Genomic DNA, 70,658 nt, shown 5'->3' with positions numbered 1-70,658 from the left:
GCATCAGGATAAAACTTCCCTCCCCGTAACCTGGCAGGTTCTGGTGATCCCGTTTCTGGCATTTAGCTGGAAGCTGAAGTGCAGGAGATGGGGCTCTGGCAGGGATCCCAGCACTCTCTGCTTTACTGTTAGTGGGGTGGGGAGCTGCCATGACTCAATGGGAGGCCTGCCAGGGGTTGGAGTGCAGGGAGGAGGATGCTTTTGCAGGCATGCAGCCCTGGGAGCTGGCTGGAGTGGGAGAGGGCAGAAAGCAGGGTGGAAAAGCAAGGAAGAGTGCCAGGCAGGAGCGGCAGGTGAGATGGGAGCCCTGCTCGGCGCATGGCTGCAGTCTGCCTCAGGAGGCTGTGCAGAGCTCAGGCACGCTAGCAGATGCAAATTGCTCCAGCCCTGTTCACCCGCTCTGTTTAGCTCTCCTACATGGCTCTGTGCACACGCCTGCTCTCCCAAAGGCAAATGTGAGAAAGCAAAGGCTGTTTGTCATCCTCTTTAAACCTGTGTGCAAGTGAGCATGGGGACGTGCTCTTGGGCTGAACACAGCTCACCTCCGTCACAGAGTGCTGGTGGAGGAGACTGAGCAAAAAACTGCAAGGGGGATTCCTACTTTGGCTGTGGTGGTTTCATGACTTTGTGGGTCCCCTGTGTTGGAGAGGTCTCCCTCCACTGCCAGCCTTGCTCACCCAACTGGCAGAGGTGACGGAGGTGTCATTTCCCGCTACACTGATCCTGAGCAGGCAGGAATGGAGCAACTGGGGCAGGGTAGGACAGCACTAGTCTATCCTGCTCCTGGTTGTGCTCTCCCAGGGAACATCAGCCTGCTTGGCTGGGGGTCGTGCAGGGAACCAGCTCACAGAACTGAGCCAGGTTAAAATACATGTATATATATATGGCAAAAGAAAGGGCTATTTTTAGCCTGAATTAGTTCCTAGATCTGGATCTGACCCACCTGGCAGTCTGCACGGCTGCATCCAAGTGCTGGGTGACACTGTGGCAGGAGTGAGGGGATGTGATACCCTGGCATTGGTGCCAGTGCAAGCAGGACACACACCAGAACACCAGGTCAACCTGCCACAGGCATTTACACCAGGCTGCAGCCTGCCCAAGCCAACCAGAGCACCAGAAGGGGCAGAACTCCATGGTCCTGCCACAACTAATGACAATGCAGACATGAGTCAGTTTGGTGAAAAAAATGCTCCTTTTCTTTTTCCCTTTCCTGTATCACTTCCTAGCTGGGTAGCTTGCTGAGCTGTCTGCTCCACAGCCTCCCCATGGCCAGTGCCAGCACAAGGAGGGAGTGAGACTGTTTGTTCTCAGGGCAGATGGGCATTCCCTGCAGATGGGAGTATATCTGCAGCCTTTTCCTAGGGCTATATCTAGCAGCAACACCCACCTCACTGCTCCCGTTTCTTTCTCGCTCTTCAGGACACATTTATCCGTCTTTCATGGGAACTTAAACCCATCTTGGCAGCCAGGACCTGGACAGTGCTCCAGCCTCAGAAACACAGGGAGGGCAGAAACCTCCTGCCTGGGGTGCCAGGGAGCTGACAAGGAAATCTATGGTGCATTTGAGGGCACAGCATCTCATATCAGCTACTTGGCATGATCTATGCCCCTGCCCTGCTGTGTCTGGCTCATCAGCAGGTCGCAGGACTGTGCATACCCCTTGTCCAGGGCTGTGCTGCCAGGGCAGGTGCTCCTGCAAACATCTACTGTGTCTTTCTCTGTGGCTTGACTAGCTCATCCCCATGCAGGGGGGTTCACTGGTGTGGAGCTGGGTGCACCTTTGGGAAAGCCAGGAGCTAATACTGCAAACCTCACATGCCACCTTGGGCAGGGGCTGAGGCTCAGCATTTCTTAGCACATGTATGAGCCACCTGTAGCTGCTGTCCCCTCCTCTGCTCAGGACCACAGCTGCCCCCTCCCCAGTGCTTGCAGGGATGCTAATGCTCACTTGCTATGGCTCCCACGTATTTCTTCTCAAAACACTAACCTCAGTTTGGCAGGAAGAGCCTGCACTGCTTGTTCCTAGTTACAGCTCTCAGCTGGTTGTATTAAATAGGATGGTTGGATCAGCTTGTGCTGGTCTGAAGACTGCCATCTCTTCATCACTATTTACTGCTCTGCCAGGCTCCTGTGTCAGCTGCAAATATTAGCAGCAAGATTTTAGATTTACTTCCAGGCCACTGAAGAAAATGTGGCATAGCAATGAACAGCACTTTTGCTGGTCTCCACATCCTCTGGGGAAGTCTCAAGCGTGAACATTTCAAGGTACATGGGAGGATTCACAAGTGGAGGGGATCACCTCCAGCCAGTGGGTGTGATCCCCCCTGCTGCGACCACCCTGCCTGGTCCTGTGGGTGCTCCCACTCTGGGGTGACTCTGCTGCCTGTGCAAAGCTGCTCCGTGGCCATAAATCACCACCCAGCATGTGGAGGAGACTTGAGATCTGTTTGCGGTGGCTGTCTTCCGTTGTGGAGGTTCAGCAGCTGCTTCACCGGCAACACAACCAGTCTGGCAGCACAGGCAGAGGGTGGAGCAGGGCACGGAAACACTGCCCTCAAAGTAGCCCACCCGGGTGGTGAATCAGAGCCTTTCCTAACCCCAGCTATTCAACTACTGATTTATTGAATAAACATGCCATAATAACAGCTCATAACCTGTAATGTGGCACCCATTGTGTGCAGGCGCCCTGATTGCGGAGCAGATACTGGCAGAAAGCATCTCCCCAGCTCTGTATCTGGCGAGAAAACTCAGTGCAGGTGAGAAAACCTCCAGACAGCAAGGTGAGACTCTTACAGGCTTTACAGGGTTGAGTCTTGCCCTAGAAGGAGTCAGGCTGGTCCTCACCATGCCACCAGCACACAGTTCAACATCATCACTGTGTGAAAGAAGGGAAAACCTAGTCCTTGCTTTTTTTGGTTTTTTTCCTCCATGTCCATTATATTTGACATGAGACAGCAAGAACTGTATGACTCAGTTCTTTGCAACGCAGCTCCTCTGTGGCTTCCTGTGTCTTGAGGACTGCCACCAGCTGAGGGTCGCTATGTTGGTTTTGTCTTTGTCTAAATTCCCCTTCTGTGGGAAACATGGGGTCCTCCAGACTTGACTTCCCCTGGGAAAATTGCCTGTCCTGCTGGAGGATGGGGTGAACTTGCGTGGGCCGTCAGGTCTTGCAAACACAGGCAGCAGGACGTGAAAGCCTGAATCCATGGAGGATGTACAGGGGAAGAGGGGTCACATTTGGGGAGTGAAATGCAGCCCAAGCAAAGCCATCCTGAGTAAGGGCCTGCCTGCAGCTTTCTGAGGGGCTCTGGGTTCTGCTCATCTGGTGGTCTGGTGCTGCTGCAGGAAGCTGTGAGATTCCTGGTGCTGATGGGATGCATGCTGCTCACTGGGGCTTGCTTGCATTTTCTCAACATGGGCATTCAGAGCAGGTTTGCTCTGTGGGTCTGGTGCGAAGTGTGGCAGGTATTTTCATGCACTGATAATCTGTAACAATAGGGTGAATATCTCTCCTGCATTGTTGTCAACTTTCAAATCTTCCATGGGTTGGAACAGAGACAAAGCTCTTCTGGTTTGCTCCTTTTCCATCTCTCATCATTCGGGCTGAGTGGGCAGATCTCTCCAGAACTAAGCAGGCAGGGAGCTGCGAGATGTTTTCTAGTTTCATGCTCTTTACACGGTGATGTGTCCTCCAGGACCTCTTGTTTCCATTTTGTTGGATGAAAGGCAGTGTGTGGCCCATTGCTCCCCTTCATATCCATTCCCTAAGGTTCCAGGTGTTTACCTTAGCAAGGGAAGCTGAAGGGAGCAGTTCCGACATACCCAGTCCCTGTGCTTCCTGCAGCTCCTGAGGTGCTGCCTACCTAGAGAGCAGACAAATTGCAGTCTGTATTGGCCATCCCTGAGTGTCCAGGAACTTTCACAGCAGGGAGCAAACCTTGCTCTTTATGGACACTTTGGTGAGTAATGGTTAAAGAAGGGTGGGGAGGGCTTGAGTTTGCAGGATCTTTCTGGGGATGGGAGTGCCATGCAGGGCTGGAACCAGCAGCTCCTGCTCCATCTGCACCTCCATGCATCTCCATGTGTCCCCATGCTGCCCACACCTTCCTGTTTTGTGGGTCTCTGCAGGTCACCAATGCCCTTCCCTGCAGCCACTGGTGGCAAGGTGCCATCTCCACCATCTAGAACTTGGGATACATTGTCCAGGGTGTTGCAGGCTCAGGGGCATCTCCCCATCACCCTCACCCTACACCTCCATCACTGCTGGTGCTGTATTCGTCTGCCTCCAGTGCAGAACAGGCTGCGCCGACAGAGCAAATGTCCTTACCCCAACTCCACAGCAACGCCTCTGCTGTAGCCCCCACTGCAAAGCCCCCATCCCACCAGCAATGTCCCCCCACTACAGCAGTGGCCCCGCCAGCTCCCCAGCCCCTCTGCCATCAGCCCCAATGCCCTTGCTAATGCATTTCCCCCTGGCCTGGTGGTTCCTCTCTGCCACCCTGGGGGGGAGGCAGGGAAGGGTATAACCCCCTCGTATTTTTTTTGGTATTTTCCAAGCCTGTCTCCCCAGGAGCTGCACCTCCCACTGCGTCTGGAGGCAGCATGGGGAGCTGCCAGCTGGGCTGAACTACCTGGGCACTCATTTCCACTGTGAGGGCCTCACCATGGAGCCCACACTGGCAGCACCAGGTCACGCTGCAAGACTCATTTATATTCGTTAGCATGTGGTGGGTGCCTGTCTCTGCTCTTGGTGGTTCTGGCTCTCCGCTAGAAGGTGGCCTGCTGGGGTTTGCTGGCAGCCGTAAGGGGAGGGTATTTTTAGCTTTCCACTCCCTCTTGCTGTGGGCGGTATGTGGCATTTATTTGTCGTTAAAGTATTTCTAATTAGGGTGGCAGGCTGCTTACACGGCAGGAGTGATGGCATGGAACATGAAACGTGCTTAAAGGTACCATCACTAACCCCCAAGCTCCTGGGTGCTGGGGCAGTATTCCTGCAGGCTCTCCCTGCTCCCATACCCAAATGTCCAGTTGACTCTCCCTGTGTCAGAGGGGAGCTGCATGGCTTGGTTAGAAATGCAAGAGACCCAAGCCAAACGGTCATGAGCTGTAGGCAGAAGCACAGGTGAACTTCCAGAGTCACAAATCCATCCCCATTTAGCACAGGTATTACTATCGAGGCCATGCTCAGACTCTGTGTGAAAGCATTTCAGTGACCTGCCTCCTGCATCCCTGGGAGATACCATCTCTAATCAGGCAAGAGATGCCTCCTCTTTCTAGCCTCTAAGTGTCCATGCCCAGTTTGGACCCACTTTTTCTCATGCCAGCCCTTTGGCTCAGCTCCTGCTATTCCCAGGCCTGCATCCAAGCTCCCTGCCTGCCTGTCCTGCCCCTCTGTGCCTGCCTGTGCACCTCCTGCACACCTGTCTGGGGAGAAAACACCATGTAGCTGTGAAATGGTGCCCTGCAGGAAAATGTTATCCAACCTGTCAGGGTAGCTCTCTGCAGGGAGCCCTGTGCCTTTCCTAAACCTTTGCAGGCTGCTGGAGCCTCCCTAGCATGTGAAGTCCTCACTGCAAGGATCACACATTCCCTGGCATGGGGGAGAGCCCTGCTGGAGGCAGCTCTGGGGCACGGGGCCAGGTGTAGCATCATGCTTGCTGGGAACCTGAGTAGGGAGCACTGCGCCTGCACGTGAAGTGCATGCAGGCTGCCAGCTGCACTGGCCTTGTCCTGGTGCAGGGCCAGGCTGCCAGGCTGCAGGCAAGCCCTGCACTCTGCAGTGTGGTGGGGAGGGTGAGTCCAGCCTCTCTGACAGCCTTGGCTCCTTCTTTCATGGGTGTCACACCTCTGGCTCCACCGACTGGATCAACACATGCTGCTCCCCTTCCATCCCTTCTCCCCCAACCTGATTTCAGGGGCTGATTCCCTGAGTGCAGAGGTGCGGTATGTCAGAGCCAGACTTTCAGAATCTGGCACTGGCCCAGGTTTGCTGCTGCAGCTCCTTGTGCTGGCATTAGAAACACAGATCAGAGGCGGGGGAGCATTAACCGGCGTTTACAAGAGTACTGGCTGCGGGAACTGTGTGGGAACTGAGCGGGAACTGAGTGCTGGGGAGAAAACAGAGGCTGGGAAAGCAGATGCCAAAATGAACCTTGGAGACATCTGGAGCTGAACAGGAGAATGGTCTGGATCTTTTGCTGCCCTGGACCCTCTGGTGTTCACCCCATGATAAGACATGTGCTTGCACATAATTTGTGCACATGCACATGCATGTGCCTGTGTCTGCAAGCTCATGGAGATCTTCCCTGCAGTGACACAGCTCTGGGGAATGTCCAGGCATGGGCAACCACCTTAAAAAGGACCTGTTACAGCAGCCTCTCCAGTGTCTGCATGGCAGAGAGCAGACAGGGGGTGACTGACTCACTGCAGGTCCAGACACTGTGGGAGGGCTGGTTTCAGGTCCTGACTCCACCAGGCTCCCAGTATGACCAGTGATGGCTCCTTGCTTGTGCCTACACCACCAGCTGTAGCAGGAACCCAGGTTCAAAGGTGGTGTCTCACAGTTGCACAGCTTGTGTGGCTCCACCTAAGAGCCTTCACGTTGCCTAGGAAGAATTGAGGGCAAAATCCCTGCCAAACTGTAGTGCATTTGTCCTCTGCATGTCCAAACAGTATTCCCACATGGGTGGGAGCTTATGCCTTCGTATGGATCCATGTGCATGTTTCCTCAGGAGCTCAGCCAAAGCCGGTGCCTCAGCAACACCAGTGTGTGTATGCACACAGTGGAGAGGCAGAAACAGATGCACGGTCAGGGCAGGTGCCTGCATGTTCCCAGCAAGCCAGGCTGCATCTCAGGGCAGTCAGGCATCATGGGCAACCAGGGAAGATCCTCTCCCTGGGGACCCTCAAGCCCGCTGCTCTTGTTGCAGCTGGGTGTCTGCAGCACTGGGTTTGGAGCGATGCCCCACATGTGCCAGGTGATGGATGAGTAGGCAGAGAAACCTTCCCAATGCAGGGTGATGCAGTAACTGTGGATACCAGAAAGGTAACTGGTGAGAAAGGAAAAATCTGAAAAAAGCACCTGCTGCTGAATTCAGCTATTGTGAAGCTCTTTGAGGTAGCTGCCGATTTACACATCAAAAGAGGAAACTGAGAAAAGCCTGCCCAAAGGTTGCAGCTGAACTGTGCTTAGGTCCTCACCCAGATGGCTACTGGCCTCAGCAGATGGGGTAGGATGCGTCCCTCCCAGCTCAAACTGCCTCCCCATTGAGCCTGCTCTGAGTTGTCCCTTTATAGGCTGTGGGGGAGATGGAAGACAGTTTGTGACATTTGTGACATTCTCAGGTAGCTCCAAGACACGTCTCTCAACTCTGGGATGCAGATCCCAGGGCTTGGCTGTGTGAGTGGGATGGAAAACAGCACTGCAAAATTTTCATGGCCAGGGATCCCACACATGTGTGGCTGGATAGCCACCATCACTGGTGCCTTGGCTGCCGTGGTAAGGGTTGTTTTCCTTGGCCTTTTGCCTTGTGCTTTGTTCTGTAGCCTTGTCCCAAGCTTCACAGAGGGACGGGCAGTGGAAGGGGTATTCAGCACCCAAAGTGCTTGTATCTATGAAATCCTGTGGTTCCTCTCTTGCCCTCCCACCATCAAACACTTTCATGAGAGCTGGCACCATGTGCACATCCCTAGAAGATCAGGATGGAGGGGGATTGCTTTCTGTGACATGGAGAAAAAAAGTTTTCTGAAGGGTTGGCTGGAATCAGCCAGATGTTGCCACCTGATGACCATAGTTTTGCAGGTCAAAATATCTTCTCTGATAAAGCAGATTTTGGACCTTCACCATCATCAGTTTCAGTTATAGTCCCTTCTTCTGCTCATGGAGTTGGGCCTGGAGGAGAATAAGAATGAGCTGTAGAAGGAGAAGGCTGAGAAGCTGTTTCACAAGGGACCTCTCCTTGAACCGGCTTCATTCTGTACATGGTTGGGCTGGTAACAGGGTGAGAGCAGAGGCTCAGCTGCAGGCCTGGGCTCAGCAGCTCCGGCTGCAGCACTCCAGGATGATGACAACAATTTCCATGGTGTTTTACAACCTGTCAGTGGGGTAGACTGGCTCTTGAGGTCCTGCTGAAGGGGACAGGCATAGTGCAGTCCCCCTCTGCTGTTAGGTTTGTCCATCCAGCTCCTGCCTTGTCTTGTTTCCTGGCTAGTCTCCATACACACTGGGTTTTGGACCTGCAACCCTGCCTTCGCTGGGCAGGGTTCCTGAGCTTTCACTCAGGAAGCTGTTGTCTGCCAGCAGCCTGCACTGTCCTTTTCCAAAAACCAGCTTGCAGGAGCAGACAGACAACAGCTTCTCTGGCACAAGGGATGGGGCCAGGGTGAAGCCCCTCCTGGGGCTGGATATTGGGGGTGAGGAGCAAATGTCCAACACCCAACATTGAGACTCTGCCTGTCTCACACTGCAGGGAAGAGGGGAACATCCTGTATTGCCCTGAGACCTACTGCAGCTGGCCAAAGCTAGGAGCCCTGCTCAGAAACTGAGGCCAGGCTGGAGACCTCAGCTGCTCCCAGGGAGCAGGGGAAAAAAAGCAGTGTCCTGTCAAGGCAGGAGCAGTGTGCAGCCGGCTGGCCCTGGCCTCAGATGCAGCCCACATTAGCAGCCTGCCTGGAGTCTGTGTATTAGCCGTGAATTAATGTCCTGCAGAGACTGGGAACCGGGATCATGTGGGGATTAAAGAGGCATTACCCCTTTGTTAAAGCTGATGTTTTTGGGATAATCTGGAAGCTTTAGCTAATACATTATTACAGAAACTCCTTCAATCACAACGGCAGACAGTAAGCAGATTTGGATATTACTGCATAACTGTGTGCAGGCCTGCTGCTGCTATTCTTCTCTGCCTGGGCAGCATCATGGCACAGCTGTGTGTATCCTGCCCTGGGAGGTCTGCAGAGACCCTGTGGTGGCCTTGTCTCTTAGAAGAGAACCCTATCTGGAGATGCTACTTGCACAACTGAAGGAAGGCTGAATCCTGGCCAGGGTGCTCAGGGCTCCTCTGGGGAAATCAGCAACTTTGGAGCCACTCAAGAGACTTTGTCCATGGAGGAGAGCGCTGGGAGCTCCAGCATGGGTAGATGGCTCAGCCCATCCAAGCATCCATCAGCAGTGCCATTCAGCTCACAGCTGCAAAGAGATGGAGATGGCTAGGGAAGAGGCTAGGGATGGAGCTGTCTGTTCCCACAGCAGCCAGTGGCCAGGGATGATGGGGACTTGGAAGAGGCCATCAGGGTGCCAAACCTGGCAGCCCTGGGAAGCTGCCCTGGCCTGATCGCTCCTCCTGCCTGACAGATCAACATGGCACAGGGCTGAGTTTGCAGTGGAGAGGCAGCTGGACAGCAGGGTGCTGTTGAAAGGAGGACAGAGGGGCCTTGGATCCCCAGCTCAAGCAGGGTGAAGCATCTCTGGAGCAGGAGGAAGCTGTTTCTGGTACTGGTGGCACACATCTCCCCTTGGTGCTGCTATTCCATCTGATCTGCTGCTTCTTGGATCCCAAAATTGCTCCCTTCTGTTTTCTCAAGAGCCACAGCAGGTCTAACACAAGATAGCCTTTCTTCATCCCAATGTGGACAGCAGCACCAGCATTTGGTGCTTGTGGAAGAAGCCACTTGTCTATGTTCCCAGCGGTCCCAAGAGTGCAGGGCTTCACAGGTGGCTTCTTGGCACCACATTCCCAAGCCTCATTGGGGCTTTTTGGAGATGTGTTCCCAGTTTTCTGTTACTCCATCACATATTGCGTCTCCCTGGGCATGACCCCACAGGGCACAGGGGCCCCTCAGGGGTGCTTTCCTAGCTTCTGACAGTCTGGGAGGGTGCAGGAAGCTTGTGTGTTCAACAGTTCATCGCTGACCTGGACTGTGTAGGTGGGTCCAGGCCCTCAGGTGCTCATCAGCAGAAACCATGGCAAGACACTTATGGTCCGCAATGTACCTCTCCTCTGGCTGAAGATGCTGGCGCTCTGCAAGCAATCTGTCTGTGCTGGACAGTCAGCCTCCCTTCCTGGGAGCCCTTCACCCTGGTTCCTGCCTGCTGGCAGACTGTCCTGATGCTCAGCACTTCCCATCCCTTCACAAAGGCTTATGGAAATGGGAAAGTCATGGGGAAAGATCACAAAATCCTCCTGGGAGCAGTCCCCTGGGCATGTGGCATGATCTCTGCAGAGGGGCACATGGAGTGGGAGGCAGGAAGGCTCTGGCAGTGCCTGTAAAATGAGAGGAGGCTGCAGGTGGAGGCAAGAGGAAAGAGGAATTGCAGGAGCTGTTCCTGCTGGGGTATCAGCTTGCTGCTCCAGTACTGTCCATGCCAGGTAATACTGCCTTCCCCACCTGTGCACCCCTGCGCACCCACATCCCAAGCCTTGCTGTGCCACCTCAGCTGGAAGGCCACACAGGGCATGTCATTTATGCATCCTCAAATCTTATGCTTGCCCTAGCATCAGCATGAGCCCAAGCCCTCTCCCTGAGCAGGGTGGCATGCCCTTTCCCTTCCCATGGAGGTTCCCATTTAGACTGTCCTCCCCTGTAGGTCTGTCACAAGCCAGAGCTGGGTTTAACCTCAGTCCCTGCTCATGACTTTGCCTCTGATCCTGCCTCTCAGGGATGCTGTGACTCCCACAAAGCAATCCCAGAGACATGGAGGCAGGTCATTAAAGCTGCCACGCCTGGGATTGAAGGAAGGGCAGCTCTTACTGCGACACATCTCCTGGGAGTGGTGGATGGAGATGAAGGAGGTTCAAGCGTGGCTCTGTAGAGCTGTGGGAAAGGCAGAGACCTGAATGTGGCAGTGTGCAATGTGATGGGACTCGGGCTGAAGCCGGCTTAGCAGTGCTTTGGGGACAACTGGGAAGAGAAACAGGGAAGGTTCATATTGCTCTTATTGGCAGATGCATGAGATTGTTTGAGCCAAATGCTGTTGAGAAAATAGATATTAACCTCCAGAGAGCTAACAGAAAGAAAGAGAAAATGCAGCAGGTAAAACATGGGATGGAAATTGGGAGGCACAGATGGCTGAGAGCACACACAGCCGATGCAATGCGCACACAGGGGAGCCTGCTGGGGACAGGGGCATGGAGGAAATGTAGTGGAGCTGTGGGACCATCCAGCCAAACAGGGGGGCATTCCAAAATGAAATGCTTATACAGGAGCAGGGAGCTGTGTTCCCAAATTCGTCCTCCTCAGGCAGGAAAGCAAAAGGCAGAAATGGAGGATTCAAATCTGCGATGCTGGAACGCACAAAAGGTAGCAAATCCCCAAGCCCAGATGACACATCTGGAGTTCTCAAAGAGCCAAAAACCAAGTGACTAAGCCCTTAGCAATAACACACAAATTCACATCCTCCAACTATTGGACCGGGGGCAGTAAATGCTGGGCCTACATTTTAAAGAAGGCCCCGGGGTGTGCTAGGCATTATAAACCAATAAGCTTTGCTTCAGCACGAGGAAGTGGTTGAAACAATTATGCAGACATGTAATTGGAAATCTCATAGAGCAGGGGGTTCTGAGCTGCTGTATCCAGCCACTTCAAATGAGTGCACATCACCCGAGCAGTTCCTCTTTTCTAGGCCAGGTTATTCGTAGGTCTGGCCCCCTCATGGACACACAGGTTGTGCCTGTGCAATAGCAGGCACAGTTTGGGGCCAGGATGGAGGGGCTGGCAGCAGGCAGAGCTGCCACCAAAGCTGTGAACAGACCCCAGGGCCTCGGGGAGAGCAGGATCCTTATCAGACAGAGGGGTTTAGAAACTGCCAAGCCGCTGACACCCAAGCTAACAGCAGTAGGTCAGACCCAGCATAGCCCCAGGGCATGTGGCTTTGCCCCTGCACTCTGAAGAATCACTTCCCTCTTCATTTCCTCAAGATGCTGCGCCCAGCGCTGATGCTCTGCACAAACAAGGGAGCGCTTGCTGGGAGGAAGGAACACATTCAATCCTGGAAGGGAACCTACTGTTCATGCACAGACAAGAAAGAGGCAGTGGGAGCACTGAGCAACTCCTTCCCCTGTGTTTCTGCATGTCTGCACACCAGGATCCGGCCCCTGACTGAGAACTGGCCCCTGCCACCAGCACCGTGGCTCAGGGGTACTGCAGCGCCAGGAAGATGCTGGCAGCCATGCAGGAGGTTGCCATTTGCTCATGTTGTGTATTTTCCTCCTTCAGGGCACCTTTTGCACCTCCACATATCCAGCCACTGATTCTGGGGATGCCTCAAGGAACGTAAATCCTGCAGAGCTCACCCCCATTGGCGGAATCAGTCAAGAGCTAAAGTTGCCTCATTTCCTTAGAAAACCAGGCTGAAATATAAAGAACATAAACCAAACACCCAAATGACCAGATAGCCATCAGTCCCCTGCAGCCAGCCAGGGTGTCTCCAAGTGGGCTGGTTTAACCAGCAGGGATTGGGCATGATGTCTTCCACTGATGCTGGTTTGGGTTATATTTTTTCAGTGCTAACAATAGGATTGCAAAACAAAAATGTATTATGGGATCTGGTTTATCACTTCCTCCCCTCCCACTTCCCTAAGTAGGTGGAGGGGCATGGCAAGGTCCACAGAGTTTTAAATACCTGACTCAGACTGAAAAACCCACCCCAAAAAACAGCTGAGAGAGACTTTTCTATAATGCCTTTTGTGACAAAGCCCCCTGCAAGGAACCTCAGGCCCTCAGGACTCATCAGCAGAGTTCCTGATGCTCAGAGAGTACCTCTTTGCCTGCTCCAGTTCTTTGGAACTCACTGTGCCCCCAAACCACCCCCGATGAGCCCCCTGTTGTTACAAGGTTGGGGTACAGGCAGGCAGCCAGCACAGATGAATGTTTCTGCCCTGGGCTTTTCTTGGCAGAAAGAAGAGCAAGCACCTCCCTCAAGGGCCTCCTCTGCCTGCCTTGTGCCCCGGGGCATTCATGCACCTCTAGAGCATGAGCACGGGGCACCACAGAGACTGCAGGCTGGTCTGGAGGGACACTGGTCTGGAAATCCCCACTGCAGCTTCCCACAGCATATGCCTAGGGGCCTGAGGCAAGAAATCAGTAGGGACCCTGCCCCACTCTTAACTGTTGAAAAAGTAGGACAGGTCTCCCAGGCTCTCCTGCGCTCCTTCCATCACTCTCAGCATCTCTTCACTTCACTCTTGCCTAACCCTGCCCTCTCTTGCTCCACCAATATAATCCTGAGAAAATAGTGTCTGATTTAACTGCACCCCCTTTGAGCTGGGCCTGTCTGGTGTCTCACAGGACACTAATACTGCAGGCATGAAGTCACAAAGAGCAAAAGAAGGGCAGGGAAGAGGAAGACATTGCCCAGCCTGTGAACTGCCCCTTCAGCCCAGCTAAAACTGCCACTGCAGGCAGCTCAGGAGCCTCTTGGTGCTTGATGAGGCACTTGCACTCTCAGGCATCCCCAAGACAGACCACACACATCACCAGGGGATCTGGTGCTGGCGTCCGTGCAGGGCTGATGTGGCAGAGCGATGGTGTTACAATTGCCCTGTCCTCCCTGTATCTCCTATGCCTTCCTTAGTTGCACCATCACAACCGTCTGTGGGGCCACACTGAAGTGGAGTGGGTTTTGTACAAGGGCCAACAGCTGAGCTTTCACTTGGGACCAGCCCTGCTTCAGCTTGATGGGCTTTGAACCCACAGGGCAGCCCCTGCATGGAGTAGGGGAGCAGGGGGGAGCAGAGGGTCTCCTCCCACCTGCATTTCAGCAGCCTGTGTGCTGGCTGTGCCTTGCATCCTCCCTCCCTGTGCTGCCACCTCCCATCGTGGACTACCCTGGTGGCACTGGCACACTGCTCCCTTCACCTTCCTCACCACTCACAAGGGGCCAACCAGCTCCTTTGCACCACTTCACAATGCTCTTTGCATGCAGCCCTTCAGCCCACTCCATGTCCAAGTGACACTGCTGTAATCAGGCCAAGAGATTTAATTTTGTGAGCAAAACATAATGTGATCAAGTTCACTAAAAATGTCTCACTGCAAGCCAGGCCAACAATCTCCAGTGTTTTTCCTTTCTCTGCTCATCTACCCCTTTTCTTGAAAATGTGTATCTGGCATGCACAGCCCTCTCTAACCCCAGTGGCACTTCCCACACTTGGCTCCACTTGTGTTGCTTTCATGTCTCATGCACAGCACCATTGAATTTGCTGGGTGGGAGAGACCATGGTTTCTTGCCATGCAGCACTGAATCCACTTTCCTCCCACTCTTACCAAAGGCTGCAGCTCCCTGTGACATCTCTCCGATAGAGCCATCTCCATACTCAGGCTTGGGATGTCTTGATTTCCAAAAGGCTTTCCTTGCTGCCTGTTGGCTAGGTCATGGTGGGTTTGCCAGGGACCTCAGCTGGATGGATGGGATCTCATTATCCTAATCTCACCTCCAAGTTGCCTAAGGACATTAGTTTTACTTCTTGCTATGGAGAAGACCCAGACACCAGGACTGCTTTTTCTTCTTGGCCCCTAGATCCTGCAGCTCAAAGGCTCTTGTGATTAAAGCCTTGATTACTCTGGTCCAGGACAAGGCTGTAGGGCTGGGGCAAGGCTCTGGCCATAGGGACGGTAACAGGAAGAAGGTTTCCCCCATGGTTGTGACTGCCCCCATCATAACCTAGAGACAGACTGCCCTGATGGCCTGGTCGCTATCCTCTCCAGTCCCCACATGGCTCCTTACACCTCACTTTCAGCCCATCTCATCAATCTGTCTCTCTTGCACTTTCTCATTTCACAGCTCTCAAACCTGGACACACTCCACCCTTTTCCAAAACAAGGCCCTGGGCAGCAGAGCCCAGAGCTGGGTGCAGGACCTGGGCCACTGCACCATCTTCCCTACAAGAAGCCACACCAGGCATGCTGCTCACCTCCCTCCCAGACCCTGGCAAGGAGACACCTCCCCTCACAAGCCCTGTCCCAAGTGCCTGGAGGTGGCCACCCCATTTCCCAGGGTCAGATACAGCCTATCTCTGGGTCACCCCACATCATTGCTGGTCCTGGCAGAGGGCAGGGTCCGGTTCCAGCAGTGCAGGGCCAGCTCCTGTCCTGTGCCGGGCTGCCAGTGATGCATAATGCAGGCGGCACTTGTGGACTTGTTTGCCTGTCTTGCCCTCTCACCCCCTTGCTTGCCAGGCTTACATGCACATGGGCTGCGGTGCCTCTCAGGGGCCATTGCACTATGCCAGGGGAGCTTTTCTTATCTTCACAGGAGTGAAAACCTGTCCCAAACTGAAGTGAAAACCTGTCCCAAACTGAAGTGCCTGTGCGGCTTTGAAGAGTTTCCTCTGGGGATGAAATAAGGCTGTTTGCAAGCGTGAACAATTGCTACTGAAGTTGGAGCTCCTGGTGGGACAGTGACTGGGTTGTTGGCAAGCGTCGGACAAGGTCAGTGGTCCTGGGGCTACCCCAAGCTGGGCACTTTGGTGACCTCAGCAGGCTTGAGGCCAAAGGAGCCATCATCCAGGCTGAAACTTCCCCCCTCAGACAAAGCCCACCAACACAGGGCTTTTCTGATTAATTTCTAACTAGGTGCATGTTGGCAATTGTGTGGCATGAAAGACGACCAGCAAAGGAATGTTTTAGAGGACTATATGGAGATGCTATAGATGTTCAAAGGGCACATGCGCAATAAGGTGCTGCACAAATCCTCAGGTCCCCAGGATCCACAGGGCCCATCTGGAGGGGAAAAATAAATGCAACGGCCAGTGCAGCAAAGGAGTCTGAAGAAAGCCTCAACTCCTGGAGGAAACTACCCAGACTGGGTTGTTCTGCTTTGAGATGCTGGATGGGAGATGTGGTGGGACTAGAGACAATCTTGCTGTGGGCTTGGGGACAGGCAAACGTGCTTATGTGATCGGGGACTCACCAGCAAAAGCTGTACCTGCCAGCATGCCCTGGGGATCAGAGAACGTCTGGGAAGCCAGTATGCATGTAGATTATTTGTTGTTTGATATTTTCCCTTTAATGATTTTGTCCTAAAATAAATATATAAAAGTTCAGGGCCCTGCAGGTTGTGTCTCTTAGCAAGAGAAATGGATGACTGAGTCAGTTATTGCTTTGGAGCAATCAATGCTGTTTGTTTATCAGGATGGGCAAAGTCTAGTCTCCCTGGACACCTCTTGCTCACAGCTCCTCATGAACCTGCCCCAAAGCTGTCTCGCCACCCTGCCCACACAGCCCTGCCACCTCTCCTCTGCCTCCTTGGCCTTCCTCCTTGTGGGGAGAGCACACTCACCTGTGTGGCACCAAGCAAACCATCTGACATGCTGTTGCATGGGCCAGGGGGCGTCTCCTGAGCTTTGGGGACAGAAGTATTTTGTCAAGGAGCAAGAGGGACGAAGGCCCACACTGGATCTCAGCCTGGGGCGGTGATGCTCAAGGGCAAGCGGAAGCAGGATGTGCTGTGCACTGTGTCAGTGATGTGTCCCTCATCCTGGCACCTGGGCACAAGCAGGGAGCGTAAATGGTGAGGCCCGGTACAGAGCACAGCAATGCTCATCACATGCATCTCATCCCCGGTATGCCACCCACTGCATCCCAGATCCAGTTTATCTCCACACCAGCACGGGCACCCTGGCACAGCCACCATCCCTATGTGCCCCAGCCCCACATGAAGATCCCAACACAAGGATCCCACAGTCCAGACCTGCAGACCTCCTAGTTCAGGCTTGTTCTCTCCCTAGGGTTATGCCATTTCTGCATGGGGCCTGATCAGGGCCACTGTGGTCAGCCCTGCTGTGCAGGGATCCCACTGCTGGGAACTGCATCCCTTGTGAGAGGGTCTCGGTTAGACTTTTTCAGCAGAGTCCAGCTTGTTTGTCACTTGTTTAGCACTGCACTCCCTTGGAGTCTCACTCAAGTGTCTCTGGATTTTGCCCTGGAAGAGTGTTGGCTCTGGGATATTGCAGAGCAAACAAAGAGCAGAGATAAAGGGACAGCATGATCCCATCAGAGCAAACACAACTCTCCAACCTCCATGCCCACGACTGCAAAGGCCAAGTACTGCCATCACCTCCCACCCCAGCCCCTTGCTGGCCCCAAACCTCTGCCTGTGCTCCTGCATGGTGGTGCAGGGAGGCCACATGCCAGCCCCAGCAGGCAGCACACTGACCTCCCACCAGATACTGCCCTCATGGCCTCAGTGCTTCTCCATCGCCAGCCCATGCTGCCCTGGTCTCCCCCACCCATGAGGTCCCAGTGCCAGGGCTGCCTGTTCCTGCCTCCTGTACCCACAGTGAACTTGTTTTTACCCTGCTGATGCTCATGGTACCTTGGGGACCCTGCCTCCACCTCCCGTCTCCTCTGCTGTCTCCACCCACTAGTCTTGCCTTGGGACCCCACCTCTCAGTCTGTCCCTGCCATCTCCTGCTAAGTCCATGCTGTCCCTGAGTATTCCAACTCCTGGTGTCCATGAACATGGTCAGTCTGCCCCTGCCATGGTCTCTGCCCCACAGTCGGTACCCAGCACTCTCCCTGCCATGATGCCTGCCCCTGATGCAACCCTGAGCCCTACAGAAGCACGCTTGACAACACAGCTGGCCAGGGCTCCCTGAGACATGTCTGCCCTGCCAGAAGAGGGGGTGAGGGGAGCCCAGCCTCTCCCTTTCTCCGTATGCAGAGCAGCTCCTCTCCTGCCCAGCCCAGTCTCCATGGGCAAGTCAGAGCGTGAACCAAGTTTCCTGCTGTTGTGTCTCCCGTCCCCCGTGTAAGTCACGCTGGGCAGGGCAGGTCTGATCTGGTCTCCTCTCCCTGAGTTTCCTCCTGCCTCCCTTAGACTGCAGCCAAAAGGCACGATCTTGTGGGGAGAAGTCACGGCTACCCCGACAGCTGACAACTTCTGTTCTGAGGATGTGGAAAACTTGTTTCATGGGTGCCTGCTCATAAACAGTGTCTCCAGGGCTGGACCATCTCCCAGCAGCAGCTGGAGGCTGACTGGAGGTGGGCTTACAAGCAGGAGACCACTGGACCCTAACAAAAGCAGGAAATGGGTGTAATTCTCCTTGCAGAGAAGGTATGAATAGCAGATCCTCCAGAGGATGTAAGACCAGCTTAGAAAGCAGCAGGGACATGGTAGGTTCAGCTGATTCCTTGCAAAGTTGTGCTTCCAGAGAGCTTCTCTCTTCCTGCTCATCTCCAGCCTCTCCTTCCTTTGGGCCAGCTCTGCCAGACCCTCAGCAGCTCCCACTCTAGCAGGACATGAACCTGTGTCCTGGCCAGGGCATGGCTGAGGGTGCCTGCTCCTAAACCTGCACCCTGCCAGGTCCAGGGGTGTAGGGGTGGGGAGGCAGTGAAGGGGGCCAAAGGACCCCCCACATCTCATGCGTAGCACAGCTCACTGCTTCCTACCCAGAAGTCCTCATGCTAAGCCCCATGAGCAAGAATTTGAGTCTGTAGGGGAATAAAGAGAGTGTCAGAGGCAGGGGATGGGAGGGAGGCCACCACAGCCCAAGTCCCTGGCATGGGCATGGTGCTGGGAACAGCAGGAGTGGCCCCTTGGGGGTGGCTCACAGCCTAGGGAAGATGAGCATCCCCACAGGTTTCTGATGGTCTCTGGAAAGCTCCTCTCAAGTCTGAATTCCAAGATCAGTTTGAGCTTTGAGCACCAAAGCTCAATTTACCAGCAGGGTTTCGTTTTTGGTGCACTGCTGTTTCTACTTGAAGAAATCTCTGGTGTCACAGAGGATGAGTGGAGATTGAAGAAACCTTCCTGTTCTCTGCAGAACTCCACCTGAACCCTGAAGCAAGAGATTGATTAATCATTGCTTGAATAATTGCAGGGCACTGCAGACAATCTGTTCCCAAGGGCCTGTGAAGGGAAGGGATGAAGTGGACTATTGGGCACCTGAGAGGCCAGGGGAGGTCACTCACCCCAGCCCATTCCCATGTCAGCCTCAGAGTTGCTCCCAGAAGTTAGATTAAATGGTTTCTTTTTAAAAAAGAGATCTAGTCTCTTTACAAAAGCTTGAGCAATGCTGTGAGCTCATCATCTCCCTGAGAAAAGCTCTTCCAACCTTCAAATGCTTTCACCACTAGGCCACTGGCTTTCAATTCAAGGCTGAATCTTCCTCTTTTCAGCTCCAGCCCAGCTCTTGTTACACCTTTCTGTGGGATTTAATGGTTCCCCACTATCTTTTCCATGTGGGAGGACATAGGCCAGGTCCTCAGATCACTCAACAATATACTTTTTTAACAGGCATCATATGAGGACTGGCTTTCCAGCCTGTGGTCAGGTCTGCTGTGCTCCTTCAAGCTCTCCTGGTATTTGCCTGCCTTCCTCTGAGTGCGAGTGCCAGACGCAGCGCTCCAGCAGTGAGCTATTTACTAGCACTCCCCTTTCAGACACCCACAGCAGGGCACACCAAGTTCACTTTAGGGTACCTGTTCATGCTGATCCCTAATTCCTCTTCCACAGGTAAATCTGCATCACTAGATGAGGCATATACTCCTGGGAGGGCTTCAAATGAGCTCCCTTGGTTGCTGGTTAAAAGCCAGTGCTCTTATCTCCACCCTGCATAGGCATGCCTGGAGTCATTGCTTTCCAAGATCTAGCCTGCAGGCTTAACATGCAAGCTTCATTTCCAGATATATTCCTGTGTTTATCTGTATTCAAATGCACCCTGACCATTTAACCAGGTGATTCAGCATGAAACCATCCTTGTTCCTTTCTATCTCATCACTCTTGGTGTCATTTGCAAGCTTTACCAGCAAAGATTTCATATCTTCATCTACATAATTTATAAAAATGTTTAATAGCAGTGGACGAAGAACAGGTCCCTGGGGGGAGGTAGGTAGAAATAGTGCTACTTACTGATATCTACCCATTAGCAACTACCTCCGAGATCTGCCAGGGAAGCATTTTTAATCCATCTAATATGTGCCCTGTTAATTCCTTATAATGCAAGTTTTAATCAAAATGTCAGGTGGAAGTAAGTCAAATGCCTCGGAGAGATCTGAGTGTACTATATCAACACAATTGCCTTTCTCAACCAGACCAGTAATCCTGTCAGAAAAAGACAACAGGTTTGCGTGACAAGCCCCGCCACCCGTGCCACCACACTGTCTGCAGCTCCTCATTCTGGGGATCTCATATCATTTGTTCTTCAACCCAGGGATCCACATGTGGACCAAAAACCCACCAGAGACCAGCAAAACCCCCTGAGCTATACCCTCACCCCCTTCTCCTAGCTTATACCCATGTTTCCTCCTCATTTGCAGCGATATTTTGGGGACAGTGGTCTCTGAGGAAGGGGATGAGCTTTCAAAGCTAGATAAGGAGGTCTGTTATGCTCAGCCCCAAGGGTCCATCCCAGGAGGAGCTTCCAGGGTGGCAATGGTGTAGCCCGTGCGGCCCTAAGATGCAAAGTGGACTGAGTGCCGTGGGAGGACCAGAGCTCAGGGGCTTCCCCGGCTTGCAGGATCTTTCATCTTCCGTCACAATGAAGCTGGGCCAGATCTGCATTTGCAGCAGCCCACAGAAGCTGCCTCTGTTGTCTTATTTTTGTTATTTTTGAGAGGATATTTTAGCTCTGAGCACATTCCCTCCTGTTGCCATGGCAGCAGTGACAGGGGTTATATACCGTGAGAAAAATACCAAAATTAATGAGTGAGTGAAAGTGCAGCCGAGAGAAAAACAAGGTTAAAAAAAGAGTTAAAACAGTAATAAAAACAGTCTCCCAATAATTTGGCAGCAAGCGTCCCACAGGCAAAACAGGCAGCGACCATCCGAGCTGTCCAGCCCCTCTGTCGATCCCGGTGCAGGGGTCAGACGCTTGCATCCCGTGGCCAGTGCATCTCCAGGCTGTGCTTGCCAGTGCAGCGTGGTCCGAGGGATGTGCCTCTACCGCAGCATCCTGCTTATGCTCCAGATCAATCTGAAACAGCCCAGCCCCTTCCCCCGCAAACCTGCAGCCCTTCATTACGCAGTAGGCGTGCGGAGAAGTTCTTTAATGTGCTCATTTCCTTGCATTTGGGTTTTGAAGATCTTTTTGTTTTTAATTGTAGAAACAAGCAAATTGTCAGAACATCTGTGTTATTAGCATTTGCTGCCCAAATCGGCACTGCTGCTTCTCCTGTGGAGCCCAGAGCTGATGAGAGAGAGAACAGAAGAGCCTCTGAACTCCTTGCAGCAGACGGCAGCCAGGTTGCTGTGGGTATGTGTTGGGGAGGGGGTATTTATTCTCTTGTAAGGTTCATTTGCTCTCCATGTTTCCCTTTCTTCTTGCTTTCCCAGAGATTTAGCTGGATGCTCTTCCCTTGCAGGCTTTGTTCTTCTGACAAGGCCCTACCGGCACCACGAAGCAGCTGTCTCTGCATGATGCCAGAGCATCCCAGCACAGGGTACCCACTGTGCAGGGCAAGCCAGTGCCTCCAGCAGCATCTCCAGGGTCAGTGGCACGGCCAGCACCAGGACAGGTGGATGGGAAGGATCCAGAGGGTCTCATGAAATAACTGCAGCCAAAGCTGCAGATGGTTTCCCGTTGCTTAGACTGGCCCTGCTTTCTAGGAAATGGTGAAGACAAGGTAAGGACTGGTGATTCATACTGTAACGCCCAAGCAAAGGGAGGACAGGGAATGGCAATGCCAGCATCAGGCTTTTCTTGCTGTCAGAGGGCAAGGAGCACTCCAGCAGGAGCCTGGCTGCTTTCAAAGGCAGTGGGCAGAGGAGGAAGGTAGAGGCAGATAAATCATCCCTGGGATGCCAGGCCTCCGGAGGTCTGGACACAGTGTCCTGCCAGCTCCCCTGGCCATCAAGTGCTGCTGGCACTGCAGAAGGTTTTGCCAGGCAGCTCCTCTGGGCTGCAGAGGTGGCTCCTGAGGATAGGACACTTTTCCCCCTCACACTCTTAGAGCCTGGACCTGCCTCTCAGAAATGTGCCTGAGCAGAGGCTGCAGATGGCAGGCACCGGTCCCCCTCAAATAGGCAGCATCTAAACTGCTTGCATGCATAGCTTCCCTGGCTGCTCCCTGCGCAGCCTGCCTATTGACTGTGCCTCTTGTGAAATGGAAACCTTTGGTCACCAGCAATCTCTTAAGTTTACCTTCACTGCTCCACAGACAGCCTTGGATCCACAGTGTCACTTCCTTCGTTCTTCCCTTTGCTACAGCTCTCCAGCCCTCCAAGGAGGGTTGCCAGTGACTGATAAATTGAATCTCATGCTGCCTCCAGAGACTTTAATTCCCTCTCTCTGTCCAGATCCCCAGTTCATGCTGTATCAGCAGGATAAGCCCTGACAAACCCCACAGCTCCTTTCCCTGCCCTTCCACGGTGGGCTTGACCTTCCCTGGGTTCCCACTTCACATCTTCTGCTAAATCGGCTTCATGAGAATTGACACCCAGAAAAAAAAATGACACACAGATGCGGAGAAGCCGACATCTCTGCAGGAGCAGAGGTGGCCCTGCTACAGGAAACTCTCAGAGGAGAGCAGGGTTTTCCACCCAGAGGGGATGACTCTACAGCCCCTTTCTCCTGCTCAGCAGGAAGAAGCTGTGCCAGGGGCTGATCTTCCTTATTGCAAGGGAAAAGCAGGGCGATTTGGGCTGAGCTGGAGCCAGTGCTCCTCCGAGCAGGCCGGCACAGCCTCTAGATGGTGCAGTCATCGCAGCTGAGCTGAGCATGTGTGCAGTGAAGGGAGCTGTGCAACAGGTTGGCGTAGCTCAGCGGGTAGCAATGCTCCCATCCTCACTCTGCGGTGAAGCAGAAGGGGCTTTCCAGCATCCTGACGAGAAATCCGCACTGCAACTGGCCGAGAAGGTGGGTGCTGCTTGGTGAGGGGCCCTACAGCCCCAATGGGGTGTGTGGTCCTTGCAGGGTGTTGAGAGCCACCCCAGACTCTCCAACTGAGAGCGCTGAGGCCTTTAGCAGGGCCAGGCTGCAGATCCAGCCTGCTGGCAGGGAGCACTGGCTCTCCTCACAGGAACACAGAGGCCAACGGAGGCATTGAGGGAAGGGGCACCCCTGGAGCACACTGTCCCCAGGCCCCCTGGGACTTGTACTTGCCCATCTGTGGTCCCATGGGGGCCGGCAGGCAAGTGAAGATCCAGCTGAGGTAGCACAGCTTGTGAAGGCATCGCAAGAGCAACCAGGAGCTTGCAGGTGCTTTTGGGAGCTCGCAGGTGCTCTCTGCTCTCAAGTCCCAACACCCTGCAATAAAAGCATGATTCACCGTGGTGTGACAGGAGGGGACAGTTGCTTTTCTAGGCCCCACAACGTCACTCGGGCAGGGCTGCTGGAGCCATTGCTTGCAGCCTGCCAGGAGCCCTGCTTAGTTGGGGGGATCCGAGAAGGGGTGGGCACAGCCCCACAGTGGGCTTGCTCCCACAGAGAGGCCCTCCCCTTAGCATAGCAGAGTGCACTGCCAGCCAGGCCCTCTTTCCCCGTGCAGCAGGGCTGCAGGGGTGTGAAGCGCTGGGTGGAAAAATAAATGAGTGAATAAATAAATAATAGCACCGGGAGGGGAGCAAAAAGGGAGACCCGTCCCACACGTGTGTGGGCGAGGAGAGGAGGGGTCCCCGGGGTGAGGGGGTCCCGGGGGGCTGGGGGACCCCCCTTCTCCACGGCCACGGGGCTTGGCGCTGTGCCCGCAGCCCGGAGCCGGGCGGTGCGCGGTGCGACGGGCGGGCGGCTCTGCTCGGCAGCCGATGCCCGTTCGTCCCGGCCCGGCTGGGCCGGGGATCTGATAAGGAGCCGGAGCTCCACCTCCCCGTGGTGGCGGCGAGAGGCGGAGGCAGCGGGGAGGGGGGGAGAAGGGGCCGTGCCTGCGCTGCGCTTCCCTTGCACATCCTCACACACACCGAGGGACGGAGGCGGGCACGGACGGAGCTGCCCACCGGGGCTGCCGCCAGACCTGCCGCCGCCGCTCCGCCGGAGGAGCCGCAGCCCCGGGCCGGGGGAGGGGGGCGGTTCCCACGGGAGATTTTTTTTTTGCCCCCGCCTTTTTTCTTTGGTTTTTTTTTTTTTTTTTTTTTAATTTGGTTTTCATCCGTGGATAACGATCGAGAGGAGCCGGGGGGGTGGGGGGACCTCGGTCCCGGCGGGGAGGAGGCGATGCAGACGTCGCTGGATCAGCGCGCAAGGGGCCGGCACGGAGCGCAGCGCCGTCCGCATCCAAGTAAGAGCTGCGGCAGGGCCGGGAGCCCCCGCCCGCGGCCGCGGAGAGCTGCGGAACCGTGCGGGGCAGGGCGGGATGCCCCGGGCGGGAGCCCGCCGCTGTGCGGGAGCTCCGGGCCGGGCGGTGGCGGGAGCGGCGCTGGCGACCATCGCGCTCCCCTCCGCTCCTCTGCGCACCTCTCCGCGCCGGGGTGCGCGGGCGGCGGCACCGGGGCGCGGGACTCCGCGGGCAGCCGCGGTGGGAGGCTCCCGGTTACCCGTCCCGCCCGGCGCTGCCACTTGTTGTGCGGCGCGGAGCGGGGCCAGCCCCGGCCCGGGCAGGGTGGGTGGCGTGGGGTGGCTGTGGGTGTGCGGCTGTGCCGGGGTGAGCGCGTGGTTTTTGTTCCCGTCGGGGGTGGGTGTGGGCGTGTGTCCCCCATCCACCCCTGAGTGGGTGCGCCCGGGGTGTGAGCGCGGGTCGGGGTGCGCTGCTGCGTGGGAGCGAGAGAAGTTGCGGGTGAGCTGGGAGCCGGCTGGGAGCCGGGGCGAGCGCTGGGTGCTGGGAGCGCGGCCGTGCGTGCGTGTGCGTGTTCGTGTGTGTGTGTGCGAGAGGAGCGGGGTGAAGGGGTCGGGCAGGCGTGTGCGCCTGTGTCCGTGGCGGAGTGTCTCTGCGTGCGTGTGCCGCTGGGGTGTGGGTTACAGGAGCGGTGTGCGTGTCGACGAGCGGGCTGCGTGTGTGTGTGCGGGGAGCGGGGTGTGTGCTGGTGTGTGTTACAGAGGGGTGTGTGCGCGAGTGAGTGTGTCAGCGGGGCGTGCGTGCCTGCGCTTTAGAAAATCCCTGTTTCCCTGCCTGTACGCGAGGCTGAGTGTGAAGCCCGTGCCCGAAGAGCGGCTCCCGTGTGTTTTCCGCGGGTGTCTGCGTGTGTGCGTGTATGTGTGTGTGTGCAGTGTGTGTGCGCGGGGCTGGGGGGAGGCGCCCCGTTCATCCCCCGGGGCTCGCCGGGGAGCGGCAGAGCGCGGCGCTCCGCGCCCGGAGCCGGCGCTGCCGGGGCGCTGCCGGCTGCAGGAGTCTCATCCCGGGCAGCCCCGCCGGGGGCCGGGGAGCCTCGGCCGCAGCAGCCGAGGAGAGCAGCCCGGCCTCCATCCTCCCTCCCAGCCGGCGGGGGCGGGTGGGGGCCGGGAGCCGCGGCTCGCCGCGGCACCCTGCGAGGTAGGGGGTCCCCTATTCCCCCTCCCCAAGGCTCCCCCAACCCCTCCGGGCTGTGATCCTGGAGAAGAGCCGCTCTCGCTGCTGCCGTCTCCCTGCGGCCCTGCCGGGGTGTTTCAGGCCCGCGACATTTTTGCCTTCCCCCAGACTCCCCTCCAGGCCGGGATGGCGAACAGGACGGTGGCGGGGGGAGGGGAAGGGGGTGGACGGGGACAGGAGCCCGCAGGATCCCGGAGGCACTGTAGGGACCCCCGGCGTGGGAGGATGGGGGCTGCTGCCCTGCAGAGGCTCTGACAGGTCTCTGCCTCACTGGCTGCTGGAGTTGGAAAGGATGTGGAGATGGAGGCAGGAGGAGGGAGGGCCCTGGGCTTTGCCCTCTTCTCATCACTGTGCAGCTCCTAAGAGATGATTTTGGGGTAAAGCTGTTCACAAGCAAGTGGGGTTCCTTGTCGTGGGGTGCTCCAGCTAGGAGCACTTGGGCCCAGCCTGTATGAATGCTGAGAAGCTGCAGTGGCAGCCGGAGCCGAAAGAAACCATGGGATGTGCCACAAAATGCCCAGGATTCAGCCCATCCGTACCTTCGATGCAGGACTGAATGTCAGTGGCCATTTTTTGGACAACATGGTCCTTGATCTCAGCCCCTCTTATGGAGGGGAGCTAGTGGAGCCGTGACTAGCATTTGCTGCTTGCTTGGACATTGCTCCAGCTCCGAGCGTCAGAGCAGAGCTTTGGGGGTGGGGTGGGATTAGTACTTGTGTGTTCAGTGCAGGGTTTTGATAGACTTGTAAGCATGGCTCTGAGCCACGCAATCAGCCGTTGGGAGCAATAAGAGGGTGGACTTTGGTGCCCGTTCCCGGAGTGGTGCTGCCTTCTGTGGAATGGGGCCAAGGGGCTGTGGGAATCACAGGGAGCACAGGCTTGTTCAAGCAGTTGCTTAAATTTTCAGTGCTTTATAACCTCTCTCTCATTAGGGCTTGTTTTTTTGGGGGGTGGATGGCTGAATTCTGTAGGATTTTGCATGCCACTATCCCCCAAGAGCTTCCCAGTCATGCATTAAGCAGCGTGACTAACGTCTCTCTCATGTGGTTCAGCCTCTCTCACACTCTTCCCGTAGGGAAAATTGTGTGTGTGTAGGAATAGTTGTTTTGGGAGGGGTTTTTATTTTTAAGTGCTCTGTGCTCTGCCAGCAGGTTGGAAAAAGGTGCCTGGCACTGGAGAAGAAAGTGTGGGATGGTCCTCAGATCCCATGGGAAAATAGCCTGATGCCTTGGACTGGCCCCTGGGAAGCCTCTGTCTCCTGCACAGACGTGCTTTTCCCCAGTGGTGGCAGCTTCCGCCTCCTCCTCCTCCTCACACCCAGCTCTGGGCACTCACGTCTGCGCTGTGTCATTTGCACCCCTAGGTGCCAAGCAGGATTCCTTACCCCAGTGAAGCTGGGGCCCCTCACACCCACTGGCAGTCCATTGTGGGGCAATGGTCCCACTCGTTTTCCCAGCCTTTCTCTTCCTCCAGCCTCCCTGCTTTGGAGGTTTCCTTCAGCTGTGGGAATGGGGCTTGGGTTCAGGCTCCAGCCCCTTTCTTGGAGCAGAAAGCATGGGTGCTGGGCACCCTTGGGTGACTCCCTTCCTCCTTCAGGCTGGCACAGGACTCCTGGCATTTCCAGCTCCTGGGGCCCTCCCTCCCAGCTCAGTCAGGGCCATGTGAGGCATTGCCCCACGTTGGGACTTTCACGTTTACCTGTGATCTTCCACCTCACATCAAGGCTTAGTCAGAATGGCACTACGTCATCAGCAGTCGCAGCCCAGCCTAGTGCAAACAGGCTTGTGCAAACAGTCTGGTGGCGGGTGTGGGTGCCAGTCCTGGCCAGGGCATCCTCTGGGAGCGCCTTCCCAGTAGCCAGGTCTGCCGGTCTTCCCCTTTTCACTGTCCTCACCGCACAGCCATTTCGAAAGGGAGCACAGGGCAATGGGATGATGAAGCTTAGTGTGGATTCAGACACCCTGTGAAGGCAGGTGGATGTGTGGCGGGGGGTCTGGTGCAAGTGCACATGCATGCGGCGGGCAGACATGCTTGTGACCCGCCTGGGGAGTGCACATGCACACGGTGCAAGTACCCCAGCACAGGGTGACATCACACAAGTGCACACCTGGTGGTGACGAGGGCATGCGTACAGGCTCCCCCCATGCAGGCACATGCATTGCTTGGTGCACACACATATGCGCTCGGTGCAGGAAAGCGAACTCGTGCCTGGTGCAGAGGCTGTCCCAGTGCAGGCACGGATATGGTCCTTGTGGTGCGTGCACACATGTGGCACGCCTGCACACCCTGCTAGTGCACGTGTGTATATATATGCTTTTGCCTACAGACACACAGTTGTGCTCTGGGCAGGTGCACATACACCCAAATGCTCATACTGCACAGACGGATATGTGCACACTCAGTGCAGACACACAAGTGTTCACGTATATGCATTACTGGGTTTTGGCTGTATTGATGCAGAGATGTGTTGCATTTCTGCTCAGCTTCTTACCTCCTCCATCCTCAGCCCTGTGCAGGGATGGAAGAAAGCTTGTTTGCCTCTTCCCTTCCTCCTGGGGATATACATCTCAGAGGTATCTGCACACGTCACTGGTCTGGACAGTTATGCATGCCCTCAGCATACCTCTTCTTTGCCTGAAGGATGCTTGCAGGACAAGGGAGCAGACTCAAGCTAGGCTTCAGGACCATAGTTTTGTCTCCAGAAACAGAGATGTATTTTCACCTGTGGAGGGAGAGCTCCTGTCTTCCATGCCACCGAGGAGGCACTCGTCCATGGGGAAGTGGAGGGGTGGAGGGACTGGGAACTTCTGGCTTGTGGGAAGTACCAGGGTGGACAGTGCAGGATGCTTGACTTGTTGAGGATCTGTATGATGTTGGGGTAACCAGGAATTAGGCACTTGCTATGTGGCACCACAGAGGGGAGATGGTGGAGGAGTGCTCACCCATCCCACAGGCTGGCCGCAGAGTATGGAGAGAGCAAGCGATGGGGGTGGTGGGAGAGGATTGCTGCTGTGGGGCCATGAGAGATGCTTGTGGCTGTTGATTTTAGGGCATCCAACCACTGGGCTTTCTGGGTGCTGGTGAGCTGGTCTGCACCTCTTCACGCTCATGGCTCAGCAGAAGCTGTGTAGGTGTGCCTGGACCCTGGAGGAAGGTGTGTTCCCAGAACAGAAAGTGGGGGGACAGGAAAGCTGGTGGCCAGGCACAGCACTATGCAGAGGCTTGGTGACAGGGCATGTGGCTTCGCGCAGAAGGGGACAGTCTCCATGGGGCTGGCAGTGTGCCTGGCACTGCCTCTGCAGTGTGTGCATACTGGGAGGACGTTTCCAGTGGCTGGGTGCCTGCAGTGCAGCGTGTGCAGTGTGTCTCTGCAATGCAGGGCAGCAGTGCTTCTGTCACTGCCTCTGCAGTGGGTGGGGTGGACATTGGCACTGGGTGGGCAGTGCAGGGCTGTCCCTGCGGGGCAGGATAGGCACCCAGTGTGTACATGCAGTGCCCCAGTCTGGAGTGGGAGGGAATGGGAAGGAACAGTGTGTCTGCAGTGAGTGAAGGGAACAGTATTTGCTGGCGCAGGGTGTGGGGTTGCCTAGTGACTGTGCAGCAGAGGGGAGATGCTGTGCCTAACATTGCAGTGTGCTGGGGCTGTGCAGTGCCGCTGCTTTTCGGGAAGGCATGCGGTCTGTCCTGTGGGGTATGTCTGCACTGCAGTGCAGGGTGGGCAGTGAGTCTGTGTCCACCTAATACAGTGGTGGGCAGTGCTCCTCTTTCTGTGAGGTGCATGCAGTGCAGGATGGATGATGCACGGGGCTCCTGCATCCCTGCAGTGCTGGATGGGCAATGCCTTCATATCTTGCAGTGCGAGGCTGGCAGTGCTGCTGTGTTGGCAGTGCAGGGAGGGAGGTGCTGCTCTGTCCCTGCTGTGGCAGTGCCACCCTGTGTCCCTGCCAGGATGGATAGGTGGTATTCCTGCAGTGCAGGCAGTGCACTGAATCCCTGTCATGATGGATGGGAGGTAGCTCTGTATCCTGGCAGTGCCCCATGTCCCTGCAGTGCTGGGTGGGTGGCAGCCCTGCATCCCTGCAGGGCTGGCAGATGCATGCAGTGCCTCTGTGTCCCTGCCGTGCATGGGAGGCAGTGCCCCTGCAGTGCATGGCACACAATGCTCCTGTGTTTCTCTGGTGAGAAGCTGTCTCTGAGCCTGGCTGGCTCCCATCGGGTTGCTGGCAGCAGGCTGTGTGCAGTCCACCCTGTTAGTGTGCCTCATTGGGTCTAATTACAGTTCGCGTGGTGACGAAGAGGGTGGACAGTGGCAGGAGTGGCTTCCTGCAAGTGACAGGAAGCCAGGACTGAGGTTTCAATGACTGGGTTGCTCACTCGAGCAGGGCGTTGCAGGAACTTTGCAAGCCAGGACCGGTTCTCCCGGGCACTTGCTTGTGGAGGCTGCCAGGAGACCACAGCTGGGGCCAGCTCTGCCAGGCAAGCCCCTGAAGCCCCTTCCTTTTGGGGGGCTGCTTTGGGACCACGTGCAGTCCTGCATGACACAAGGGGTGCACCCAAAAGGATACGCCACGGAAGTGGGCTGGGGCGGAGCGGTCCCAGGGGCCTGACGTTGCCTAACCTCCAGTGTCTGCGTCTTCTTCCAGCTCCCCTGCAGGGCAGGATGAAACCGCTGGCATCCTGCCTGGGCCTGTGGCTCCTCTTCCAGCTACCTGCCCTGGTCTCTGGGACGCGTGTGGTCTACAAAGTGCAGGAGGAACAACCCCCCAACACTCTCATAGGGAGCCTGGCCTCTGACTATGGCTTCCCGGACGTAGGGCACCTCTACAAGCTGGAAGTGGGGGCCCCGTACCTACGTGTGGATGGCAAGACTGGGGACATCTACACCACAGAGACCTCCATCGACCGGGAGAGCTTGCGTGACTGCCAGCACACTCTGCCCGGACAGCCCTGCTTCCTGGAGTTTGAAGTGTCCATCACTGACCTGATCTTGAGCAACAGCCCACGCTTGCTCGAGGGGCAGATAGAGGTGCTCGATATCAATGACAACACCCCCAACTTTGCCTCGCCCGTTCTTACCCTCTCCATCCCTGAAAACACCAACATTGGGACACTCTTCCCCATCCCCCTGGCCATGGACCGGGACTCAGGCCCCAACGGTGTTGCCTCCTATGAGCTGACGGCTGGTCCGGAGGCGCAGGAGCTCTTTGGGCTGCAGGTGGCGGAGGATCAGGATGAGAAGCAGCCACAGCTGATCGTCATGGGGAACCTGGACCGGGAGCAGTGGGACTCCTATGATCTGACCATCAAGGTGCAGGATGGAGGCAATCCACCACGGGCAAGCAGCGCCCTGCTTCGCATCACCATCCTGGACGTGAATGACAACGCACCCAAGTTTGAGAAGGCCTTGTACGAGGCAGAACTCTCCGAAAACAGCCCTGTGGGGCACTCCGTCCTCCAGGTGAGTGTGGGGGCTTTCTTCTCCCCAGCTCCTCCTGCCTGGCTGCATCAGGGACAACCCAGGGAGCATTTTTATGGCCGCTTGCTGCCATGGTTCCTCAAGGGAGGAGGCAGTCTAGAAGGGTTGCAAGCCATAGGAGCCCACAGTGTCACCCAGGGCCAGCAGCAGGCAGGTCCCTGGGATGTCACATCTGCTAAAATGAGGTTGGAAAGGCTGCACAGGAAGGTGCAGCAAGAGCGGGGGCTGCAGGATGCAACTGAGGGGCAGCAGCAGGGCTGGCGGGTATGCGGGAGCAAGGCTCCAGGTTACGGGGGGGGCTGGGACCCGAGGTCCACGGCGAGTCTGGCTTCATGCCAGACCAGTCTCAATGCTGCCTGCAGAGAAGACACAGACCCTTTCATAAGTTGCATTCCCTTGGCTGCTCCATGGAAACTCAGGCTCACACAGGAGATGGGGGGCAGGCAGCATCCCTGCTGCCTGTCTCGGGGGGCTGCCCATGGCTCTGGGGGTGCCTTGCTGTCTGCAGGGGCCAGGGGCTCTGCCCCATCTCAGGCAGTGGTGCAAAGTGGCCTGGTGACCTGAGGGGGTGGGTCTTGGTGGATTTGGCTTGGAGGGGGCATTGAGATGATAGTAGCTGACATCTGTTTATCTGCAGCTGCCATCTTAATAAGCGGAGTGCGGCCAGCTCTCATCTGCTTGCTAATTCTGATGTGAATTTTTTAAGAATTCATTTTTCACTGTTAAGAGAATGGAAGTTGGAAGCAGATAAGGGAGCCACACGGCCGGGAGGAGAATAGGCTGAGATGCTGCTGCTGCCATTGCTCAGCTTTTATCTTTCAGGGGGAAAATGACTTCCGCCTTTTTTGTGAGTGGAGGTAAAAGGTGGAATTTACATTTAACAACTTTCGTTCTCCATCCAAATCTGCTGAGCAAGATAACGGCAGAGCAGCAAATGGTGCAGAGAAGAGGCTGCTCGGAGAGCCGATTAGGGAGGCAAATGTTAGACAAACCTCATCTTCTTTAGAAAGCAAATAATAGGTGTAGAGGCAGTTTTATGTGAATGCAGAGCTCCTGACAGGCGGGCAGGGATGGCTGGTGCCATGCAGAGCTTAAGCAGCCCCTGTCCCCAGTTGGCTGCATCCCTGAATGCCAGGATGGAGTTGCTGCGGCTCTGCACATCCTTGCCTCCTTCCTCATCCTCACTTCGAGCCCCTATTTGGGGAGGGTTGTGCAGAGCAGGTGCAGCCAGAACTCTCCCTCCACACTGCTGTCTGGGTCATGGTGACGAGGGTTCCCGGAGGATTCCCTGCATGCCAGAGCTGGCCAAGAGGGGAGTGCAGCCGACTGGCCCAGCCGGTTTCACAGGAAAAGCAAGGAAGAACCTCTGTGCTGGAGGGCCACTCCCAGCCACTCTGCCGGTCCCAGGCTCTTTGCCCCCCAGAAGAGGAAATCCAGGTTTTTCCCCACCAGCAGTTCCCAAAGGAGGCTGCAGTGGGCAGCGTGGCGGTTTGCGGAAGGGCTTGCATCACCTTGCTCTCCTGCTTACTGTTTCTCCCTCCATCCTGCAGGTGAAAGCCAATGACTCAGACCAGGGCGCCAATGCTGAAATTGATTACTCCTTCCACCAAGCCTCGGACATGGTGCGCCGTCTGCTGCGCCTGGACCGCACCACAGGGCTTATCACCGTGCAGGGGCCCATCGACCGTGAGGACATCAACATCCTCAAGTTCTCCGTCATGGCCAAGGACAAGGGGGCCAACCCCAAGAGCGCCCGCACGCAGGTGGTGGTCACCATCAAGGACATGAATGACAATGCACCCTCCATAGAGATACGGGGCATTGGGCTTGTCACCCACCAGGATGGCATGGCGAACATCTCGGAGGACGTGCCAGTAGAGACAGCAGTGGCTCTGGTGCAGGTGTCCGACCGAGATGAGGGTGAAAATGCTGTGGTCACCTGCGTGGTGGCTGGTGATGTCCCATTCCAGCTGCGGCAGGCTAGTGAAACAGGGAGTGACAGCAAGAAGAAATACTTCCTGCAGACCACCACACCACTGGACTACGAGTCGGTAAAGGAGTACACGATTGAGATTGTGGCAGTGGACTCAGGAAACCCACCCCTCTCCAGCACCAACTCTTTGAAGGTGCAGGTGGTGGATGTGAATGACAATGCGCCTGTCTTCAGCCAGAGCTTCACTGAGGTAGCCTTCCCTGAGAACAATGAACCCGACGACCTGGTGATGGAGGTGAGCGCCAGCGATGCTGACAGTGGCTCCAATGCCAAGCTGGTTTACTCCCTGGTGACGGATCCCTCCTCCAAGGGCTCCTTCACCATTGACCCCGACTCTGGGGAGATCCGGGTGAAGGCGGTGCTGGACCGAGAGCAGCGGGAGCGCTACGAGTTCTTGGTGGTGGCGGCAGACAAGGGAAGCCCCAGCCTCAAGGGCACAGCATCTGTGGCCATCAACGTCATGGACAGGAATGACAATGACCCCAAGTTCATGCTGAGTGGCTACAACTTCTCAGTGATGGAGAACATGCCGCCCCTCAGCCCTGTGGGCATGGTGACAGTGATCGATGCTGACAAAGGAGAAAACGCCCGTATCCAGCTGTCGGTGGAGCAAGACAATGGAGATTTTGTCATCCAGAATGGCACTGGCACCATCCTCTCCAGCATCTCTTTTGACCGGGAGCAGCAGAGCACGTACACTTTCCGACTCAAGGCGGTGGACGGTGGGGATCCTCCCAGGTCTGCCTACGTGGGGGTGACCATCAATGTCTTGGATGAGAATGATAACGCCCCCTTCATCACTTCACCCTCCAATGCCACCTACAAACACATCCTGCCTCACACCAGCCCTGGACAGCAGGTTAGCAAGGTCAAGGCAGAAGACATTGACTCTGGTGTCAATGCAGAGCTGACCTACAGCATCACAGGAGGCAATCCCTTTGAGCTCTTCCAGATCTCCCCGCACAGTGGAGACATAACCCTGGAGAAGGAGATCCTGCGCAAGCACCATGGCCTGCACCGCTTGGTAGTTCGCGTCAACGACAAGGGCAAGCCCTCCCGGCACGGCACGGCGCTGGTGCACTTCTATGTCAATGAGACACTGGCCAACCGCACGCTGCTGGACACTCTAGTGGGGCACAGCCTGGACACACCGCTTGACATAGACATCGCTGGAGACCCTGAATACGAGCGCAGCAAGCAGCGAAGCAACATTCTCTTTGGAGTCATTGCTGGCATTGTGGCCGTCACCCTGGTCATCGTGCTGGTCATCCTGGTGCGCTACTGCCGGCAGCGGGAGGCCAAGAGCGGCTACCAGGCAGGCAAGAAGGAGACCAAGGACCTGTATGCACCCAAGCAGGCCAGCAAGAGCAGTAAGAGCAAGAGCAAGGTGAAGAAGAGCAAGTCCCCGAAGCCACCGAAGCCCACAGAGGATGAGGAGGAGACGGGGCTGCAGAAATCACTTAAGTTCAACCTCATGAACGACTCTGTCAGCGACAGCCCCCGAATTCACCTGCCCCTCAACTACCCGCCGGGCAGCCCAGACCTGGGTCGCCACTACCGCTCCAACTCACCGCTGCCCTCCATCCAGCTGCAGCCTCAGTCACCCTCTGCCTCCAAGAAGCATCAAGTGGTGCAGGACCTGCCAGCCACCAACACCTTTGTTGGCACCGGGGACAGCAACTCGACAGGCTCCGAGCAGTACTCGGACTACAGCTACCGCACCAATCCCCAGAAATACACCAACAAGCAGGTAGGAGAGCTCATCCTGAGGCCGGCAGCGGCCCCCCCCCCTGCACCAGGGAGCCATCTGGACAGAGGTGTGGGAGTGAGCATGGACTGGCCCCCAGCCCTGCATGCATGGTCTGGGGCGCTGGTGAAGGACTACCCTGGAGCTGAGCCACGGAGCCTGGTCATAGGGTGGGGAGGGGATGGGTGTGAGAAGGTGTCAAATTTGTCGGAGCCCTTGTCAGAGCGCCCGGGGCTGGGTCCTGGTGCGCTGCCTGGGTGATGGTGATGCGAAGGGCGCTGCATGTGTGTGCCTCTGCATGTGGAGCTCTGGGGAGGGAATCCCGCCTGCCTGGGTCACCTTTGGGGACTGGCTCTAAGAGCACTGAGGAGGGCAATGACCACCCTCCCATCCATCCCTCTGCTTGGGCTGACTTGTGGGGAGGAGAGACTGGTGCTACTCCTGCCACAGCTCTGGGCAGCCAGTTTCCAGCCCTGCCCCTGTCTGGGGAGCACTGAGGAAGGCGCTAACCTTGCTGTTCCCAGCCCGGCTGTACAGCTGAACCTTTCACCATCCCTGCACAAAGCTGCCCAAAAGGGAGTTTTACACCCGCCGTCGCTGCCCAGGCAGGTGAAGCTGGGTGGAGGAGCAAAGCTCTGCCTTTTTCCCAGGCTCAGGCTCTGACTTCCCCCAGGCTTGGGCCCTCTGCCATAGCCGGAATGGTGAAAACCGGGCTTCCCTTAGCGCAAGCATCAGGCCTGGAGCTATGGCTCTGCAGGAGCCGTGCTGCAGGTGCTGTGGAGGAGGAGAGTGGATCCCGGTGACCAGGGTGCTTTCTTCAGGCAGCATGGGTCCGGCCGTGTGCTGGGGCTGGGGCCAGGTCTTGTGCTCAGGGCTGGAGGAGTGGGGCACCAGGGTTTCTGCTGTGTGCTGCGGTTGGGTCACTGCTCTTGGTCTACCCACGGGTTTCTGCTGCGTGCTGGGCAGGGTGGAGGTAGGTCTTGGCTGCGGACTGCGAAGGGTTGCTCGCTGGTGTGCACTGGAGCTTGTAGATGTCCCAGGAGGTCGTGGGATGAGCCCAGAGCTTGCAGGACCCTCTTTGGCTGTCTGGCCAGTTAGCTTGCATCATGTTTCTGCTTTGGCGCCTGTTGGGTCTATCCTTAACTTAGCTAGGGAGGGAGATGGGGGATGAGTGCCTGTGGCTTTGCCTTTTTCCTGGGGCCCCGTGGGTGAGGACTTTCCACTCCCCTACCATGCTGTACCCTCTGTGCCCTATGGAGACCCCTGGTCCCTTCTTTGTATCCCAGTGAGCGGCAGGCTGGGCTCCTGCCATGGGGCTGGGCTCAGCTGCCCTGTTGGATTTGACTTCAATAAAGTTTTCTATTTTTGACCAGTTGTGCCTTATTTTCCCTGCTGCCCCTGAAGATGCTCTTGCTCCCAGAAATTTCCCAGGCATATTTTCCATGTCCTTAGCCACCGGAGCACCCAGACACTGCACCACCCAGAAGTGATGCTCCCATGGGCCAGACATCTCCACAAACTCTCCACCGTGCCCCAGTGTGGCCAGTCCGGAAGCCTCATGGTACTGAACCCCTCCCCAGATTGGTATCTCCCATCTCCAGTCACTGCCTGGCCCTCTAAGGAGACAGCTTCCACCAGGACATGGTTCACAACACATGCATGTACATACACACTCACATGTACATGTGTGGGCGTGGAGGCAGTCTGAGCCACGGGCCAGACAGCCCACCTTTCTTCCACTCCAACATCCCCCTGCATAGCTTCTCCTGGTTCATCCCCATGTTCTTTTGAGACCCACCCATGTCCCAAAGCCAGCACATGGAGGAACAGATCCCCGCCACACAGTGCCTGGCTAGCATGACCCAAATCCTGTTGGCGAGGGCTGAAAGACGCCTGCCTCTCACCCACTGCAGTGCTGGAATGAGGACGCACGTGGTTGCAGATGGAGCCTTGGTGCATCAGCAGCACCAGGAAGAAGCACCCGAAGCAAGGCGCTCCCCCCACCCTGGGATGCGATGGGCACCCTTGCAGCAAAGGAGAGGTCCTCCCAGGCAGACTTGCTGGCGGTGGCAGGACTGCAGGCAGGCGATGGAGCCAGGTGGACATGCTCCCCATAAAGATGTCTCTGCACCTCCTGGTGGGCAGGTTGGGGGCGATGCTGCTGCCACGGGGCTTGCTCAGGCTCTTGTCTCCAGTGGGTGGGAGAGAGGATGGGTCTTGGTGGGCAGGAGCAGCACAGCACCCCTTCCCAGGCCCTGGATGGGACCATCCTGCACCCCCCTCCCTCCAGCCAAGCATCACATCCAGGGACCCCCTCCCTAGCCACCCCTTCCTCTTTCTCACAGTTTTTCTTTAGACTGGGACAGACATCCCTGCACCCGTCACACCAGCTTCACCTTTTCCCCAGGGGCTCCAACCGGCTGCACCAGGCTGCTGCAGAAGAGGAGCTCTGGTGCTGGGAGAGATTAGATCATCCGGGGAAACCAGTGGTTCTGGCTTTGGTGGTTTCAGCCCTGTGCCAGCCTTGGCTCTCCCAGCCTCCTAGTTTGTTTTGCTAACAGCATAAGGTTTTATCTTGAACCGTCCAGGAAGTGTCTGGGCCTCCTAGGCAGGCAGGGCTGGGACCTGCGGGGAGATGCGATGGCTGCAGAGGAGGAAAGGAGACACCAGCAACCACCTAAATAACTAGTCCCTGCAGGGCTGGGTAGGGCAGTCTGGGGGCTTGGCTCAGTGTTGCTATCTGCTTGCCTTTGGGAACTTTCTGAGAGAAGTTTCCCTTCCTTCCTTGTTCTCGGCAACTCTTTGATGAACCTGGGGTGAGAACACGACCTCTCAGATGCTGGTGTGGGGAATGTCTCCCAGGCTCCATCCTTTGGGGCTTTTTTATACCGGGGGGGGGGGGGGGAGGGGCAGGCTATGCTACATCCTTTCCTGGCTACACAAACCCAAGACTGCCCCAGGTCCTTACAGTCCCCCACCAGCTGAGAAGTGGCTGGAGTGGTGTTAACTTCAGTGTGCTGCTGCAAGCTCAGCAGAGGTGCCTGCACCTGCCTGCAGGCTCAGGAGCACAGTGCAGGATTAATTACTCTCTGCGGGGGGGATAAGAAGAATATTGTAACTGTAATAGACAGAAATTAAATTATCTTGTTTGAGAATTTAGCTTAGAGTCTCCATAAATTGCAGGTTTAGATGTTGGCAGATGTCTGTGAAAGTCTCCTACTGTCCTGGGTCAGTAGATTTTCTCAAGGTCGTTCACGTGGAATGAGCTGATAAATGGATCCAGCAATGAGCTGCAGATGGAGCTGAGGGTTCATGGGGGACCTGCCCTGTTTTCCCCCAGTTCCCCCAAAGACACTGTGCTGGGAGCAGTTCCCAGGCGTTGCAAATCAGCTCCTGCTCCTGGGATCAATTGCACTTGGTTCAGATTTGGCTCTGGCGTGCAGAGACCGAATAAGGGGGGCATGTTGGTGAGGTCCCAGGGGCTGCAGTGTGGGGGGGCTGAGCCCTAGCTGTGCTAGGAAGAGTGGCAAAACAACTATGAATGCACAGCAGGTGTGAGCATCAATGGCGTGCTTGTGGGAGCTGGGGGAGCCCAAGAGGAGGGGTGAGGAGTCGTACACCGTGATGGCTTCTGGGGAGTTGGTGAGGATGCTGAGAGCCCCATGAACAAGTCAGGAATGTGTAGTGGCTCCTGGCAGTTCTGTGCTGAGGGACTTGGGTTTATAGCAGGGAGGGGTGCTTATGCCTGGGAGACAACCATGGGGCATTTGCGATCTCAAAATGAAGAGCTTCAGCCACAGGAGATGAGCAACCCTATGGTACAGCCTGGCCTGTACAGCCAGAGACAGTGTGGGTGTGTGCAGGCTGTGCTGCAGGGGAAGGTGACAGTGGGGTGTTCACAGCCTGTACCCACGGAGGGGTGGCATGGAGGTGCATGTGGTCTCTGTGGCAGGGGGTGGCAGAGGCATGTGCACAGGCTGTGGCAGAGGTAGGTGATGTGGGGGGGTGCAGTCTGCGTCTTCTCTGGAAGGAGGTGGCAGCGGGAGGAAGCATGGAGGGGGTACACAGCTGGTACTGCAGGGAGAGGTGGTACAGGGTTATGTGCAACCTGTACTGTGTGGAGAGGTGGCAGCAGGGTGTACACAGCCTGTATGCAGTGGGAGGTGACAGTAGGGTGTACATAGTGTGCAGTCTTGGACAGGTGACAACTGTTCTGTAAGCATTGCGTCTGCAAGGAGGCAGTAGTGCTTACTGTCCCTATCCCATTGAAGAGAGCAACGGGTCTCTCCTGCCTGACAGTCCCTGGCCCCACCATCACTTGAGACCTCATCCTTTGCTTCCTTGAAGGCTTGTCCTGCCTGTGCTACCTGCCAGGGTCTCCTCACATCAGGGGCTGCCTGGGAGGCTTGCAGCTCTGGCCAGTTTCTGAGGTGCTTCTCATTCCTCCCTGCCCTCCCCTTTCTCTCTCTTCTCAGACCCCCAGGCTCTCCCCTGCCTGATAACCTTGGAGCCAGTGTTGGCCTGTGGTGAACATGCGCTTCCCTAGCTTAAACCTGGGCAGCTTCTTTTTTTTCCCCCTCACCCGCCCCTCTTTCCTTTCACAGTCATAACTGCTCCTCTTGCCTGATCTCTCACTGCTCAGGCAGTGACGTCCCCCTTCCCTGTCACTTTCCCCTCCCCATCAGTCTCTCCTGACCGGCTGTCTGCTGGCCCCCGTACAGAGGGATGCTGAGCCCTCCGCAGCGCAGGGCTGAGTTCCCGGCTGGCTCCGACAGCAGAGCTGTGGATCCTCTGTGCGATGAAAGCACTGGCTGTGTGGGCAGCCGCGCGGTCCAAGCCACACTGATTGATATTCCCAGCACTGCTCTGCCCGCTCGGCCAGGCTCTCAGCTGCAGTGCTGTTCCCTGCACGCACAGACCAGCCTGGAGCGGGGCCCAGCCCTGCAGCCTGCTTACTCAGTCACCCAAATCCTGGGGCAAAACCCGATGCTCTGACGGGGTGTGTCCCCAGGCACTTTGTGGTCCCTCCACCCAGAGAGCAGCCAAGAGGCTGGGGATGGAGTGAAGGGTGGAGGGTGGGATGCAGCTGAAGGGAGTGGAGGGTGGGGTGCTCCTGGGTGAGGACAGAGCTGGGATGTTCTGGGACAGGATGGAGAGGAGGCAGGGGTAATGAGAGGGTACATGATGTAGGGCAGGACGGGGTGGGGTGTTGTGGGGGAGAGCAAGGGCTAAAGGATATGTGGAGCAAAGGGGCACAGAGCAGCCCTGTCCCTGGGAACTGTGTCAGCTTAAGGTGGGGAGGGCAGCCCCAGGAGGGCGTGGGGCAGCAGCGAAGAGGTGGATGCTGTGTGCTTGTGTCCCCAGAGCTGGTGTTGTCCACCCAGGACCCCCAGTATGAATCGTGTGCAAGACCTGTGCATGGGTTGACTCATGTAGGGCTGTGCCAGGGTGGGTTGCAAAGAGATGCAGCTCCCCTTCATGCTTTGTGGGGTCTTGAACATTCAGCCCCCTGCGGTACCCTGCCAAATCTCTCTCTTGTGGGCATGTTCTTCTGAATGCTGCCCCTGGAGCTGAGCCCTGTGACAAGCCCAGAGCACCTTCCTCCCCCTCCACCCTCCATCCCCATGCATACCTGTTGTGTGAAAACACCTGCCCATGGAACTCCTGGCACAGCCCATCTCCATGGGAGAGCTGTGCTCCTACATACTGCCTTGCAAGCAGGTCCATCCAAGCTGCAGTTACACAACCCAGCCTCTGCTCTTGGGAGAAACCAAGATGGTCGATGGATATTACTCTAAAAGGGCTTCTTCCCACAGTCCCCTGCTCCTTCAGTGCCCCAGGAAGCACACAGTCTGCTCAGCTGAGGTAGAGAAGGATTGAACATGGATGAGGAGGTGCCTGACTGCAGGGGCACAGGCCACCTTGGGCACCTTGGCCCCCCTCTTCTTGTCACCTCTGACACTAGCTGCAGCATCCATCAGTCCAACCTGGAAGAAGCTCAGTCTTGGTTTCACCTCTGGGAGCCAGGGTCACCTACGACTCAGACCCACTCAGCTTCCGCCCAGTGGGTCCCCCTTTGACCTTGTTTTCTCTCTGACTTTCTGGACTTTTCTGGAGGTCTTAGTCTGCACCCTAGAGGACCTGCTTTCCATATGCCACCAGTAGTATAGGTTTCTTTTCCTAGTGGGGTTTCCAACTCAACCCTGTCGTTGAAAGCACAAGAGGAAGAGGAGGTCAGACAGAAGAACAGAAAGAAAACAACTCCTCAGGATCCCTTAAAAATGTCTCCTAGTTGTTTTGCATCAATGTCTTCCTGTGGTGTAAGCTGTTTACTGTCTCAGTCCTTCAGATGCTCACAGGAAAGAGCGGGTAGGAGAGTAGGTTTGTGGCAGTGAGCTGCTAGGAGGGCAGGAGAAAGCTCATACGTTATCTCATCATTTACATCCATTGTGGCATTCACAGCCATGCCTTGTGGATCCTGCCCAAAGATCCCTAAAGATGACCCTGCCCCAGGAGGTAAACAACCTTCTGAGCACCTCTTCACTTGCGAAATACCTGCCTCCTGATTTTAAACGTGGCACGGCTGGGCAGCTCTTGATCTTGGCAGGTTTCATCAAAGCTGTCTTTAAAGTCATCATTTTGGGAGGGCAGCGAATCAGCACCTCTCCCTTGGAACTGATCGTGTTCTGTAGCAAAGTTGTCAGAGCACAGTGCCCTGATTCAGCTCCTCTGAGACACCTCTAAAGGCCTGAGCAACCTGAAAGCCTGGAGCTATTTAGCTCCCACGTGGCCTGGTTTTCACATGCTCCACACTCCCTGACACTCTTGAGCAGCTGCAAAGCTGCTGCCAGGGAGGCTCTGACAGATATCCATCCGTCCCTGCTGTGGAGGGGATACCTTCTTGTCTGATCTCTGACTGAGCTGTGTTCTAAATGTCTTGCTAATGTGATGTCTGATGTTCCTCTTCGACTAATCTCTTAATCTTTCTGCTGCTTCATCAAAAGTGCTCAAGCCCAGTAGAAAGCAAAATCAGTATTTCAGATGTTTGAAGAGCCCTTCATTATTATTCAGGCTGGGCAAGACCTTTTGGGGTGTTGTGATTCAAGGCCCTGGGAGAGCCTGGAGGAGCTTGGGGTGTTTTTTTTCCAGGGATTTCAAGTAGATTACAGTTTGTTAGGGGCTATCAGGTTGTCTCTTGCCCAGAGAAGAGAGCTCAGAAACCTTCTCTAATGTTCAGGAAATTTCTCTTGGGCCATGATCTGCAAGGTCTGGCCCAAAGACTTCACATCTCACACAAGATTTGAGGACAGCATAAAAGAAAACTGTCCTCAGCTCATCCATACCAGGGGTCCTGTGCCAGTAAAAGTCGTAATGCCAGACCAGTACAGGCAAGATAAGTGGCCTTAACAAGGCTTGCAATATTACTTGTCTTACCTGTCTGATCTCTCAAAATGAAGGCTTGTCTTACCCAGTATCATCATTCATCATTAGGTGCAGGTTGGTTGCAGACCACTAAAGTGAGGGCTCTGCCGATGTTTAGAGCATGTTGGTACGCAGACTTACAGAATAGACACAATCCCTTGACCAAGAAGGAAAAGCTTCTGCCCTTTGCCTATGGAAATAGAGGTGGTTAGAAAACAGGGTTGCCATCAGAAGAAAATTTTCAATTTGAAAATAAATCAGCGAGAACTGACAATTTTTTTTCTATTTTGGCTCAAGTCAATCAATGGATATAGATGTATAAATATATATATTTTTCTTAATCATATCTAAAGGCATGATTCTGACTGACCTTTTTGAATTTAGCTTCATAATTAATACTTGGCTTGAATTCTGAAGTGAATGTTACCTTTGCAAGAGCATTTTTCTTTTTCATTTTTACGTATCAGCAAAGATATCCCCCCTGCCCCAACTTTGAAACAAGAAACTCCCTTGAAAAATGATCTGATTTCAACAAATTGACATTTTTGCCATGTGAAGTCTCCCACTGAAACATTCCTGGTTATCTCTCTTTTTTCAGAGTCCTGAGTCTACGGCTTAGGGCCCCCTGCTCTCCCAAGAACTTTTAATACTATCTGTCAGCTCCACTGGGTGCAACTGGGAGCCAGATTAGCTCATTATTTTCCCAGCATTATTTTCCCACTCTACAGCTGTTCGACTCCTCGAGGGCTTTATTCAAGTGTTACTCCCAGTCCTGGAACCTTTTTCTCCCAGGGATCTTCAGATGGTTTTAACGTGATTATGAGACCTCCTTCTGTGTCCCGAGCAATTTCTGCTCTATACTAACTATCTACAAAATGGCTCTATTACCAGCTTGAAGGTGATAGACATTTCAGGACACCATGGTCAGTCCAATTTAGACATTATTCCATAAAGATTACAACCCCTTTAGATTTTATGATTCACCTTTCAGATGATTTATTTCCATATTTTCCTTTCCAGTCTTCATTTCAACCAAAGAAAAGCCAAATTGTACATCCTTGATGGGCTCAGAGCTCTGATAGGCTGACAGGTTAGGCAATCTCTGTCCGGAGGCTGTTTAAATGCGTTTCTAATTGCGTTAGCTCTTGCTATGAGTTAGACAAATTCAGTCTGACCAGGCAGGTTGGCACTGGGCTTTGGCGGCTTCTTTGAGCATCGTGCAAATTTCAGGAGGCTTCAGGGCACCTATGTGGAGTCAGCCCACATTTTACCCAGACTTATTCATTAAATAGTGCCTTGGGATCTGATGTCCATTTTAGGATGGCTGTTCTGCTATCATTATTTCAGCAGGACTTGTAGCACCTCTCTTCTGACTGCAAGGTCAGCACTTGCTAATTGTCAGCAATGGAAGCTGTACAAACAGCCACTTAGAAGAGTTGCTTTTCAGATAATACCTGGTTTTGGGAGGTGTGATTCACATGGATTCCTGTGTGTCTTCCCTCCAGTTGTGGATTCCTTCTGTAGCTTCATTTTTCAACAGTGAAAGAGTTAAAAGGTTGTTGGGAACAACCCTCACTTCAGACACTGAGATGGGGATGGACACAGGGCAGAGCACAGCCAACAAACAAGAACTCATGAACACCAGATGGACCAGAACTGTCAGCCCCATTGCTATTGTGCCTTGTGCAACCACAGTAGCTGTGATGGAGGTGACCCCAGCAAATTGTCAGACTGATAGATCAGAAAACTAGGCCTTTAAGACTGCTAGTAGTCCTGTCCAGAATTGTCAGTGCTTGTTTGGAGACACCACCTTCAATGACAAAATTTTGGGAAGGCCTGAACAATTTTTTTGAATGCAGGAGGGGTCTTACAGGTGTGCATAGACCACACCTTTGTTTAGAGCTGATCCGTTTATCTTTCTCCCTTGTTTGTGCTGGCTGGAGGTCCAGGCAGGCAGTTGTCCTGCCTGGTTGCTCCATCCCTCCCTTGTCCAAAGCAGGCAAAGCACCGAGGACCTGTTCCCTTGCTCTTCACCAGTTCTTTCCTCAGTTCCTTCCTGTTGTGCTAAAAGGGAGCAATCCAGTACTGCTGGGAACGGCAGCTCTGGTGTGGTTTAGTCCACCTTACAAAGTGCTAGTTAGCCCTTATGTCTCTGAAAACCTGGACCTGGAGATGCTGTGGCAGGGCAGGGAGGAACTTCTGGGGCAGACAGGATCCCCAGACCACAAAGGGGACCAGAGGGGCACAGGAGGGAGAAACGCAGTCCTTGAGGATAGAGGGTTACCACAGGCGCCAGGAGGGTGACACCAAGCCAGGGCAGAATTTGCCTCTGCTGCTTGTATGCAAACACTCTCCCTCATCATGCTGCTCTGCTTGGTGTCACGTAGCGTTGTGAGCTCTTCACATCACATGGAGGTATGGCAGCTCTGGTGTGAGGGTGGGTGCAGGAGGAGTGGGGGATGCTGTTGGGGTGTTTCTTCTCCAAAAGTCAGTGCAGCGTCTGGACAGTGTGCTGCTGGGGTAGCACAGGAAAGGATGGGAAGAGCTATCTGCTTTGAGTCTGTCCTCACCCCAAAACACCAGCAGAAGCACATGCTGTTGCTTGGATGACCATTTGGTCGACTGGTTATGGCCACGAGCTGAGCTTGTGTCCTGTTTCCTAGAGCTAGAGTGTTGCCCTGGATAGTTCTTGGCAATTCAGGTCCAGCTTTCCTCGATGCTTGCCCTGGTTTCCACGGGTGTAGTACTCCCCTCAGCCTCCTGCTCCGAAGCCTGTGTTGCATTGCACTGGAGCCATGCTTTGCTCCAGATGTGACTCTAGCAAATAAAATAATTCCCACATGCAGCAAAGCCTCCATACATGAAAAGCTGGATCAGTGTAGTTTGGGGCATGGTCCCTGGCCTTATCTTTTTTTTTTTTTTCCCAGTAACTAGGGATGTTGCATAGCTTCAGGTTGGTTTGTAAAAGAGAGGGGGGGTTCATGAATTAATCTGAAGTAGACAAACTCATGTGCTACAATGGCTCCCTTGTCACTTATTTTTATATTCTGGGCATTGGGTCTGACATTGCCTTTCACTTTCAGCCCCGTGAGTTGCTGCATTGTGGGGGCTGTTGGGGAAGCAAGCTCCTTTGGCAGCTGGCTGAAAGGCCGTTGAGGCTTCTGGCATGTGGGGAGGTGCAGGAGCAATTGGAAGTTGCCAGATGAGCCCATTAGCTGTGGATCTTGCTTTTGGATCAGCAGCGAGGTAGTTAACAATTTTGACATTTTCACCACTCCAGCATTAATCAGTGCTTGTGGGGGGAGCAGGGTGGCTCACCTCCATGGGAGCTGTTGCACCGCACCATTCCTGTGGACAGGAAAAGGGTGGCCAGGGTGAATTTTAAGGTTTCCTTTGTGAACAGCACAATTTCTGGTCTGTCGGACAGGACCACATCTCCTGCCACTCAATACATGCCATCTGCGCAGGGGCTGATGCCGTGTGTTTGAGAGGAGCCAGTGCAACACTCCACAGCTCTGTTTCCTCATAGCACTGCTCTTGTTTTGGCTGAGTGTGTTTTCCCCGGGCTTAGCAAGGAGAATCAGCTTGGTGCAGATCCCGATGAGAGCTGGAGATGTTTGCAATGAAGGGAAGAGGCAGGAGAGAGCAGAGTTGGGCTGAGGAGGGAGGGCGTCCCCTTAGTACCCTTCCAGCACCTGTGGGTGGGGACCCTTATGGTAGAGGGCATCGGGACAGAGGAGCCCCTTGGCAGGGACTGGTGTTGGTGGGTTTTGGGGTGTGCAGTCAGGACAAGGCAGACTGGGGAACATTGTCAGGGAGAGCCTGAGAAAATTTCTCATCAAAACAAGTCCCTGCTACTGTCAGATAAGCCCCAAAACTGGAACTGTGGGTGTGACCCTGGCTTCCCCATTGCAGAAAGGCTGTGACAGAGGTGGAACAGGTGCAGGCCAGCAAAGCTGGCCCAGCCTACCTAGAATCTTCAGGAAGACTGGTTGCGCATACTCACATAGCACAGCTCACAGAGGACACAGCGGAGCAGGATGCAGTGTGGATCTGGAAAGGGGTAGAGCAAGGAGCAAATACTCATGTTTTCTCATAACCCTGCAGGTAGGAGAAGTTCAAGGAAAAATTACCAGGCAGCAGGTGTAAAACCAAAGGGAAGTGCTTTTCTGAGTAACACATGGGCAGAAAGTTCATTGCTGCAGGATGCCATGGAGGCCAAAAAGCAGGCATGGACTCAAAAAGGCATGAGAGTACTTCACAGAGGATGGGGGTCATTAAACATATGAGCTGCAAATGATTCCTTGCTCAGGAAAAAAACTGACCCCTGGCACAACAGAAACCTGCAGGATTTACCAGGGGATGGATGTCTTCAACAGAGCATCCACCTTTGCTGGAGGCAGCTGCCAGTGCCAGTGCTCCTTGTGGAAATTGGGGGACAGAGGCTTGGTTTACTCTTTGGATGTACAGGTTGGCACAGACAGGTCTCCCCATCAGGAATATCAGAGCGAGCACCGGAGAGCCCTTAAAAGGATTTTTTTTTTGGAGCCACAATTCCTCAGCTAAGAAAATAGACAGCTTTGCCCAAAATCCCATTCTAGTGCAGTGGCAAAGTAGAGGCAGCAGTTAGAAATAGAAAAACAATAAATACTGGGGGGGGGGGGGGGGGGGGGGGAGTGTATAGCAATTAGTAGAAATGAGTAGTTCTGGAGTGTAGAAAATTGACAAGGAAAGCCAAAAACATCGGGGGAAAATCAATTTTGACAAGCTAAAGACAATAAGGAGTACTTCAAAAATGTGCTAGGAGGAAGTGGAATCCAGTAACTGTCATTTCCAAATGGAGATTGCAAAATTGTTAATTATGTAGAAAAATGCAAAAGTATTCAATAAATAGTTCTAGTAATTTGGACTGAGACATAACAATGTAGGATGCAGTACCTGCCAATGCGTTGGTAACCAGCAAAGACATTCAAAATATCATCTCCTTGAGATAATGATATTTAAAATAAATAAAATAATTTGTGCCAGGGTCTTCATAGATCTGGAACAGGAGCTCTGGGGGTGTTAATGGAGCCGGAGATCCCAGGATGGGCCAGGAGGAATGGGAGGGCAGTGATGCCGAGAGCCAGCTGGAATAGTGATGGGGATGCTGTGTGCACCACACACTGTCCTCACCAGCCCCAGGGAACAACTGGATGAATAGCTAAGACAGGTAGCTCAATGATGGAAATAGCATTGATGTTAGTCAATGCAGGTTGATGGGAAGGGATACTGGCCAGTGTCATTACATGACAGGTCCAGCTCTTAAACCTTTCCTTAGGCATCTGCTCCTGGCCTGTGAGGAACAGGATCTGCTCTAGGCATACCTGTGGGTCTGAAGCAGCAGAGCTGGTTTTGTGTTGGTGTGAGATTACAGCATGCAGCTGATCAACTTGGAGTTTGATGAAGACTCTGAGTTGATAATGTGTTATGTTATTATTATTATTATTTTGAATTAATGCTACTCATAAGTAAAGCATTGTTAGATAGATGAAGATCTGGTTTATCAACAGCTTAGCAAAGAAAAGCAGTTGCTGGTTGGGAGTTCTCACAGAATGAGGTTCTCCTGGAGGAGCTCTTGGGCAGTGGTACTGTGCCTGCTGCCATTCAACGTTGCAATCAACGATCTGGAAGTAAATATAAAATCACCGCTGATAAAATTTGCAGCTGACATGGAGATTGGTGGAGTGGGAGATCATGATGAGGATAAAGCAGTCATGCAGAGCAATCCAGATTGCTTGGTAAACCGGGCCCATTTAGACAAAGTGCATTTTAACACAGCCAAATGCAAAGCTGTTCATTGAGAAATAGGGAATGCTGGTTTATATCCTGGAAAGCAGTGACTTTAAAATGGATTTAAGGGTCACACTGCATGAGTAGCTCAGCGTTGAGTGCTCGTGGTGCTCCCACCAAAGGGCTAATACAGTCCTCAGATGAAAAAACCTGAGAGGTAGGAGGAGAAGCAAGGCTCTGCAGAAAGGCCTGGTGAGATGGCACCTGCAGTCCTGCAGGGATAGCTTCTGATGAGCAATGGGGAAAAACTGGGGCAAGTAAAGATGAGGGCCACAAGACTGGTTTGCTGGCTTACAGGTTGAGACTTAAGGAACCCTGTTTGTTTAACTTCTCAAGAAGAAGATTCGGGGTGCCTTGATTGCACTGTACAAGCAACCTCTTGTGCAGAAAACACCGTGTGCTAAAAGGCTCTTTAACCTAGCAGAGAAAAGTCAAACAAAACCCAATTTCTGTAAGTCAGTGCCAGACAAATGGATTCAGTGTCTTTCTGTGACTCCAGAACAAGGCTTTCCGGGTGGATAGCTTCAGCCAGACACAAGCTACTATTATTTTTAAGTGCATTGGTCACAGCATGGTGGGGACTACGCAGAATACAGGGGGGCACTAACCCTCGTTAGCACAATGCTGCTGTGTAGGGTTGGTCGGAGGGGAGTGGGGTTGAGTGTGGGTTGCCTTTGCCCTGCAGTGAGGTGAAGAGCTCTTTCAAGGGCTGCCAGGCAGGATCTGACATTTAAAGGAGGTGGGTTTTAGGTAAAAGTGATGCTATTTGGAGGGAAACCCCTCAGGGGAGGGATAGTAGATGTCACAGGCTGGCTTTCTGAGGTTGTTTGTTTGTACTATTGCAGCAGGCACCCCAAGGAGCCCTAGCTGTTTGTCTAGGGTTTTACAAGCACAGAGTGAAAGCAGAAGCTTTGAGCTAGGGATGAGCCATGGTGGCAGAGGAAAGCAGTTTCAGAAAGGCAATTGGGGTGCAGGAGGAAGCTATGGGACAACATTGCCTGGTGTGGTGGGCAGTGACATCTGCAGTGAAGGCTTTTTCAGGCTTTACGCAGCTGCACAGCCTACAAAGTGGGCTGGGAGATGATTTCTGGAGGGTCATCTGCACACAATTCTGCTACGGGCAGGACTGTCTTGACCTCAGCTCCTCCAGACCTGTACACGAAGACTTCCTGAGAGGTGCTTGCCTATCCCTTCATGACAAAGATTGCACCTTCTGCTTTGGCAAGCTATCACACTTGGCTAAACCTACCATTGTATTTTTTTCCAGAGAGGCTAACCTCAGTCTTCCCTGCTGCAGATGAAAGCCATTCCTTTTTGTCTGTCCATGGTCAAAAGCAGCGCCTTTCTCTTTGCAGAAGGCTCTTACGAGCTTGAAGAGTGCTGCCTTTGCCACCGTTAGCCTTCTCCTCCCCAAACCAGTTTCCTCAGTCTTTTTATGTTTTGTTATGATTTCTAACATCTGCTTGTTTGTGTTCCTCTCTGCTTAACTGGTGCATGTGTTCTTGAAAGTGATGCCCAGACTGGACATAGCTGTGCCTCTGAAGTCCTACTTGAGCCCAGCAGAGCAGACAGATCCCTGTGTGACTTAAAGACAAAGCACCTGTTTACGCATAGATGCATTTTTTGGTGAGAGATTGACACCATTGATGGATAGTGAACCCATGATCTGTTGTAACCCCTAATCCTTCAGCCAGCCTGCTGCTTGTGTGGTGATTCTTTTTCCCAAGTGTGCAAATGTGACAGATATATTCCACATCTGTCATCCAAGCAGTTAATGAAAATACAGGCTAGCAATGGGCTCGGGACACAACCTGAAGAATTTCATTTGATACATTGTCCCAGAGGAAAGGCCTGTCTTCAGTAATTACTTTCTGAATACAACTTCCTAAATGCTTTGCATCCACCCTGCAATGAATTGCATTGTATTAGCTAAGCACAGAAGTACTATGCTGCACCTACACTGTTTTCCAGCATTACTTATGAGAATATTGTCTAAAATAGTGTCAGAAAACTTCCTAAAGTCAAGATATAACATTTAATGCTCCTCCTCCATCCACAAGTCCTGATGTCTTTTCAAAGGAAGAAGCTCAATGGCTTGACATGTTTGTTTGTGACAAACCTACAGTGGCTGTTACTCATTTCCTTGTTATCTTGTAGGTACTTACAAAGAGTTCTTTTATCTGTTTCAGTATTTTTCCAGGAACTGAAATTAAGCTAACTGTTTTATAATTCTCCAGCTCTTCTTTTTTCTCATCTTTAAAGACAGGCACTATTTTAGCTCACTTCCAGTCTTCTGGAAGCTCCTTGATTCTCTACAGATTCTTCTAAAAAAGTATTAAAAAAAAAAAAAAAAAAACAAACCCTAACAGCTCTGAAGTTACTTAAATCAGGTCTCTAAGCACTTGGGGTGAATTTAATCAGGTCCAACCAATGTAAAAGCATCTAGCTCATCTAAATGCTCCCTGTGTGTTCTTTCCCTCAGTTAGTCTCAATTCCTTCCCCTTCCTTGTTGGTGCTAGCTGTGTGGGATACCTGATTGCCACTCATTTGTAGTAAAGATATCAGTAAAAAAGATATTCAGCCTAAACGGTGTGTTGGTTCCTCTCTCTCCTGATAGCCTTCAGATCCCCATCAAATAGCTCCTTTCTTGGGATCCTTCCTACATTTAGGGGTGATTTTGTGTCTTTTCATCTCTCTTAGTGTTTGTGTTTCATTCTCTGCACCCATCATCCTCCTCTTGCTCTATGAACTTGTGCTACCCTTTCCACTCCTCACTAATCAAAGAAGGATTTTATGGAAGGATTTGGAGGAGGATAATGATGTAGCTTAATGGCTGTTTGCAGGGAGCTCCTCCCAAGCATGAGGCAAATCTAGGGAGAGAAAGTGTGAAGTAGGGTCTTTGAAATGTTTAACAAGAAGACAAAGGAAATGATGGTGATCCTTGATGAAGAACCTCTTAGGATGAGAGATGGTGTCAGGCCAGAGGCTGGAAGGTGAGGGATGGTGTCACCATAGCTCTGTGCTGGGCAGTGATCCCATTAAAGAGGCTCTTGGGATAGGTAGGCTCAGCCAGGTAAGTCTCTGAGAGCACCAAGGGTGCATTCGGAGTCTGAGTGCGAAGTGGAGACTCCAGATGCAGGGTGGAGTGGGGGCCAATGATTCAGGATGCTGTGCTAATGGCAGACCTTTCTGGACCCTCTCTGTCATGGGAGAGGGTGTCTGCCCAGGGCTGTCTCTGGGTGGAAGAGGAGGCTGGGGCATGAGCAGTGGAAGAAGCTGCTGGGTTAGGGGAGTGCAGGGACTGTGCAAGGTGTGCTCCCTGCATGGGGTAGTGTCTGATGGGGTGCTCTTGGCTGGGCTGGAGTCCGGTGCTGTGTCTGTTGGGCTGGCTGTGGGGGGCTGATGATGGAACCTGTTGGTGTTGGAAGTACTGGGCAGGAGTGCTCTGCCTCTTGTTTAGGGGTCAGGTTTGATGACTGCCTTTGCCTTGATCTGCTGGGTGGGTGATGCAACAGCTTTTCTCTTCTCTTCTCTTCTCTTCCAGTTACCTCATCGCCGAGTAACGTTCTCTGCAGCGAGCCAGGCTCAGGACCTGCAGGATCCCTCCCAGCACAGCTACTATGACAGCGGGCTGGAGGAGTCAGAGACCCCAAGCAGCAAATCGTCGTCGGGGCCCCGCATTGGGCCGCTAGCCCTGCCTGAGGATCACTACGAACGCACCACACCTGATGGCAGCATTGGGGAGATGGAGCACCCTGAGAATGGTAGGTGCTCATGGCACGCATGCCTGCTGCCTCCCTGGGGACCCTGCACCCGAAGCTCTTCATCCTCAATGCTGCACCTCACCTGCTGTGGGTTAGATGGGGTGAGGAGCTCGGTTGCTACAGGTTTGCCATGCTCAAGTCTGGTGGGGCTGGGAGGCCGGAGAAGAGACGAGGCTCAAAGCAAGAGAGCAGCAAGGACTTGGTAGGGAGGGGAGAGGTGGGTGAGGGGGCAGAGGTCTGGGGGAGGCCAGGAGATGTGGAAGTGGGAAGAGCTGAGGAAGCAGCTGCGTTTGGTGGGAGGCAGATGGGGTTGGCATGATGTAGACAGGGGGCCCAACAGGATGGTCCAAGATGACAGCACAGGCAGCATGTGGAGGGGGTTGTAGCCCAGCCAATGGTGAGCTTGCGTGCTGCAGTCAGGTGGTCCCATGGGTGCCTGCCGCCATAGCAGGGTAGGGCTGTAGGGGCAGTCAGGGCGTGATGCAGCTTTCTGTGCTATGATGGGTGTTGGAGCCATGGGAGTTTCCTGGGGAGCAGAGGGGGAGAACAGGTTTAGTGGCACAGACTGGGATAAGAAGATAAGTAGAGTAGAGGATCAGAGAGTGTGATGGTGGCAAACCCAAGAGCGAGGTGTCCTGCCTTCATTAGGCCCTTCAGGTCACCTCCTACTTGGGTCCACCTTTACCTGAGAACCCCACTGGAGGTGTCTGCAATCCCACTGCAGGAGAGCTGGCTTTCCCCCTCCCTGCCACAGCTTCAACCCCAGTTCTGCTCCTTGTGCTGCCTCTGTGCTGCCTGCCTGACTACCCTCAACCAGCCCACTCCCCAAGCTCTTCTCTGGCCAGCTTAAGTTGCTTCCTTGGACTTGGCTCTGGCTGTGCACATAACATCTACTTTCCTGTACCTGCTGCCTTCTGTGCTCTTGTACTTGAAGGGAGGTTGCAGTGGATCTGGCAAGTTCAAAGAAACCTCTGGGAAGGAAAAAAAGGAGGTACAAAGGATTGTCCTGATGTCTCCTCCTGCTTTTGGGAGCAACCTTGATTTTGGGACAGGTCTGCATGTGGTGTGAAAATGGCTGAGAGCGTGTTCAGCAGGTTTAGGGAGCTGCAAAACTGCTGGTCCCTCTATTAAGAAACACAAGGGGCCCAGGGTAATTTGTGGTCTTGAAGGTCTAGTGGAATATCTCTCCCTTACTCCCAGGTTAGTTCCTGGAGTAATGCTGGGGTCCTCTACGCTATGACCATTGAAGCAAGGCATAGTGGTGCGAGATCTGGCAGGGTTCCTAAGGCCATTTGTTGCTTTTGCAATATGAGGCACCCTTCTGTCTAGGATTGTCATGCAGATCACTTTCTTCCAGCCAGTCACCAACCAGGGAAGAGCGGCATGGGGAGGTTCCTGGAGTCCTGTCACAGGACAACAGTACTGGTTTTCCCAAGTGCCCTTGAGTACCAGCCAGGTGCCTGCAAAGAGAGGCTTGAAGGGCATGTGGGCAAGGAGATGCCACATGGCTGTCCTGAAGGATATAGCATGGCAGTGATGATGACAGGGCTGGAAGAGGAAAGTTTGAGCCCCTGAAGGTGGCAGGCAACCCAGAGATGATGAGGGAGGAACAGGATTAAAACTAGAAAGAGGAAAGAGAGAGGACGACCTGGAGGGTCTGCAGCAGGAGATGGACGTCAGAGAGGGCTGCCTGTAGTCCCTGGGATATTCGTCTGCCTGATGGGGATGAGTAGACCTGAGGAAGGCTAGCGGACACTGCCCGGAGCAGTGGCTCTCACAGAGACAGAGCACCTGGGTGTGGCTCCCTGCCCACAGCATCACAAAACCCAACCACTTCTATAAATTAGGCAGCTCCTTACCTTTGCACAAGAGACCCTGTGTATGTTCACAGCCCAGGAGGACAGAAATCAACACACACCTTTCCATGAACAAATCCATGTGTGATACAGACGTGTGCAGAGGCTCCCAGGGGATAACCGTAACACTGTTCTGCTTGCTGTCCCCCAGCCTGTCCTGGCTTGGCTCCCTCCATGTGGCAGTGTTTGGGAATCAGGCTCCGGTGCCTCCAGTGGCTGTCCTGACCTGGATAAATCCAGTTACATGCAGAGGCCATGGCAGGCCATGGCTCTGGTGAATCCACCAGCATTAACTCTAGTCAGTCTTGGTGCTCTGCAGATAATCTGGCAAAGGTAGTTCAACAAACTTGAGGGACTGGGGTCAGGGTTGTGACCTGTTAAGCAGACTATTAGGGGACTCTGGCACCATGCCAGGTAATTTGGAGATGATGAGTTACTGGTTGTGTTAGATCAGTTCATCAGAGTTGCATTTCCTACGGTCTGTCTGCCTGAGATGTGGCACAGCAGACTTCTCTGTGGTGCAAACAAGATGTCTCTGTCTTGTTTGTCCAGACAAGGGTCATGTCTTGCTTCCTGCAAAGAGTGTCCAGTGATGTGGGACCATCATGACCTTTTGGGGGACTGTCTCACCATGCCTTTGTCTTGGCTTCTGTAGCTGCTCAAGCAGCACCAGCTCCTCAAAGAGATCAGATTTTGTTTTTTCTTGAAGCTGGGAAGAGTAAGCATTCTTGACCTTTTATTAAACTGAAGAGACTAATTGGATCCCACACACCCTATCTCGTGGCACAAGCACAAGACTGACATGACTGTGCATTTTCTAGGCTTTCATCTAGTTATAAATATCCAACATAACAGGGCTTCCATTGCTTTCTCCAGGAGACTATCCCTGCAGCCAAACCAATCTGATAAGCAAGTATGCAAGGCTATTTATAGCTTTTCAACTGGAAGACAGATCCATGCCTTTTCTTTGTAGATGGTTCTTCATTTGATTAACACATATATCAGTGTCCTCCTTTTTTGGACACCTTTTACTGTGCAGACTGCAGTAAAATGCTGTATTGCAGGGGCTGAGCCAGGTCCTTTTCAGGAGGAATTACTATGTTTCTGATGAAGACTTCTCCAGTATCTTGGCACTGATGCGCCAGCTCCTCAGTCATCCCAGGCATTTGTCATCCCTGGTATTTTACCTAGCTGCCCACTGTTTCCTCCCCAACATTTTGCCATACTGTTATCCACTTCTGTGGGGTACACTGAGCTGGGAACTGAGCTGAGTCTCCCACTTGGCCACCCGTTGCTTTTGCTAAAGACATCTGCTCCCCCTGTATCACAGATTTGCTTTAGTTGGAAGGAGCCTGGGAGTGATTCTGCTCTGCAGAGGATCTGCCTTGCCATAATGCATGCAGAGCTTGGGTTATGAAAGTGCCAGTCTCTCTCCATTGACACTTGAGAGAATCTAGTAAGATTACAGGACCAAATGCATGCAATTTAGGAAATGTTACATGATGACTGTTTTCACTCCATCCCTGTGTGGTACAAAGGTACCTGAGATAACAATATATTGGATGAAGTATTTCTGAATTGCGTTCTTCAGCCCAAAGAACAGGGGCAAATGTTTAATCTGTTTTATCCCCATTATTTAAAGGGGGGACCCCATGCCATTTTTAATGCATGCCATTGCAAACCCACGCTGAATATATAATTAACAATCATCTCATGAGCTTTCACAATGCGCTTAGTGCAGTAGTATCTGTACTTCACAGATATTAATGAGTTTATCCTCACAGCTCCACTTCCAGTAAGGAAATTCCACCATAGGTGGGGAACAAAATAGAAAATTATAATCTGCATTTCTGAGATGTCTGCTAGCTTTGGGTGAACCCCTGGATGAGCTGGCAGCTCCTCGCTCTGCTCTTTTCGGAAGGTGAGAGTCGCCATAGGATCCCAGTGCTCCTGAGCCACGAGGCAGGTCTCCAGCTGCTCTTGGACAGCAAAGCTGAGGCTGCGTTGGCCACATCTGGGTGGCTGATGATGTATGAGGTGTGAGCAACATGGCTTTGGGACTTTGTAGCAGAGTTGGATGTAAAACCCTCTCACCTGGTTCATAGCCATAGGCTTTTCTGACAAGACCAGCCTTTTTTTCTATGGGCTCCTACCTCCTCTGTTCACCTCAGCACAGCTTGACCAAATGAATTGAGATACAATTTTCAGGGTTTGACTGCTGGACTTAATAAAGCCCGTTCAGTCCAGATTTTTCTTTGTTTTGAGTAAGATTGGTAGATTGATGCATTATAAAGCCAGAAGGAGCAGCTTGTCTAACCCCTGCATGACACAGGCCATAAAATTTCACCCTGTGATTTCTGAGTCTCACCATGGCTGAGTGGGAGTGCTCCTTTGGAAAGATCACATTTTGATAGCAGAATGAAAATGGTGGCAAGTGTGCGAGATGCCTGCTGAGCCCTTCCAGTGGTAGACCCTCTCTGTCCCCAGTTTCACAAGCCTACGCTTAAATTCTGCCTGAGCTGCTCTAGCTCCCATTTCTTTCCACTGAATCTTATGATACTAGAAGACACCTCACTTCATGCATACTTGTAGATCACATGCAAGCAAGTCAACATTTAAAGTTCTCTTTGATACACTCAAAAACTGAGTCAATTCCCTTACTGTGAGCAGAGCCAAGGCAAGACATTTTGGCAGCTGGGTCTCACTTCCTTTCCTCCCACCCTTCCTTGGGTATCCTCCTAGCCATTGCCATCTGCTCATGATGCCACCACAGACCTGCAGCCCCATTCCTGGGCAGCAGCAACATCTGGCACATCTTGGATGTATGTTCTGCTTTTTGGCAGCCCTTGCAAAGGCAGCCTGGGGAGACTTTCTCTTCCTGCTCCCCTTTGCTACACTTCTGAATATAGCTCAAGTCTTACGTTCCTTCATATGATTTTTTCTGTGCATGATCACAAATTTGCCAACAACCTTTTGGTGCTGTGGATGTGTCCAGATGATAGCCTGCAGCTCTCCAGCAGCACTCAGTGGCATCCATAGCAGCCCCAGGCACAGAGATAATGTGACTGCTAGTGTTTGTCTTCATAGCCTCACGACAGGCGTGTGTGTTGATCGCATGCAAACAGAGCTGCTTCTGGCTGGTACTGGGCTGTGCGTGTACCCTGCAATATCACAGCACCTGGAGAAGGCGGATGGCTCAGAAGAGGACTCCCAAGCCAACGGTCCCTTCTCACTGCTCATGGTGATGAGATGGATTTGCAGCACTAGGGAGCTGCTACCTCCTGTCTTCTGCTTAGTCCAGTCATGAGCTTCTTTTTAAGGTTCTCACTGCTATTATTGTTCAGTTCCTTCCAGCCAGCAGATGGGATAAAAAAAAAAAACTTTCTGTCTCCTCCTCTGGCAGAGTGAGGTCTCTAGATCTTAAAACCTATTCTTTTTTTTTTTTTTGCATTATCTTTAAATGTCCCTTTTGTCTTGCAGGAAGTGTTCCAGGCACATGTTCAGTCTGCAGATTGTTTTTTTTTTTTTTTCCAAATGTACCCTGCAGCATTTTTGCTTCTTTGCAGAGCACTAAGGAATGCTTTTGCCTGGGGTCCCCTCTGGGATGTGGGATTCAAGCTAGCTCTGTGCCATTCCCGGTCAAACACCGGTGAGCCCAGATAGGATGTCTGGTACACAGACCTCTTCTGTTACTGAAAGATGTCACACCTTGTGGGAGATAACTGAGGGTATGGTGTAGGATAGGATAAGTGCCGCTGTCCGTGGAATAAGGAAAGATGGTCTCTGGCTGGTACTGTGCACTGGTCTCCCATTTGCTGACTGAGAACCAGCAGGTCACTTATCTGACCAGCTGAGGACCGTTGGCTTAGGTCTGACTGGTGCTTGGACTCCTCTCTAGCTGAGACATTGTGGGATTTTTTAAAAATTATCTGCAGCCCTTTTCTTCTTAACACTCACTGTTGACATCAGGGCTGGAATTACTTATTGTAGGTGTTTCGTCATTATTACTAGTTTCCAAGTCCTGCTCTTGTTTAGGGTATGCATACCCTCTGTGACCATCTTCTGCATCTCATTTACTTCTACAAATTATGTCTAGGTTTCTCAGTGATCTTCAGCTCTACAGGCATCTGCATCTTTTCAGAAGAAATTATGAGAAATTCTCTACTTTCTTCACTTAATGTTGGTTCATCCCCAAAGACAGCTTCTGATTTTCCTAATTGCTGCTGAAGAGAGATGTGGGAAAAGATCCTTATCATGACAGGCAACATCCAACAGATTGCAAATGGTCATGGATTACACCATCTTGGTTTCAACATGCCATTTCTGTCTGAGGTGTAATTTCAAACTTGTTCTCACCCTATTTCTTCTTTTCCATATTCCCATATTTTCCAGCACCCGTGTCTGGGTAAACTCTCTCTTACGAAAGAACCGTTCAGGTCAGAGCAGTTTTTTGCATACTATGTCAACCAGGTCACCTTCCTCAATTGTACCAAGGATCCCAGTGTAAACAGGGTACAGCTGTTTTTTCTTCCCCAGACTGAGTAACAAGTACATTGCTACTAGCTACAGAGAATGCCTTTAATCCTCTCAAGACCTTCTAAGAAGGATGCTACTTGCTCAGATGTTGTCCAAAATAGCTTTAATAATTTATTTGACACTGTTGTTCTTGTCTTACAGGATTATGTGGTAGTGCACATGTAAGATTGTCCTCAAGTTCTCCAAAGATCCTTGGCAGATCCTGGGCATCTCTAGAGCAGTTATTTGAAGGAAACAAATTTCCCTGTTGGATTCTGATGACTTTTTTCTCTCTTTCTGTCCCTGAACTGTGGTTGCATTATGTGATTATGAAAAATCTAGGCAGGACTGTCATTCTGAGACAATGCCCAGGAGACAAAAAGCTTCATATTTCAGTAGGAAGGTGCCTTCTCTTGTAGAATATATAGGTCCCTATGGCTGTATGTGTGCCTCCTGCATTTGAGATTGGATTTTTTGAGTTTTCTGCTACTCCTTGTGATCCTGGGATGGGCTGTGACATCTTCCATTCCCTCTTGCTGTCTCTGGCAAGATGATGGAAATTAGTGAATGCCATCTCCTTTCTTTTATGTCCTTCACATTCATCCCACTCTGAACCTACTGGGTGGAGAAAATCCTGTAATTTTTCTTAGTCTTTATTCTTTTTTTCCATTTGGAACCCTACCCAACATGGTCCTGTCCCTGTGCTATCATGAGTACACATCTCAGGGATGCCTAAATTTGCTGATTTACTGGGCAATAATGCAGAGACCACAGACTTGGAGAATAAGAGGAGAGCTAGCCCAAAACCCACCTTGCTTTTTGGAACCACTCTTTCCTGTTCACTAGGCTTGATCAGCTCCACGGCAAACTTTGAGACTTTTTTTTTATATGAAACAACTGCAAACAGGTGGGAGCCTAATTTTTATCTAAGAACTATAGATGAACTTATGCAAGGAAGATGACTTCTACTGTCCCAGGAAAAGGAGGATTTCCCAGTCTCCCAGACCAGGGAGACCAAGCAATGTCATGTACCTCCTCCAGTCCAGGGCAGGAACACTTTCCACTAGCATTTCATCTCATCAGGCCTGGGGCTGGGTCGTAGCTCTCACCTGGAAGGACATGCACTCCTGCAGACCTAGTGACATTAAAACAGGGAACTCTTCACCCTCACAAGGTGGCTGCAAGGTAAGATATAGGTTACTGCCACTCAGTCTGCACAGGACTTAGGTTTTTTGCTTTTGCTGGGCAATGGTTGCAAATGCCCATTCAAATGATCGTGCACAGCTACTCTTATCTGGACCAAATCTAAACACCCCTTCTTTGGTATAAAGTCTATTTTCCAAAGTGTAGTTTATGTCATCATCAAACTATTCAACTCAAGTTCCTTGAACTATATTACCAGAAGAAGCTTTCAGAATTAGATCCACAACAGGAACAAGAGGGTGGATCCCTTCTTTCTTCGTAACGTTGCTCTCCAGAGAGGAAATTTCCTCAGAATGAGGGGTTGGATGAAGCTCCTTCAGATTCTTCTTTTGTGTTTTCTGTAACATTTTAAAATATGCGTTTGAACAGGGCTTGAGACCTGGTGTCCTGCCTTCGGACAGGTGCTCTGGAGCAATTGCAGATGGTCCATGTGACATCCATGGGGGAGAGCCAGCAGCTGAGTTATGAGCATTTCTGTTGATGAACCTGTTAATCACAGCCAGCACCCTGTGTGTTTTGTTATCAAGAGTGCCAAAATAGGCAGCTCCTCTCCTCTTTGTTTTGGTTTGCTCATCCCTGTCCCTGTGCCATGTGGTCTGTTGTGCCAACACAGCTGTTTGTCTGGCTGCATAGTGAACTGGATTGGGGAGCTGATCAGGCTGAAGTTTTGCTGGATCACTTTTTTTTGCTATATTACTCTTCAGTCAGAGCAATTTTCCTAACCTGACTACTCTGTGGCACCACAAAAAGCTGAACTTGCAGATAGCAGGGATTTTGCAGAGGGGCAGTGAGCAGCCAGATAAGGTTGATGTTCATGTTTAGAATATATCTAAACCAGAAAAAGTGACCAAGTGTAAAAGCAATAGACAACTAGAATCTCTCAGCAGTCCCAGACTATTTGTTGTTTTCAAAGACCTGCTTCCTTAGAAAGCTCCTTTTGAAGTGATTTGACATGCCATTTCCAGTTCCCGTGTGATCTAACTCAGTTATTTCCCCTTTGTCTGCCTCTGAATGCTCCTGAATGTCTCTATAAACCTTCCTGCTTGGCAGTACCTCTTCCCATGTAAAGGGACCTGCATTAGTGTGGGATTTAAAGCTAATGCTAGAGAAGCTTATGAAGTCTCCCATTTGAGCTTCTTGAGGACTTCACACTGCATTTTCTTTCTCATAAAAATAGCATGTGCCTGAGTTTGAAGGATCGGTCAGGTGTAGATCCCTCAGGTGCAAAATCCCTCTCATTAGGCATGAGATAGAGGATAAGGGATTCATTCCTGTCCCCAGTGAAATCAATGTGAGCTGTGCTATTGAGACAGGTCAAATGTCAGTCTCAGTTGTTCTCTCTTCCTCAGGATTTTATGCTTTGTGCTCTCGCTATCAATGAATCTCTCTTCCTGTCTCCTTCCCACAAGCTCTCATCCATCCTGATTTGAAGTCACCTCCATTAAGTGGTTGTAACGCTAGTTCTTTGCTTTACTTGCAGAGAGGACACTCCATAAATCTAACATTAGTCATGGCATCTGGTGAGAGATACCAAGGATAGGCTGCTTTGACTCAGAGGTTATCAAACCGTATCAGCCCCTGTGTTTGCCTTTGCTTTCACAGAGCTGAGGTTCCTGCAGGAACCAGGGCTCATTTCATGTGAGCTGATGCAACCGTGCAGTCTGCTCAGGGGCAGTGCTGACACAACAGCAGTGTAGAGAAGCCACGTGGTGGTCAGCTCCTTCTTCCCTGACCAGTGTGGTTGGACCTGGGCTCCCTTTCCAACGGCTCAGCCCTCTATCTGGTCTGAGCAGGACAAGAAGTTTTCAACAAGCAGAAATGGGGGAAGCTTATGTGCTTCATGGCTGGCGGGCTCCATTTTCCCAGGCAGGCACATCTAGACAGGTCTCAGAGGCATGCAGTAACAAGTTGTCCATGTTTGCTGTTACTGGAGATGACAGTGGGATGGACAAGGGGCTGTGCATTTGCACCAGGTACAAGACTTCCCAGATAATGTCTGTGATGGGCTTCAGCCTTGCTCCTCATGGGAAAGGAGGGCTGCACCTCACTGATGGAAGAACGAGACTGCCCAGGTTCTGATGGATAGAGTCCTACATGGGTGCTCCTTCCACTGCTGTATCACTAAAAACAGTGAGCCAGATCTTGTTCTTGGGCTTTGAGGCCAACTGTCTCAGCACAGCTCATGTCTACCAGGCTAAACTCGTTCTGTCACTGTTGCTTCATCCATTTTGTCCATTGAGAAGGGTTCCTCAACTGTGCTCGCCCTCAAACTGCGCCAGGGCTCTTGTCTGGCAGAGACCTGCTCTGAACCAGGTGAAAGCAGGCTAACCTCAAAATGAGACAGATGATGAGGACAGTGCTCGTGGCAGGTCTTGGAGATCCTTGGATTTACACTCAGGACCCTTACTCCAGTGTAAGACTGGCATTATCAGATTTAACTTATTTCACTTTTAAAATCATTTAGGGTAAACCAGCAAAAATGCTTTAAGTTGGGACTAAATCAGCTCAGATGGCCCATGTGCGAGAGGACATGTGCCTCTGTTTTATTCTATCTGTGTTCATATACTTATTCAGATATAAAAGATAAAATTTTCTTACATGGATGGCCATAAACCCTCTGTACAAGAAACACTGGGAGAGGCTGGGGAAGGGGTCTGGCAGAGAAGAGCAGGATGCTGGAGTACATGGGCACAAGTTCATAAAGCCAGCAGTTCTCAATCTGTTATATATGTGTCTGTTTTAGAACAACCTTGCTTGTAAGTGAAAAAACAAGGAGGCAGTAAGAGAAAGGAGGAGAGGGTTAGGATATGATCTTTGTTCAGGGATGTGTCAAAACGGCATGCTGTGTTGTTTTATAGCTGCTGAGGAAAGACAAGATGGAGTAGGAAATGTAAAATGACGGAGAGTGAGTAGATGTGGTATTTGCCTGATATATTTTGCTGGTAATTAGTATAATGCCAATTAGACATAAGTAATCTTTTTTTTTTTCTTCTTCTTCTTCAGCTGTATAAGTTATTGCTTGAAAATATGCCAACTAAAACCAAGATATTAAACTCTGAGAGATATGGAGATCTCTGTTCCTTGAGGATCTCTAGATGAAATTACCCAGACAACAGGGATCTTGACAAAAGCAAGACTTATAATATCTAGAAAGAAAATGAATAAAAGCAAAAGAAATTGTGTATTCCGTGTCTAGCATCTTGCTGCTTATTAGCCACACAGGAAGGGGCACCCACAGAGATGCAGATAAATCAGTAAGAGAAGGCAAATATCTTGCCTTTCCTGAAAACAATGCTCCTTCGATGTTATTGTTCACGCTATCAGTTTCCCTCAGCAGCCAGATCCTGAACCCTTCCCATGTTCAGGCAGTTCCCCAGTGCAGGTAAACCCTGCTGCCCACATGCATTTTATTTTTCATTCTCCAAGCCCTGTTTTCTCTCTTTGCTAACCCACATCATAAGACACAGGACTTGCATTGTTTTGCCTCTTGGTCCCTCGGGACATAAACCTTCTTAATGATGATTAATGGCTTCCTTTGAAAGGTCAATTGCTGATCCTAGAACTCTCAAATCACAGATCCTTTTGAGCTTTCTACCTGTCCAGTTCTGGGCTGCTCTTTCAAACAGGTACACTGCTGTTTTGCTCAATGCTACACACACATTTTCTATTGCTATGGACTATGCATAAGGAGCAGACCTGTTATTACTCTGTTCTCCCTTTTAAAAAATAATCTGTAAAAGTTATGCCCTTGGAATGATTCTGGAAGTTTTCATACATCTCTGTTGGACCATGAAATCAAAATCTTCTCGTGATCATCCTGCTGTTCCCTTGTGCTGTGCTTTGGAGGTGACAGAGCTGGCAAATGCCCTTTGCCAATCTGCCTCTAATGCAAGGCAATGATGTATCCCTGTTGTCCTGCCAGGGTGTTAGGCAGCAGGTTTAATCCTCATTCCTTCTTTACAGTGTGTTTTATTCTCTCTGCACCTTTAGGACTGCCTTTCACAAGTCTCCCTTGAGTGGTGCAAACTTTTTTGCCTCTAACCTTCAGCAGTCTGTAAGCTGCAGCATTGAGGGGTAGGTGGGTTGGTGTTTCCTATCAGAAGCGATTATCTTTCTTTTTCCCACTCTCCCACAAGAGCAACTTTCTGCCATCCTAATAACAAACATAGGGCAGAGCAGTATTCATCAGGATCTGGGTTTTTTTGCTGGGTCTTCCCAAGCAAACCATAACCAGTCTGCCCTGTTCTCAAACCTCCCCATTTGCATCAGCATACTGACAGCCTCCTGTTTGCTCAGAGCTGGACCTTTAGCAAGCTGCATTGGCATTGATGTGTCCTATTTTTACATGAGGAGGTGACTTCTCTCTGGCCATGGCCATCAGTGCTGCAAATCCTTTTAATGCCTCAGTGGGGAATCATGCCAGCAAGATGGCAAGTGGTTCAATTCAGAAATGTTAACCAACTAGGCTGATTTCTTGGGATGTATTTTGGCTGCACCAAAGGAGGATTTGACCAGTGCATATGCTGCTTCTGCCATGTGCCAGCCATGAAATCTCTCCCTGTTTAGCTTCCATTGCAGATTTTCAACCTCTGAGTCTGTGGGTGTTTGGGGCATCAATAACATGCATTTTCAGCTGGGTTTATGGCATGTCTCTTCACTGCAGAGAAATGGGCTGGGTAATGCAGAGGTTCAGGTTCTTCTGTGTGGGCTGCTCTTGATCTTAGAGCAATCAGCAGTCAGACACCCTCATTTGGTGTTGGATCATTCCTCCAAATTTTCATGACCATACCCCTGGCCTAATGCTCACAAAATGGCTGTATGTTGGATTTCATGTGCATTGGGTTCTCTGTGGCTGGGTGTGGTACCTGGGTCTATGTGTGCATCCTCCATCAGCAGACAGACATTTCCACCTCAGGGCAGCCCAAGAGCATCAGTCCTTGATTTAGTGCCCGTTCCCTGATCCTTCAAATATCCACCACAAATTCTGGCAAGGATCTGGCCTCTTCCTCCTCAGTGTCTGCATTATGGTTCAGGCAACCAGCATGTTTCTACAGTCAGAACAGACTGTAAAAAATCTGAAATGGCAAGTGAATGTGCTCACTTTACTCTTAAGCAGCCCAGGAAAGATCTGCAGAAAGAAAACAAAGCATACGTCTGCAAATCCATACTGTCGTTTCCTCTCCCAGTTTCCTTGGGGTTTGGCTTGACTCTATTCCAAGGGCTCTCCCTTCTCCCTTGCTCTGCCTCTCTCTGAGTGGTCTTCATTTTCTTTGTTTCCAGATCCCCTTGTTGAGGCAAGCCCTTTTCATAAAGTTGTGATTTCTTTTGTCAGTTAAACACCTTTGTGACTTCAAAGGCCTAGAACAGTGCTTTGCTGTGTGGCTACCGGCACCTCTGCAAGAATAATTTCCCCCAATTCATTGTCCTGCTAGTGAAAGATTATTAAGTTGTTGATGGAGCTTAACAATGGTTTTGTTCAAAGGCAGACATGCGTATACCAGTTCTTTTCTCCTTGACACAATAGCTTTAATACAAGCGTACACTGAAAGGCAGCCACCAAGGAGCAAACACAGAGTGCTCATAAAACCAGATCAGTATTCCTAAAGTCCCTGTGCACATGAACTGGCATACCTTGCAATGCACTCCCAGGCTGCACATGTGGCTACCTGCTCACTCCCATCCAACACAAGCCTGTAGATGAGGTGAGACAACTGGTCTTGCTGAGAATTAATTAAAAAAAGTTAAAATATTATGTGTTAATTCTTGCTCATATGATTAGGACACTAGGAGGATTGAGGAACTGGCAGGTGAGCAATGGTGGGAGAGGACCACCCTTTTCAGGAACAGTGGAAGGACTGTAGAGTGTTGGCATAACACTGAAACAATTGCTTTATTCCTCCTGCTTGGAGCATGCCAAGCACACGCATACATCTCCCAACCAGGCTGCGCCTTCAGAGCAGCTTTTGGAACCTGCAATGAGGATCATTATATAGACTGCACAGCCTCCGGCTGCCTGACATTTTGTATTATACAGACTTATTTTCCATTGCTTACCACTTCAGCAGATTTCCAACACTAAAGCTTAAATTTTCCATGCTGGGTTTCCCTCAGGTTGATTTCTTTTTCTTTTTTTCTTAAGTTTTAGCAGAGGTGTTCCAGCTGTTTTTTGAGAACAAGACATGCTGTCTCAGCCCTGCTAACAAACTGGTTATAAGAATTTCTTTTCAAGACCCATTAGCTTAACCATGCTTTGGAAGAGAGGTGTGGAATTTGGCATGGAAGCTGTCAGCATCGGTTGGGGGTTGTCCGTACCAAAATGGCTGAGTCTGTCACTGAATGTATGCCAGCATGCATCCCTGTGTAGCTGCGCCCACACACCATTGTGTGGCCTTCAAACAGCAGCATTTCTCAGGGCTTATGCATCCTTGCCCTCCCTCAGAGACCTGGTGCAGGAGCTTCTGCAGTTGCTGTTGCTTGATGGACATCCCTTCTGTTGCTTGATGGTATCCCACCTGGACATGCCCTTTCCCCATTATTCTGGGGGGCCCCAGTTTTCTTTGGGTTGCTGGGTACTGCATGGCATGGGTTGTTCCTTGCCTATGGGAGGATGGAGTGTGGCTTGCTTTGTTGCTGGGGCATGTGGCACACATGGGCTCTGGTGTCAGGGTGCATCTGAGTGTGCCTTGCTAGGAGAGCTGATTTGGGGCAGGGTGGGGTGTCCAGGGTCCTGTTCCTGCTGGGAGATGGAGCTGGCCTGTAGTGCCTCCCAGCCTGCCTGTGGTGGAAGCAGATTTCTTGGCTCACTCCCAGGCTGACATTGCAGATAGCCATCCAGAGCTGAGAGGACCCTGTGTCCTGCCATGCACAGCACCACGGCTGGCAGACTAGCACTGGGGCTGGGGCTTGGTCCCTTGCTGCCCTCTCAGTCCCCGGGCTGCCAGCACAAAGGGACTCTATCTTCTTCTCCCTTTTATTCTCCTTCCTGGGACATGTTCCCTGCCCTTCTCCTGCTTCTTCCCTGGAGAACTGGCAAAGGTTGCCTCAAGCTCCAGTGCCCTCCCTGATTAGCTGCTGCCAGGAAGGGAAGCACGACTGCAGCTTTAATTAAATGATAAGGGCAGAGCCCCGGAAGTGGGGAGATAAGTGCAGAGGTGTCTGCCACCACACTTGCCCAGGCTCTTTCTAATTAGCTTTGAGAAGCTCTAGAGAGGAAGATTAACCCTTGGTGGGAGGCTGGCTGGAGTGGTGGGCTGCAGAAGACAGAGGGTGCTGAGGCCAACCGCAGGGATGGGCAGCTGCAATTTGCCTGGAAGTGTGTGTGGGATGTGGGCTGGAGGGGACCCCTCTGTGTGTTCTCCCCAAGCCCCGTGCCTGAGCAGAGGGGCTGGGTCAGAGAGGATTAGAGCTTTGCCTATCACAGGTTCAAGCACAAGGTAAAGCTCGAGGATTAGCTGCTCACATTCCTTCTGTAAGAAGCATTTGATGCTTTAATACATCCTATTCCTGGTAGCTGTGGGGTGGCCTGGGGCATGTGGGTTGCTGCACTTGCCCCTGCTGCTGCCCCAAAGCTTTCAGTGCAAGCGGAGTGTCCCCAGCCCCTGGACCCATGGCAGGAGCTCAGGGCACAATCCTCCTGCAGGAGCCATGGGTCAGGTCTCTAGTCACCTCCAGAAGCCATGATGTGTCTCTGTGATGCTCTGAGAGGGCAGGAGGGAGATGGGGTAAGAGGACCACTGTATGACATCAACCCATAATTATATGGACCAGGAGCTCCCCAGGACCTGGTGCCACAAGGGCCACAACCTCAGCTCTCTTGCCATTCACAGCAGACCCTGGCTGGAGAGTGCCGTGCACCAGAGGTCTGAGAAGGGCAGGCACCTCAGCTGTAGGCACCCTGTAGCTAGGTCAGCTGGTAGCCAGAGCTCTCATGAGCATGGGTGGCACTGCTCCTGGCCCTGGTGGCCTGGCCCTTTCTGGTCACCCTCCTCACACCGGGTGGCAGCACACCAGTACCTGGGGCATGCCAACAGGCTCTGGGCCATGCATCTATGTGTCCCCAGGGGAGCCCCTGGCTGGATAGGGGGACAGGTCAGCCCCACAGACCCAGGCTGGGGCCTCCACTGGGAGGGTCTGGGAGGAATCCTATGCATGGGAGGCAAGGTAAAGGCAAGGTGGGAATGTGGAAGGAGTAATTCTGTAGGTATTTGGGTATCAGGAATGCGCATACAAGGCATGCATGAGCTGACAGCCCCTGGGGATAGCAGGTGGTGTTTCTCTGGTAATTTACATAACCATCATTAGCCCTTGCAAGAGAGGACTCAAAAGCCAGAAGAGCCCTGTACTCCAACCTGCCCCTCCTCCTTGGGCATGTGGGAGAAAGGGTGGCTGCTCTGCTGCCCACAACTTCTTGTCAAGACCTTTGTGTACTCCTGAAGGTATTGCAGGAGTTATTACTCACCTGGGCTGGATATTGCAGGAGCAAATAACGAAACTGGGAGGATGGTTTGGTTATTACATGGTTGGGCTTGGTTACTGTGTGACTCTTTGACTTTTCTGGTGGTTATTTGTTGAAAGTCTGCTGTTTGTAGGTGTCACAAGAAGTTCTTGGTTGGCCAGAGGACAGTGTTTGGATATTATAGGAACCAGGACTTCATTTCAGAGCTAGACTTGTTACTGTGTTTTATACAACATGGGTGAAGAGGATTGCCCAGTAATGCTCATTACTTTACTTTGTTTTCAGTTGCTTGAAGTTTTGGCAAACTTTAAGTGCAAGGACACAATTTTTCATAGTGGACATATGCCACTTACCAAATATTTTGAAAAGTGGCAGTGAAATCTTTCCTGATATTTCACTTCCAAAAGGAGGCAGGAAAGGAAATTGCTATTTTTTTCTCAATAGTAAAGCAATCCCCCTATCCTCCATCTCTATGCTTTAGAGAAGTAGTTTTCTGTGATCTCTTGACCCTTTCATTGTACCTTCCCCAGCTTCTGCAGCCTGTGGGGTGGAGTCTCACTGGCAAAGCCTCTTCTTCCCCAAAAGCCTGGTATATCTCCCAGGTGGTTCTGTCCTCTCCCCCAGCAGTGCAAAGGGACCCCAGGGAAAAATATTTTCTACCAGAGGGAAATTCTGGTCTGCATCATGAAGCAGACTTTCATGAAGCAAATTAAGACTGCATGGACAATCTTAATTTTGTCATTTCCTAACCTTTGAACCCTGTAATCCTATTAAGGTAGTTCTTAACATAATTATTCAGTAATTTAATGTAATAATTTTGCTTTTTATAGTCCAGTGAAGGTTGAAACCCCACTGTACCAGGGTAGAAGGTGATGTAAGTGGCACCACAAGCATAAAATCTGTTACAGGGGGATTGAATTTGTTTCGCTGGGTATCACAGGGATTGCAGTAAATCTGGGGGGGGGGGGGGGGGGCGGGGGGGCAGATGGTGCTTTTGGGAGTCCCGCGGGTGCCATAGTCTGTTGCTGAGCCCCATAAGCCCTGTCTGGTCCCTGCAGGAGCACAGTCAGTGTCCAGAGGCATCCGTCTGGGTGATCCTGCCACTGGTGCAGGGTACAGATTCCTCCTGTTGCTATGGCGATGTAGCTGTGGGATGCCTGCACTTCCCAGCCAGCCTGCTACTGTCGCACAGGCACCTGCAGTTTGCAGGCATAACGGCAGTGGGGATGTGGTCCCTCAAGCTCCAGCTACAGCGAGCAAAGGAAGAACATGTCCTCTGGGAGCCTGGGCTCAGGCCCTTGCTGCCAACAAAGTGGTTTAGCACTACCTGTGCTGGTAAGGCTAGGCTGGTGGGTGCGTCTGTCCACATTAATTATGTGCTGGTTCTGCTGTGATACCCTTGGCAGGATCTGGGAAGTCATTTGCTTTGGTGTTGCAGTTAGTGTGCTGTTGTAATATACTCCAGAGGCCATGGTTTGATCCGTGTGTGCATCTGGGGGCTGACAGGCCATTAACTTTGGAGCAAGCTGTCTGTACTGGTGTTTAGGATACTATTGTTTAGCATGAGGGGAGAGATGCTCATGGCTGTAGGGTTTGGGGGAGATGGTTGTGCACTTTATATCTCTTGACTTTGGTGCCTAGGAGAAATCCATCTGTGTGCTGGCATCAGTCTGAGGATCTATCTCAGTATTTATTGTAAAAGTGGGTGTTGCTTGTTATTACCCTGAGAGCTGTAGGTGTGGTGTTGAACTGCAGTAACCACCTTTATGGGCAGTGTCAGGTTGGTCTCAGATACCAGAAGCCATCTGTCTGCGTGCTGTAGTGACTGTGTTAAGTTTGGAAAGCCATCTGTCTGGGTGTTGTAGTGCTAGAATTGGTCCCTGAAGCCGTCTGTCTGGGTGTTGTAGTGCTAGGAATGGTCCTGCAAACCGTCTGCCTGGGTGTTGTAGGGATGATATTAGCTCAGGCTAGGAAAAATAGGGACTGACGTGGACTGCGGGAAGCTCTCCATTTGTGCTTTTGGCTTCCAATATTTCTGTACTGATTGATCTCTGGAGCATTGCTGTGGAAACGGGCAGCAATCCAGCAGCCTTCCCCAAGGCCTGGAAAGTGAAATTGGTGTTGTGCTTGTGCTGCTCTGGAAGTAGAGGGCTCTGGTCATATCCACACGTGATGTGGGAATCAGGGGCCAGAAAGAAGATGGACTGACGAGCTGCAGAAGGCGAGCTTACCGCTCTGGCCCCCTGTTTCCGGAGGGTGGGCATTCCCTGCTGGGGGTAACGCACTGGCCATGCCTGCCTCATCTGGGGACTTTGAAGGGGGACTTTGTGTCTGGGCTTTGCAAAGGAGATCATGGCTCCACAGCTACCCACAGCACAGCTCCCCTCTCCCAAAAGGCTTTGCAAGGGGAAGATGTGTGGCGAAGAAGCCACTGAGCTCCTGTACACCAAAGGAATCCTGCACTGAGCTGGCCAGGTGGGAATGGGCTGTTGAGCATCTCTTGCTGCCAATGTGGGGAGACTCCAGGCTACTGGGATGGGCATGCTGCTGTGGGGGAAAGGCACTGGGAGGGGTAAGTCAAGGGGTGGGATAGTGCAAGACACTCATTCCAGCAGTGCCGGGATGCAAGGATGTGAAGAATAGCATAGCATAGCATAGCATAGCCATGGGGCTGCCAGTATAAGAAAACAGGATGTTGGGGCACACTATCCAAATAGCTGTACTGTTAGGGTGTAGTGAAGAGGGAACAGACCATGAAGCAATGGTGCCTGGAGGAAGCAGCACCGCAGGGGAGTGGTATCTGGAGGGAACAATGTTGTAAAACATGGTACCTGGAGGAAATGACACCATTAGAGCAGCAGTGCCTGGAGGGAAGACAGCAGTGGGGGGAGGCAATACCTGGAGGGAGCAGCAACACAGAACATGGCACCTGGAGGACGTGGCACTGTGGGGGACCAGTACCTGTAGGCAGCAGCGCCGTGGGGGAATGATGATTCCCAGAAATGGCGCTGTGGGGGAACAGCACCT

The 70,658-nt window shown here is 52.6% G+C and overlaps 1 protein-coding gene across 1 annotated transcript; it reads left to right on the top strand.

Annotated features, from left to right (window-relative positions):
- The first annotated feature begins 24,080 nt into the window (after positions 1 to 24,080).
- On the top strand, positions 24,081 to 34,666 carry PCDH1 (protocadherin 1). Its single transcript, XM_075715718.1, is given in 4 exon segments — positions 24,081 to 24,144; positions 30,012 to 30,826; positions 32,395 to 34,620; positions 34,622 to 34,666. Coding segments are annotated over 4 exon segments (3,150 nt in total).
- Positions 34,667 to 70,658: the final 35,992 nt, after the last annotated feature.

This window comes from Pelecanus crispus, chromosome 8, assembly GCF_030463565.1.
Source record: "Pelecanus crispus isolate bPelCri1 chromosome 8, bPelCri1.pri, whole genome shotgun sequence".
Taxonomy (NCBI): Eukaryota; Metazoa; Chordata; class Aves; order Pelecaniformes; family Pelecanidae; genus Pelecanus; species Pelecanus crispus.
The sequence above is the reverse complement of the archived record's forward strand: the minus strand, read 5'-3'. Positions and strand labels throughout refer to the sequence as shown.